This window comes from Oncorhynchus kisutch, linkage group LG6 (assembly GCF_002021735.2).
Source record: "Oncorhynchus kisutch isolate 150728-3 linkage group LG6, Okis_V2, whole genome shotgun sequence".
NCBI lineage: Eukaryota > Metazoa > Chordata > Actinopteri > Salmoniformes > Salmonidae > Oncorhynchus > Oncorhynchus kisutch.
In genome coordinates this window covers 18,348,522-18,409,469 of record NC_034179.2, presented here as the reverse complement: position 1 = coordinate 18,409,469, position 60,948 = coordinate 18,348,522, and the positions used below count along the sequence as shown (strand labels likewise).

Genomic DNA, 60,948 nt, shown 5'->3' with positions numbered 1-60,948 from the left:
TTATTTCTCATTTTGTCTCTCATAGTTGAAGTGTACCTATGATGAAAATTACAGGCCTCTCTCATCTTTTTAAGTGTGAGAACTTGCACAATTGGTGGCTGACTAAATACTTTTTTGCCCCACTGTATAGCTGTGTTGTAGGTGGAAGTCTGGCAGTGTACAGTTCCAATCGCTCCAGTGAGTCTCTTCTCTCAGCAGGCCTCTGTCTCCCACCAGCTGATCTGCCATAATGGGTTTACTGCAGTAACAGAGTTTAACCCTGAGTTAAGCACTTTTAGAGGTCAGACAGAGGAACAGAGATCCAATTCCACCAATGGAACTACCAGTAGAATTGGCACAGATGTCTCTAATCTAACCTTTATTCATCCAGGTTAGTCTCAATTAGTTAAAATACAAATCGCAGTTGAGGGCTCCAGACTAGAATGGGAGTAGCCTCAGTGCCAAAACGTCTGTCTGTCTTAAAAGGGTAGATTCTGTCCATCTGTATGTCCGTCCCTCTGTCTGTCTCTAGGAGGGTAATTGGGCTACTTGGAGCAGCTTAGTGGCGTGGAGATAATCAGCTAATCGCTGCCTGCTATATTTACACTGAGAGGGTCAGGGGACCACAGAAACAGAGGGCATATAGGACATTTTTTTGCATGTCGGAAAGACCAGGTGGCAGATCTGCTCTAGATGTTCTGCTTCTATGCTTTGGACATTGCGTGACTGAGAGGGCAAGGGCCAGTGGGTTTGTGTGTGTAGGTGTGAGAGGGTCTGTGACCACTAACATGGTCAGAGAGGAAACTGAATCTGGTCGGTGTATTTTTAGCAGTGTTCTGTGTGCTGACCACTAGTCTTCTGTCTAATGCCAAGTAGGAGACATTATAAATTTGAGAGATGAGGGTTGTAGATTTGTGCCATGGTAATACGTGGGGTTTGGTATAATGCACAAACAACCAGAATATAGCTTTTTGTAGTTTACTGAAAGTTTCCGTACATACATCTTCATCTGTCCTATAGTAGAATCTAGACTACCCACTGAAATAAAAGCAAAAATAAATCCCATTCAATAATATCACAACTGCCATTGAGCTCTATTAAAATGTTCATTTTCCTTTGGACAATTCACATAATGGTCAAGCTATGTAATACTACACCAGTATAATAGTATGGTGCTGTCTGTAAATGAATTTTTCCATAACCTTTACGGTCCTTGGTCCCTCATCATCAGCAGCAGGGGTCACCACACTGACCTCGCTGCTCCAACTCCTATGGGCCCTTCACTTCGGTGCTTTTCCATTGAGACTTACTCCCACACTAGTGGCTCGCCAGCGTTTTATGTTAATGTAAGCTGTAGTGTTGTTTTTTCATCAGGAGGGACACCAAAGACTTGTGATGCACAGAACCTCCGCAACGACCTCAGCATCACTCAAGACTGTTGCTTTGTGAGAAGGTGCTAAAAGTTAACAGTTATAGACATTATTATAAATGCCACTTGAAAAGTACCCAGGCCCTTGCGTTGTCTCCAAATTAGAGCAGGTCCCCCAGAGCCAAAGGCCCAGTGAGACACGGGTGCTCGCCCCCGTAGATGGAAACATAAAAGTCTGAGCCTTTTGGGTAAAAGACTGGGGTAAACGATCAATGGAAATGTTCCAATGGAGGTGTAGACTAGAGGACCATGGGAAAATGAGTCCACATTCACTTCAAAGACAAATACAACACTAGTTTCTACTACACGTGAGGGTATCGATCTGAACAAAGCAGTGCACAGAATCACTAATCTGCGCAGAACATAATTACAAACTATTTGACTTCAAATTGAAGAATCCCAAATAAGATATATTTGACTAAAACAATAATTTCAAACCTTGCTTAGATTTGTATACGAACACGTCTCTATATTATGCGTGGGAATAGGGAACACATCTCAAATTAAAATCACTTGGAGCTGATCTCCTGGTGTAATTTATGCCCAACAATAAAAAATGTAAATAAACCATTTATTTTTATAATTTTATGCTCAGAAAACCTTGGGGGCCAAATAAGGCAACCTGGCCTGTGGGTCACCGGTTGAGGAACCCCGGCAGAGATAGACCCATTGGGCAGCACACAATTGAACCAGCATAGTCCGGGTTATGGTTTGGCTGGGGTAGGCCGTCAGTGTAAATAAGAATTTGTTAACTGCCTTGCCTAGTTAAAGGTTAAATTAAAAACAATTGAAGACCCAGAGACCTTTGGATAAGGAGCTCCATTTCTCTTGTAAAGTATCGTCCTCTAGTGGTGAAAAAGTGTTACTGACATATACTGGTCTCTTCAGTACCTTGCACGCATCTCATTGGCAGTCAACCAATTCATCACATCATTGATCCTAACCCTTCAGTGTTTACAGATACCTGTGGACTGGATGGGAAACTGCCTCCTGCCTCTAGGTGGTTACTGGCTAACTTTCATTTACATATATTACTAAAATAATCAAATGTTCTGGTCCAATGCCATTATTATTCCCCAATGGCAGCTGTTCTTCTCCTAGTACTGGTCAGGTGGAATGACTAAACACATTTGTAAATGACTAAACTTCTGCAATTTAATCATCTGATTCACAAATCACTTTGTATGACAAATATGTGTACAAGATTAGTGAATTTGTGCAGTGCCTTTCTAGGGCTGAACACTTCAATACCCAGAAAACGTTTTGCCATCCCCCCAGTCACAGAGGAAGAATGATAAGCAGTTTCCATGGGAACAAGATGTGATAGTCCAATTCCCTTCTTGGAAAAGGCAAGTGGGCAAAGGTGTAAAGAGGGGTACTTTCCTGTCACATGGTCAGACCTTTACAGGAAGTGTCATATATCTGCTTTACAAAACATTTCATGATAATTTCTCAATTAAGGTTCACACACATTTTTTTCTTCTCCTTTTTATAACATCTGGAACATCATATTGGTGACAAACTGAAGTTTTATGGTGAACTTAAAAGCTAGTTCCACAGAGCAAAGTGCAACTTAAGCAAAACAATAAAAAGAAATATAAAATAAACATTTTGTCACACACCTCCTGAACCTGGATGCTTTAAATGTTTATCATTTAGTTGCTTTTGGGGTAGTTTTTTTATGTTACATATTTTAGTGAGGGGAAGGAGTGAGAGGAAAAGGGTTAGCAAACAGACCACAAGTTGAGCATTTAGCAAATAGCTTTCAAAACAGTCGACAATCTTTATACAGGTCTGCTCCAGCAATCAATACACTTCTGTGAACAAATCATGAGCAGAACAACATTTTATCCACATATTTGTTTCCTCTCCCTGTTACAGGTTGCTCTCTCTGGCCCAAATCCGTCACTTTTATAATTTAATTTAAGAAATCAGTAGAAAGTTAGTAACAGCCACAAGCTAACACCCAGAGGTGACCGACGAGCCTGATTCACGACAAAGTCCTGTTGCCAGGGCAAAGTGGAGCCGAGATATACCACCCCAGGAGGAGGAGGGGGGCTAGAAGGATGTGTACGTGTGTGAGGGCCATTTTCAGGAGATGGGGTAAGAACAAAGGGGGTATAGGTGGTCTTGGAAGGGGGGAGAGAGAGGAGTTGAGAGAGGGTCCCGGGGGGATGGAAGAAAGGTTAGAGGGAGTCACACGTTTGCGTTCTCAGTCCATAGGTCGTTTTTCTCCATGTTTCTTTGTAAACTCTTCTGCGTTCTTAAAGAATTTTTTACGGTCCTTAGAGTATTCCTCTGCTAGGTCTGCCCTGAGAGGATGCTCTGGCTGGGGGTCGTTGACCAGCGCGATCAGGGACTGGATCACTGCAAAGAGACAAGCAGGACAAAAGAGACCGTAAGAATGGTGTAAAAATGGATGACGACATATGAAACAAGTCAGAAAGACACATTGAAATCCATAACCAGGCAGAGGATACAGGATGGACAACTCTCCAGCCAAATAGATATGAGCCTCTGAGGGAGAGGAGACTAGAGGGTTAGGGTTCAGACAGCATTTCAATGACAAATTATGAAAAATTGCAAATAATAACCACAGAAGAAAACCAGTGTCCATTGCCTGTCTCACTCTCAGTGTGTGTGTGTGTGTGTGCTTCTTTCCACCGTACCTTGGTCAGTTTTAGTGGCTGGTTTCCAATTCTCTGCGCTGATCACAGGCAGACACACCTGTCCCTTCTCGTCGATGTTGGGGTGGTAGATCTTCGTCTTGAACGTGATCTTGGGGGGCTTGAAGGGGTACTCCGCAGGGAAGATTATCTCGATCCTGAACGCACCTTTATCGTATGGAGGGTTGTCCTTTTAGAGGGGAGAAAGAGAGAGAATGATGTTTGGTTAAAAGGTGAACTGAGTCCTGCTGAACATGTCACAGCAACAAATACATTTTAATATCGCTGTGAGTGCCTTGGTCCTCCTTGTTATTCTGTCTGGAGAAAGTAGTACGTAGTGTCGCTAGGCTACTTACTGGAACAATGAGGCCTTGCCAAGTCAAAATATTTGTTTCATCCACTTGAATGTTACGGAAATTTTTCATTCCAGACTTGCGGATTTCATCAAGTTCCTGAAAAAGAGAGAGAAAACATCATGAACAAGTTCTCCTGTACTGCTAATTAAGGACAGTTAATCACAAACCATAAACATCACCACTACGGGAAGCAGAAAGGTGTATATCAAACTAGAGATAAAGGACTGATAAAACATGTCTGTTGGCTGAGTCTTAGTAACCATTAAACAAGCTGTGTCCGATAGGCCAAAACAGCCCAATGACTGAATCACACAGGTAAACACAGACCGAATGACTACAACGAGTACTAGGGATGAGCCTATATCTGACACCTTAACTGTCTCTCTCTCTCATCCTGGTAGCCAAGCAGCCACATCCCTTCCCTCAGACACCCACCCAGGAAGTGTTCCGGTGCATTCTCACACTCTGATCTCACTACAGAACACTGCTCTCTGCCAAACCAGAGGAATGACTCATAAATCCCAGGGCTGGTAATCTTTCACTACAGATCATAAGATTGGGGGTAGTGCTACAGTGTGTTATTGTGACAAGGACATTACAGTTAACACACCCATAACAATAAAACATGGGCACACAGCTTCCTGGTTTAATTTCTCTCCATATAAATCTGAGCTTGAATGTAGACTTACTCTATGTCCTACGGTTGTTTTGAGAAAATACATGGTTTACAAGTCTATGTAAAAACGTTCTAAGAAATAACCACTGGTGGCACAAATAAACAAAAAGCTCAAGTTAGGTTAATCGATTAAGTTAGTTAACACCCAGTGTTGAGAACAGGAGGATTGTTTACACACAGTGTTGGTCATCTAATGTGACTGTTGGCTATAAAGCTAGCTGGCTAGTTTATTGAGGTCGAATGAATGAAATTCAACTAGCTTAGCTAACGTACTTGGCAGAGAATACATTTCTACAATTTCGCTTTCGATTCACTCGATGACTATTCAAAACAATTAAAAACTAAGAAACCAAATCTGAGGAAATGCATGTAATTGGCTAGCTGGTTAGCTTCCTCGGTTACACATTGAAAAAATAAGCGGAATTAACCTGAGTTGCTAACTAGCTGGTATTCTCATAGAACCACACTGTTAGCTAACTGGGTAACTGCTGTGCATTGCACAATTAACTCCCTTGCTAAGGTTCGCAAGTTAGCCAGCTAGTAACGTTAGCTAGCTAGCCAAGTTTTTCTGAGACAATGTTCAATCATGTTGAACCTGCGTCACGCAATGTATGACACAATAATGAATTCAATCTAAATACATTTGATGACACATTGGTACTTAATTTATATTAACAATACACGGATCTTGCATATTAATATACCGGTGCTAACATCAAAACATCACCAAAAAACTGCTAGCTGGTTAGCTTAGCATGCTAACGTCTAGCTAGCTTCATTTTCCGCTTACTGAGATTCATGAGGTTTCTAACAGTGTGGGGCTAAATTAAACCAATTTAACGACACTTTTAATTTCATCGGAGATTTAGCAATCTGAATGTTTTATTCTCTTTAATCTAATATTTGAAAATCCTAATTTGATTGATCAGGAAATGTACCTTGTGCAGCCTCCTGCTCGCCGCCATCGTGGAATTACTGTCTGTACCCAGAATACACAGCGATATCCAAATAGTCCACTCACTCTCACCTCTGTCCACTGTGTGTACTGTGTACGCACTGTAATTTGAGTGTACTTTCATTTGAGTTATTATCTTGAAGTTATTTTGTCAAATGAGAGCATTTGTCAATGTATTTAGCCTAGTTTGGGAGAAGCCTACACATTATGGGCCACTATTTGTCACCTGATTTAAATAGTGAAAGTGTAATCACATCTGAGCTGAGGCAATCACATCTGAAAACATACTTATAGCAGGTTGCTGTTGAAATAATAAGATCATGCAGTGGTGTAAACCGTGCCCCCTCCCCCCGTTGGTCGGTTGAGCTAACATATGCTAATGTGATTAGCATGAGGTTGTAGGTAAGAGAACATTTCCCTGGACATAGACATATCTGACATGGGCAGAAAGCTTAAATTCTTGTTCATCTAACTGCACTGCCCAATTTACAGTAACTATTACAATGAAATAATACCACGCTATTGTTTGAGGATAGTGCACAATTATGAAAACGTATTAATAAACCAATTAGGCACATTTGGGCAGTCTTGATACAACGTTTTGAAGAAATATGCAATGGTTCATTGTATCATTCTAAAACTTTGCACATACACTGCTGCCATCTATTGGCCAACATCTAAATTGCACCTGGCTGGAATAATACATTATGCCCTTTCTCTGGTACAAAAATAATAACGCATGTTTTTAAAATTGTATTATCTTTTACCAGATCTAATGTGTTATATTCTCCTAAATTAATTTCACATTTACACAAACTTCAAAGTGTTTCCTTTCAAATGGCATCAAGAATATGCATATCCTTGATTCAGGTCCTGAGCTACATGTAGTTAGATTAGTTAGATTTGGACGTCATTTTAGGCAAAAATTGAAAAAAGGGTGAGATCCTTAAGAGGTGTTAACTAAAAAATACTTTAAAGTTCTACTTAAGTCGTTTTTGGGATATATCTGTACTTTACTCTTTACATTTTTTGACAACTTTAACTTTTACTCCCCTACATTCCTAATGAAAATAATGTTGTTTTTACTCCATAAATTTTCCCTGACACTCAAAATTAGGCCTACTCAGGCCTACTCATACATTTTGAAGGCTTAGCAGGACAGGAAAATGGTCCAATTCACACACTTATCAAGAGAACTTCTCTGGTCATCCCTACTGCTTCTGATCTGGTGGACTCACTAAACACAAATGCTTCATTGGTACATTATGTCTGATTGTCGGAGTGTGCCCCTGACTATCCATAAATAAATAAAAATAAGAAAATCAGGCCTTCTGGCTTGCTTAATATAAGGAATGTGAAATGATTTATGCTTCTACTTGTGATAAGGGAGTATATTTTAGCAATTACATTTAATTTTACTTGAGTCATTTTCTATTAAGGTATCTTTACCTTTACTCAAGTATGACAATTGGGTACTTTGTCCAGTACTGAGAACATAGTACAAAATATTTAACAATGGTTTGTATAGTGCCATGCCCCCTTGTGAGCCTAATCTGAATGGCTCATTTTCCAAATCAATAAAGCATTCTGAAGCGTAGAAGAATGCCAGTGTGCTGGAGTTTATTTTTCCCAAAAGGTTTTATACACCAGGAACAATATAAGGTGTGCAATCAAACCTCCCTTTGTCGTCAGAACGTGTAAACCAACTACATCACATACGAACAACAACTTACATACCCACATAAACAATGCAGGTCATGGCAGAGGAGATGTAGTCCTTGTTTATGTGGGTCTGTAACTTGTTGTTCGTATGTGATGTAGTTGGTCTGTAAGTTGTTGTTCATAGGTGTACGTTTTGTATTTGGTGTGAAAATAAATAGATCCCTCACTGAATCAAACTTTTGCCTTAAAATCTATGGAATAGCCTACTACCATGTTGGAACATATGCTATACTGTAGGTACCATACTTCAGTGGTGGGAAAAGTACTCAATTGTCAGAAAATGACCAAAATGTATGGGAGTAGGAAGTACATATTTTCTTTAGGAATGTAGTGGAGTAAAAGTAAAAGTTGTCAATTAAGTCATTTACACAAATGCCATACTTCCAAAAACTTGCATGGACGATACCAGAGAGAAAGAGGTGAAGCGAGAGGCCCAACTCCGACAAAAATCGACCTCCTCCAGAAGGTGGCGTTGTTTGGTTTCCTTCGCTCACAATGATAGTGTCGAATTTTATCAACAAAAAATAGAATGGCTTATTTGCTACGTGAGGATTATTTAATCGAATAGAAGTTTTGTAATGTTTAGGTTGTTATGAGTGATATAAGTAGGACACGTAACATCCCGGACACTTTTTGAAAACACTTTATATCGGAGTTGTCTGGAGATGGCTATGCAAATTAATGACATGAGGCTAGTAGCATAGCATCTCTCTACATTTAATACAGGCGGTTGACATCAACAACCCTCATTGAATATGAACTTTATTACAATAATTAAATGTATCCACCAATCCAAAGAGATGTATTTGCGGGCACTTGTCAACCGCCATGCAGCTTTGTGGACATGACTCCTGTTGTTAGGGCGGAGAGACAAGTATCTTGTCAGTATATACAGTGCCTTGCGAAAGTATTCGGCCCCCTTGAACTTTGCGACCTTTTGCCACATTTCAGGCTTCAAACATAAAGATATAAAATGTTATTTTTTTGTGAAGAATCAACAACAAGTGGGACACAATCATGAAGTGGAACGACAAATCAAAAACTGAAAAATTGGGCGTGCAAAATTATTCAGCCCCCTTAAGTTAATACTTTGTAGCGCTACCTTTTGCTGCGATTACAGCTGCAAGTCGCTTGGGGTATGTCTCTATCAGTTTTGCACATCGAGAGACCGAATTTTTTTCCCATTCCTCGTTGCAAAACAGCTCGAGCTCAGTGAGGTTGGATGGAGAGCATTTGTGAACAGCAGTTTTCAGTTCTTTCCACAGATTCTCGATTAGATTCAGGTCTGGACTTTGACTTGGCCATTCTAACACCTGGATATGTTTATTTTTGAACCATTCCATTGTAGATTTTGCTTTATGTTTTGGATCATTGTCTTGTTGGAAGACAAATCTCCGTCCCAGTCTCAGGTCTTTTGCAGACTCCATCAGGTTTTCTTCCAGAATGGTCCTGTATTTGGCTCCATCCATCTTCCCATCAATTTTAACCATCTTCCCTGTCCCTGCTGAAGAAAAGCAGGCCCAAACCATGATGCTGCCACCACCATGTTTGACAGTGGGGATGGTGTGTTCAGGGTGATGAGCTGTGTTGCTTTTACGCCAAACATAACGTTTTGCATTGTTGCCAAAAAGTTCAATTTTGGTTTAATCTGACCAGAGCACCTTCTTCCACATGTTTGGTGTGTCTCCCAGGTGGCTTGTGGCAAACTTTAAACTACACTTTTTATGGATATCTTTAAGAAATGGCTTTCTTCTTGCCACTCTTCCATAAAGGCCAGATTTGTGCAATATACGACTGATTGTTGTCCTATGGACAGAGTCTCCCACCTCAGCTGTAGATCTCTGCAGTTCATCCAGAGTGATCATGGGCCTCTTGCATCTCTGATCAGTCTTCTCCTTGTATGAGCTGAAAGTTTAGAGGGACGGCCAGGTCTTGGTAGATTTACAGTGGTCTGATACTCCTTCCATTTCAATATTATCGCTTGCACAGTGCTCCTTGGTATGTTTAAAGCTTGGGAAATCTTTTTGTATCCAAATCCAGCTTTAAACTTCTTCACAACAGTATCTCGGACCTGCCTGGTGTGTTCCTTGTTCTTCATGATGCTCTCTGCGCTTTTAACGGACCTCTGAGACTATCACAGTGCAGGTGCATTTATACGGAGACTTGATTACACACAGGTGGAATGTATTTATCATCATTAGTCATTTAGGTCAACATTGGATCATTCAGAGATCCTCACTGAACTTCTGGAGAGAGTTTGCTGCACTGAAAGTAAAGGGGCTGAATAATTTTGCACGCCCAATTTTTCAGTTTTTGATTTGTTAAAAAGTTTGAAATATCCAATAAATGTCGTTCCACTTCATGATTGTGTCCCACTTGTTGTTGATTCTTCACAAAAAAATAGTTAAAGTGGCTAGTGATACATGTATTACATAAAGATGCAGTAGATGATATAGAGTACAGTATATACATATACATATGAGATGAATAATATAGGGTATGTAAACATTATATTAGGTAGCATTGTTTAAAGTGGCTAGTGATATATCATTTCCCATCAATTCCCATTATTAAAGTGGATGGAGTTGAGTCAGTGTAGGGGGCATACTGGTAAACATATAATCCCTTGCAGAGAAAAACACACACACACACACACACACACACACGATAAATTAAAGATTAATTGGCACCATCTCCTCTCCTCCTCTTTTCACCTCGTCTTCTTGTGACCCACTGTTCATAGGGATAGCTGGAGAGCAGTGGCGGCTGCTGAGGGGAGGATGGTGCATAATGATGGCTGGAATGGAGTAAATGTAATTTTTATTTAACTAGGCAAGCCAGTTAAGAACAAATTCTTATTTACAATGACGGCCTACCCCAGCCAAACCCTAACCCAGACGACGCTGGGCCAATTGTGTGCCGCCCTATGGGACTCCCAATCACGGCCGGTTGTGATACAGCTTGGAATCAAACCAGGGTCTGTAGTAACACCTCTGGCTCTGAGATGCAGTGCCTGAGACCGCTGCACCGCTAAGGGAAATTATGTTTGATACCATTCCATTTACTCCATTCCAGCCAATATTTTGAGCCATCCTCCCACCTCCACTGCAGAGGAGAGAGGCATCCAGGTCTTACAGATCAGAACATGAGAGAGAGGATACAAGCAGAGGAAGCTACTGTACTTGAAATTCACTATTGAGATGCACCCCTAGTCAAGCTCAATCTATGTTCAATCTATTTGTCTTACTGCTCCTTGTCACATGTTTACACATTGACAGTTTAACTTAAACACAGAATGTATTTATTATTTAATTACCAATGGTTTTTCAAACAACAACTTTCCCATGGTTTATTAACCTTGTCAAATGGGTGTATTTCTTGGGTTTCTTTTAATCATTTATTTTTGAGAGATTCATTTTTGATAGAGGTGTACTAACTATTTCTGTCAGTTATTTTTATCTCACACTATAAGATGTAATACACATTATTGGCATACAATCAATGAGACAAGGGTGAAAGAATGCTGTGCCTTCATGTCAGCAAGGTGTAAGACTTGAAATAATTGACTCCTTTTTTGACAGAGACATGTAACCTATAATCAGCCTGCACCACACCCTCGTATCACTTCTAGTGAGTTTTTCACATCAAGTCTGTTTCAAGCACCTGGCTCAAGGATATTTGAGTTTGTAGAATGCCATGGGACAGGGGCCCATACATACCCTGTGTCGGAGGCGTTTGTAGAATGCCATGGGACAGGGGCCCATACATACCCTGTGTCGGAGGCGTTTGTAATCTTTGTGGATTCTGGTCAATTGATCCGGTTTGTATCCTGGTTGTTCAGGGCACTTCTGCTCATCGGCGGATGGTCTGGCATTTCTGAGGCAGAGGCAAGCCTTTTTCTCCTCTCCCCCTTTCAGTTGGCTTTTATTTAAATTTGGGCCAGGGGGTAGGCTTCCCAGGGAAATAGCCTGCAGTGGCAAGATGGCGAACAGAGGGTTGTGAGGTGGGATGGTAAATGAAAAACGCGTTCATCGATGAATTAAGGTAAATCTATGTAATATTTCTCAGATCCTCGTATGTTTTGCGATGTAACTTGGTGTGTGTGTAGTCATGTTCAAGATTTTGCACTACGTTGTTTGAAGAAACACCAGAAACAACAAACATTTGGCTCGTATGCCCAGAGAGGTCTCCCCGTGTGTAGCCAGCTTGGCAACCACCTCTTTACCTGCGTTCCTTTTAACCCGTGCATTGCGGGCTTCGGTTTGTTTTTCACAGCTTTGGAATAAGATAAATAACTTTAAACAAACAAAACATTTACTTAAATATAATGTATGCAAGGCTGGCGCATCAATATAGGCTAATTGAATAAAAGGCATTGGTGGACCCCTTTACCCACCCCCTCTGCTAGGGTTGCCACTAGTTACCACAGCCACAAAGTCAAAATGGCTATATCGTGGGGATGTGCATTTTTCCCTTTCAAGAAGATCCGATACATATGTAGATACATGGGCTCTGATACGATACCGAAGCGATACGTTTTAGTTTGAAACGATTCGGTTTGATTAGAAAACGAATCGATGCGATACAATTCATGCACAAAATTCAAATCTGCTGTTGATGCAGCTCATGAGCTGGGCCTCTGATCTGGAACTGTCTGAGCTGACTTCAGTTTGTGTGTGTGTGTAAATGGTGTATGTCTATATTGTATACTATGTAGGCACCTGATCTGAGCCATAAAGGACACTAGGCATCTACGACCCCACTGTTAGGTTAGGGGGGGCAATTTAGTTCGTATTTTGTCCCCCCCCCCCCCCCCCACTTTGTCTCTGAAATCACCATCACCCACTAATTAACTTGTTGTTTTTGCAGATTAAGGGGTTGAGCTAGTAATATATCTATATTTATCATTTACAAATGAGCTATGACATATATACAGCACAACTTTGGATTTCACCCCCATTTCAAAATCTTTTATTTTTTTTAGCTTTTGGAAGGTTTTTTGGAGTGAGCTATTTGTTTTCTCCTCCAGTTTTGGCCATGCAGTGCGCCTCGAAAAAGTGATTCCTCATTATGAAATTATACATTTTACCCAGTATATATATATTTTTTTTACCATATACACTACCAAAACTATTGCTGACGTTGAACTTGAACATCAAAATACTCTACCAAAACTATCGCCGACGTTGAACTTGAACATCAAAATCAAATCTATTGTAAGCCCCGTTCAGCAGGTATAGGCAGATGAGTTGTCCCCAGTACTTTTATTCCAGTAAAACACCATTTTCAACAGCGCGAAGATAACAATAACCTAGCACATTACATGGGTTGCCACTCAACTAATACAGCTTAATATCGCGCAAGCTATTTTAGCATTTGAATGCTGAAGGTGCTGCACAGATGTGTAAGATCAGGAACAGGCCAACTACTTCACATTGGTCAGTGCGCGAAGCTGGGCTACTGATGTTCCCTAGAGTTGTTCGTCATGCAGAAAGACTTGTAGATCAATGATTGTTAACATAGTTCCATACTTAATTCGACACTGAAGGAGAGGACGCATCAGTTGTCAGAAAATACGAGGTATTCTCGGAAGGTAGAAAGTAATATGAGCAACAACAAAAAATTATGAATCGCTGATTCATTCACAGTCTGAATGGATTTTCTGACCGATGCATGCTACATTTGGGTCCGCAGACCGATGCAGTGCTATCTAAAGCGTTCCCGGAAGTCTCGCGATGTTCGGCCTTTGGGTTTAGAAACTCTGAGGTGTTATGTATTTTGTTGTAGACGGGTATCGCCCATTTGTTTTCGTTTTTTTTTCTCTCTCGAGATTGTATTCTCTCAACTGTGTATCAACAGCTATGTTTCCGTTAAAGGTACTACGTCAAAGAAACGAACGTGTGTGGGCGTGGTGTAGTGTTTGGCTGGAGCAAGGAATCCGGTAGCCAGTATGGGCCCCCAAATATTTTTTGTGTGAAAAAATTATGGAAAACTATTACTGCCATTTATTTATTTGTTATGGACATTTTCTGAAATTACAAATCAAGAATATTACACAATAGTCCTTTAACTTGTCCAGCGTTTTTTTTTTAATCAACATTTACAAAGTTCACATAGAAATAGATGTGACATTTGTCTGCTACGGTGCATTTCCATTGAACTTAATTGTCGATTAAAAACAGCAGGGTGTAATGACTTCACACCTTAAAATAAATAAATCATAATTGTGGTTGATGTGTTTCCATTACCCATTTAGGCAAGTTGCGCAATGCTCATTCATAAATTGGTGGTAACCAGTTTGCCCTCCAACCTATCTGTTTCATGTCTCAGGTAGCATGCGAAAGCCAGCATGGATAGAATGCAATAATTGACTCATATTTTCCATATTCCAATAGTGTTCATGTACCAACATATCACCATGGTCTGTGCCATGGTGAAACTTGCTCTCCTATAGATCTGAAATAATTATATGGCGAAACCTGCATCCAACCGAACAGAAAAGTAAGGAGAAGCAATTCAGGTATTCTTGAAAGTCAGGACAATCGTTGTCCTGCAAAGAAGCATACTTTTTTTTAAAGTTCGAAAAAATAGATTTTGCCAGCAATTAGAATTAAATGTGGAATGGACCTTTTATAGTTAGGCCTAGGTGATTCACATGCCCCTCGTACCTTCAAAATCATTCAACAATCATAACTTATTTGAAAAACAGTTTCCATCATCATTTGTCTCAAAGCAAGTTAGACAAGAAAAATCCACTCGTCAAACGGATAAAAAATATTGTCTATATGATGTTTCCATTACACATGTCTCAATTTAGTTTTTTTGAAACATTGCTTTTGTTGATTAAACTTGGGTCCATGGAAACCTGCATAGTGTAAGCAGTAGCAATAAGTTGATGTTATGGAATTATAGCTATTATGTTATTATTTGTATTTTTTTACAATATTGGATACTTCCTGCTGTTAAATTTCATTTAATGATTTATACCCATTTGATTCTTAAAGAATATACCTTATTAGCATCAATGATGGCTTACATCAGCTAGTACTATCTTACCGTATCATAACCCAGAATAGGCCTAATGTTATATTACTCCAATGTTGGTTTTGTTGCCATTTCTGTCTTGTAAACAAACAATGTAGCTCAGGGATTCCTGAAAGTTGGGACAATCCTTGTCCAGCAGGGAAATTCAATTTTTATAGTTGAAAAGGTGAATTTTGTTAAATTATTTGATCTTAAATGTAATTTAGGGGAATTTTATTACGGAAAACATTTGTTTTTAGTCATTTCCATGTCGGCTCTCTGCCAGGAAATGCCCCTGTCCTGAAAAAAGGATCACAATTTCAAACGCCACAAAAGTGTTTAAAATTCTAATAACTGGCATAAATGAATATTAACTGAAAGTATCACATGTACTGTAGTTACTTGTAATAGCCATCTCTGACTTTAAGCAATATTTCTCTCAAATGTGATTTCAAAAAAATGTCTGGAGTTTGGTCAACTCCGTCAGATTAGTCTAAAATCATAAATGAATTATTATTTAGCAGGGTCAGCTATACCATGAGAACCCCTTACTTATCTCCTGATTAACTGTAGTGCAACAAGACCACTTATGGTCTGACAAGTTCTCAACTGTTGATAGATTGGAACAAACAATGTTGAAATCCCCATGGTCACAACCATAACATGTCAACTCCATCTCCCTTATATAATATTAAGCTAGAATATTAATGTTGGTTCAAATGTTTATTTTAGTTAGTCAAAGCAACTGAGGAAAAACTAAATTGCTACTTTGTATACCATTTGAATAAAAAAGAAAAATGAATCATTTTATCAACTCCCTAAAACAAACTCTGTCAGAGTTCTGAAACATCTGATAGAATGATTATAATTTGTTGAGGATTGTCAAATTAATAATTTTCCATATTTTACAAATGTTTGTATATAACTTATATTTTTAAAGACAAGAATATGTCTGTTTTGAGTTTCTGTTGTCAACTCCGTCAGTGGTTGGTCAATTGGTTGCTAACCCCCTTGACATTGATTTTCTTTTTTTTATATTCTGAAAAAATGTTTGTCCTGCAACATATGCTTAAACTATTGCAGTACTTGCTTTATTAGACATAAGAGATAATTCTTGCTTCATAAATCTTGTTTTATGTTCTGTATCTAGAAAATCCAACCAAAATGCTAACAAAATTAGCCCTGGAGCATTATACTGTGGTATAAAAAATCAATACCACAGCTAACTGTGGTATAAAAAAAACTAAGACGTTTGGAGATTTGTACTGCATATTTTAATGTTAGAATGAATTCTGAATGCACTCCATGTGATGTACGAGTTAGTGCAATAGGGGGTCAGTACAGATAGTCCGGATAGGTATTTGGTTAACTATTTAGCAGTCGTATGACTTGGGGGTAGAAGCTGTTCAGGGTCCTGTTGGTTCCAGACTTGGTTCATCGGTACCGCTTGCGTGTGGTAGTAGAGAGAGCAGTCTATGACTTGGGTGGCTGGAGGTAGAGAATTTTTAGGGCTTTCCTCTGACACAGCCTGGTATAGAGGTGATGTACTGGGCCCTCTGTAGTAGAGGTCGACCGATCATGATTTTTCAACGCCGATACCGATTATTGGAGGACCATAAAAGCTGATACCGATTAATCGGCCAATTTTTAAAAAAAAGTTATTTTTGTTTATTTATTTGTAATAATGACAATTACAACAATACTGAATGAACACTTATTTTAACTTAATATAATACATCAATAAAATCAATTTAGTCTCAAGTAAATAATGAAACATGTTCAATTTGGTTTAAATAATGCAAAAACAAAGTGTTGGAGAAGAAAGTAAAAGTGCAATATGTTCCATGTAAAATATGTGCCATGTAAGAAAGCTAACATTTCAGTTCCTTGCTCAGAACATGAGAACATATGAAAGCTGGTGGTTCCTTTTTAACATGAGTCTTCAATATTCCCAGGTATGAAGTTTTAGGCTGTAGTTATTATAGGAATTATAGGACTATTTCCCTCTACCATTTGTACACTGCTCAAAAAAAGGGAACACTAAAATAACACATCCTAGATCTGAATGAATGAATGAATGAATTAAATACTTTTTTCTTTACATAGTTGAATGTGTTGACAACAAAATCACACAAAAATTATCAATGAAAATCAAATTTATCAACCCATGGAGGTCTGGATTTGGAGTAACACTCAAAATTAAAGTGGAAAACCACACTACAGGCTGATCCAACTTTGATGTAATGTCCTTAAAACAAGTCAAAATGAGGCTGAGTAGTGTGTGCGGCCTCCACGTGCCTGTATGACCTCCCTACAACGACTGGGCATGCTCCTGATGAGGTGGCGGATGGTCTCCTGAGAGATCTCCTCCCAGACCTGGACTAAAGCATCTGCTAACTCCTGGACAGTCTGTGGTGCAACGTGGCGTTGGTGGATGGAGCGAGACATGATGTTCCAGATGTGCTCAATTGGATTCAGGTCTGGGGAACGGGCGGGTCAGTCCATAGCATCAATGCCTTCCTCTTGCAGGAACTGCTGACACACTCCAGCCACATGAGGTCTAGCATTGTCTTGCATTAGGAGGAACCCAGGGCCAACCGCACCAGCATATGGTCTCACAAGGGGTCTGAGGATCTCATCCCGGTACCTAATGGCAGTCAGGCTACCTCTGGCGAGCACATGGAGGGCTGTGCGGCCCCCCAAAGAAATGCCACCCCACACCATGACTGACCCACCGCCAAACCGGTCATGCTGGAGGATGTTGCAGGCAGCAGAACATTCTCCACGGCGTGTCCAGACTGTCACGTCTGTCACATGTGCTCAGTGCGAACCTGCTTTCATCTGTGAAGAGCACCGGGCGCCCGTGGCGAATTTGCCAATCTTGGGGTTCTCTGGCAAATGCCAAACGTCCTGCACGGTGTTGGGCTGTAAGCACAACCCCCACCTGTGGACGTCGGGCCCTCATACCACCCTCATGGAGTCTGTTTCTGACCGTCTGAGCAGACACTTGCACATTTGTGGCCTGCTGGAGGTCATTTTGCAGTGCTCCTCCTGCTCCTCCTTGCACAAAGGCGGAGGTAGCGGTCCTGCTGCTGGGTTGTTGCCCTCCTACGGCCTCCTCCACGTCTCCTGATATACTGGCCTGTCTCTTGGTAGCGCCTCCATGCTCTGGACACTACACTGACAGACAGCAAACCTTCTTGCCACAGCTCGCATTGATGTCCCATCCTGTATGAGCTGCACTACCTGAGCCACTTGTGTGGGTTGTAGACTCTGTCTCATGCTACCACTAGAGTGAAAGCACCGTCAGCATTCAAAAGTGACCAAAACATCAGCCAGGAAGCATAGGAACTGAGAAGTGGTCTGTAGTCACCACCTGCAGAACCACTCCTTTATTGGGGGGTGTCTTGCTAATTGCCTATAATTTCCACCTGTTGTCTATTCCATTTGCAAACAGCATGTGAAATGTATTGTCAATCAGTGTTGCTTCCTAAGTGGACAGTTTGATTTCACAGAAGTGTGATTGACTTGGAGTTACCTTGTGTTGTTTAAGTGTTCCCTTTATTTTTTTGAGCAGTGTATTTCATTAACCTTTGACTATTGGGTGTCCTTATAGGCACTTTAGTATTGCCAGTGTAACAGTATAGCTTCCGTCCCTCTCCTCGCTCCTCCCTGGGCTCGAACCAGCAACACAACGACAATTAGCGCACGCTAACTAGCTAGCCATTTCACTTCGGTTACACCAGCCTCATCTTGGGAGTTGATAGGCTTGAAGTCATAAACAGTGCAATGCTTGACGCACAACGAAGAGCTGCTGGCAAAACACACGAAAGTGCTGTTTGAATGAATGTTTACACGCCTGCTTCTGCCTACCATCGCTCAGTCAGATACTTGTATGCTCAGTCAGATTATATGCAACGCAAGACATGCTAGATAATATCTAGTAATATCATCAACCATGTGTAGTTAACTAGTGATTATGATTGATTGATTGTTTCTTATAAGTTAAGTTTAATGCTAGCTAGCAACTTACCTTGGCTTACTGCATTCGCATAACAGGCAGCCTCATTGTGGAGTGCAACGAGAAAGAGGCAGGTCGTTATTGCATTGGAATAGTTAAGGTTGCAAGATTAGATTCCCCCGAGCTGACAATGTGAAAATCTGTCGTTCTGCCCCTGAACAAGGCAGTTAAACCACTGTTCCTAGGCAGTTATTGAAAATAAGAATGTGTTCTTAACTGACTTTCCTAGTTAAAAAGATTAAATAAAGGTGTAAAAAAAAAAAAAAAGATTTCCGATTGTTATGAAAACTTGAAATCGGCCCTAATTAATCGTTCATTCCGATTAATCGGTCGACCTCTACCTCTGTAGTACCTTGCGGTCAGATGCCAAGCAGTGATGCAGAAAGTCAAAATGCTCTCAATGGTGCAGCTTTAGAACATTTTTAGGATCTGAGGGCCCATGACAAATCTTTTCAGGCTCCTGAGGGGGAAGAGGCTGGGTGTTTGTAGACCATGTTCATTCCTTTGGGATGTGGACTAGAGGTCGACCGATTCATCGGAATGGCTGATTTAATTAGGGCCTATTTCAAGTTTTCATAACAATCGGAAATTGGTATTTTTGGATGGTTTTTGAATTATTATTATTATTATTATTATCATTTTTTTACACCTTTATTTAACTTGCCTTGTTCAGGGGCAGAATGACAGATTTTTACCTTGTCAGCTCGGGGATTCAATCTTGCAACCTTACAGTTAACTAGTCCAACGCTCTAACCACCTGCCTCTCATTGCACTCCACGAGGAGCCCGCCTGTTACGTGAATGCAGTAAGAAGCCAAGGTAAGTTGCTAGCTAGAATTAAACTTATCTTTATAAAAAGCAATCAATCACTCATAATCACTAGTAATGATGGTTGATGATATTACTAGTTTATCTAGCGTGTCCTGCGTTGCATATAATCAATCAGGTGCGCATTCAAGAAAAGGACTGTCACTGCTCCAACATGTACCTAACCATAAACATCAATGCCTTTCTTAAAATCAATACACAAGTATATGTTTTTAAACAGCATTGGGGTGGCAGGGTAGCCTAGTGGTTAGAGCGTTGGACTAGTAACCGAAAGGTTGCAAGTTCAAACCCCTGAGCTGACAAGGTTCAAATCTGTCGTTCTGCCCCTGAACAGGCAGTTAACCCACTGTTCCTAGGCCGTCATTGAAAATAAGTATTTGTTCTTAACTGACTTTCCTAGTTAAATAAAGTTTAAATAAATAAATAAAAAACCTGCGTTAATATAATATTGCCTGCTAACATGAATTTCTTTTAACTAGGTAAATTGTATCACTTCTCTTGCAACAGAGGGTATATGCAGCAGTTTGGGCCACCTGGCTCGTTACGAACTAATTTGCCAGAATTTTACGTAATTATGACATAATATTGAGGGTTGTACAATGTAACAGCAATATTTGGACTTAGACTTATGGATGCCACCCGTTAGATAAAATACGGAACGGTTCCGTATTTCACTGAAATAATAAATGTTTTGTTTTCGAAATGATAGTTTCCGGATTCAACCATATTAATGACCTCATATTTCTGTGTGTTATTATGTTATAATTAAGTCTATGATTTGATATTTGATAGAGCAGTCTGACTGAGCGATGGTAGGCAGCAGCAGGCTCGTTCATTCAAGCAGCACTTTACTGCTTTTTGCCAGCAGCTCTTCTAGCATTGACCTGTTTATGACTGCAGGCTTATCAACTCCCGAGATTAGGCTGGTGTAACCGATGTGAAATGGTTAGCGGGGTGCGCGCTAATAGCATTTCAAACGTCACTCGCTCTGAGAGTAGTTGTTCCCCTTGCTCTGCAAGTGCCGCGGCTTTTGTGGAGCGATGGGTAACGATGCTTCGAGGGTGGCTGTTGTCGATGTATCCTGGTTTGAGCCCAGGTAGGGGCGAGGAGAGGGACGGAAGCTATACTGTTACACTGGCAATACTATAGTGCCTATAAGAACATCCAATAGTAAAAGGTTTATGAAATAGCCCTATAAATAATATATTAACTACAACCTAAAACCTCTTACCTTGGAATATTGAAGTCTCATGTTAAAAGGAACCACCAGCTTTCATATGTTCTGAGCAAGGAACTTAAACGTTAGCTTTTTTTACATGGCACATATTGCACTTTTACTTTCTTCTCCAACACTTTGTTTTTGCATTATTTAAACCAAATTATTTATTTGAGGCTAAATTGATTTTTATTGATGTATTATATTAAGTTAAAATAAGTGTTCATTCAGTATTGTTGTAATTGTCATTATTACAAATACATTTTAACAATCGGTCGATTTAATCGTTATCGGCTTTTTTTGGTCCTCCAATAATCGGTATCGGCGTTAGGAAAATCATATATAGGTCGACCTCTAATGTGGACACAGCGGAACTTGAAGTTCTAGACCCGCTCCACTACAGCCTCGTCGGTGTGGATGGGGTCGTGTTTGGCCCTCCATTCCTTTAGTCCACGATCAGCTCCTCTCTCTTACTGATATTGAGGGAAAGGTTGTTGTCCTGGCACCACACTGCCAGGTCGCTTGACCTCATCCCTGTGGGGGATGTTTTGTTGTCTGTACTCTCACCACCTGAGGGTGGTCCGTCAGGAAGTCCAGGATCCAGTTGCAGTTCTCACATAGGTGTTCTTGTAATCCAGGGATAAGAGGTAGAAATGCTTGAGTGATTAATGTTAGTGCAGGGTGAGTTACACATAGTGGACTCAGTGCTAACAGTATAACTCTGGTTCATAGGCATATGATTACAGCATACAATAACTGTAAGATCAGCAGAGGCATTCAGTGCAGTAAGAGGGACATATATTATGTACATTACATTGTGTCTTCCAACGCCCCTGGGATAATGTACATTTGCTGAAGCATTATGACAACTCAGCAACACAATGGTAGGGATTTAATGAGCTGGGCTTGGGTCATTGATAAGTCATTGTCTCAACGCAGCCTTATAATGCTGTGAAAGGAAAAAGTTAACGTCGATACACTGAAGCAAAACGGAGAAGTGAAAAGCTGCGTAATGGAGAGTTGAAAATAAAGAGAAGGGAGGTACAGGAAAGTTTTGGTGAAGTGGTAGAGGATGATAGCAATGCTTATGTTATGTGTGATGATTGTGAAGCGCTATACAAATTCGACAGTAACAAGAAGGGGACTTCAAATAGGCTTATAGCACGTCAAGGGAACTGTAGCCTACTGTTCAGAGGGGTTAAATGGAAACTGAAATCTGGACACTGACTATAATCTTTCAGTCTTAATATTAACGCCTGCAGAATTAAGCATTTCTTGCAGTAGAATGATACACCAAATGTACATTTTGACTCGGGAACAGGAGTGGAGAAATATGATTTTTCTCTTTCAGCATCTTGAGAGAATGCGACTGCATTTTTAAAAATGTATTTATTGTATTTTGTCCCTGATTCCTAAACGTCTTTTCTCAGCGAAAGAAGCCGAGGTTTCAGAACTTTACCTATGTCAACTAGATTGATGCATTCATTCTATCATTTATGACATTATTCTGGTTCGCAAGGTCTTCCAGGGCAGGGATTCCCAAACCCGGTCCTGGGGCCCCCCTGGGTGCATGTTTTGTTTTTCTCCCTAGCACTACACAGCTAATTCAACTAGGCAAAGCTTGATGAGTTGGTTATTTGAATCAGTTGTGTAGTCCTAGGGCAAAAAGCAAAACGTTCGCTCAGTGGGGGCCCCAGGACCGGGTTTGGGAAACCCTATTCTAGGGCAGCATGTAATGACGGAAGAGAAGCTGCATGTATCTAATTACAGACAAGCCTACTGATAGCCTACCGAAATTCTTAGCAGTAACGTATCTGTCAAACCTGACAAAACAATCGGTCCTCCATCTCTGACTGTAGCCTACAGCATCATTTCTATATTTGCAGGTTAGGGTCAGGTGCGGGCCTCACATTTTCACTTGATCACTTAGTCGGGCGGTTGAGGATGGGTTTTAGCAATTGCGGGTGGGTGCGGGTGAACAAACAGCTGACCCGTGGCCCACTACTACCTATATTGCCTTCAACCCCTGTAGGCCCTTGCATTAATCCAGCCCTGGCTAGTTAGGAGTAAACGTGACACCAGGTGTGCGTAATGAGACAAGCTGAATAATGAGACGAGACAGTCTGGGGTTGGTGGTCAGACCTCCAGTCTGGGGTTGGTGGTCAGACCTCCAGTCTGGGGTTGGTGGTCAGACCTCCAGTCTGGGGTTGGTGGTCAGACCTCCAGTCTGGGGTTGGTGGTCAGACCTCCAGTCTGGGGTTGGTGGTCAGACCTCCAGTCTGGGGTTGGTGGTCAGACCTCCAGTCTGGGGTTGGTGGTCAGACCTCCAGTCTGGGGTTGGTGGTCAGACCTCCAGTCTGGGGTTGGTGGTCAGACCTCCAGTCTGGGGTTGGCGGTCAGACCTCCAGTCCGGGGTTGGCGGTCAGACCTCCAGTCCGGGGTTGGCGGTCAGACCTCCTGAGCTGGTGAACGGAATGAGCAGCAGTACTGTGGGAATCCGTGACAGAAATTTGTTTTTTGTGCGTATGGAACATAGGACCAACACTTTACATGTTGCATTTTATATTTCTGTTCAATATAGTTTCCTTCATAGTGTACCCCTCTCATTGGCTCCACTCCAGGTTACCTCTCCTCCTATTGGCACTCTGGCAGGAAGATTATTGGTAACTAACCTACTCTTAGCTTCTCCATAAGTACGGTTTCCAGCAGTTACATTCACCCACTGTTGGCTCCATGTGAACTACAATTCCGAAGCTGTGTTTTAACATTTAGAAACGTCAATCATTGCTTTCAAAATGATTTTCCAAACATATGCTGGTATGCTCCTTATCTTTCAAATTAGCAAGAAAGAATGTACTTACTGTAGCAGTTTTGCACACATCTACAAGCTGTATGTGCCTCCAGCTTCCGAACTACACTTCCTTCCCAGTTACGCTTATACACAGCACTGGTGTTTGGAGCACGCTAGATAGGAAGCCACCTATGCTAATTAACTATGTCTTCCGTCTGTCTTCTGAAAACAAGCGATGTAACGTGGAGATATGGCCGTGTGTGACCCCTAACGCTAAAGAAGGTGTAGTAATTTAACCTTTTAAAAATATATCTATATTGTTATCAAAGATGCGTTCCTTATGTTTCCAGAAACGTACAGCAAGCGATGTGTGTTTGTTTAGATTAGCGTTGGGGCTCTTAACAAAACTCCCCCGATCAGAAGATGCTATTGCCAATAGGCGCTAAAACAGTTTGCATCTATGAATGGGGTAGCCTACTCCATACTGGCAGCCTGTCTCATTTCAGGTATCTGGGATTAATGCAATCCAACCCCCCTCCCTTCTCACTGAAAGGAAGGAAGGAACGGAACATGACATTAACATGAACCACGGCGAACCGGTACACCAGTTTCTGGTTAGAATAAACTCTGTCAACATTAACACAGAGGACGTTTGACGATCAGAGGCTTATTTTGAAAAATGTCAAGAATGTCTTGCTCACAATGCCTTGCTCACTTCTTCAAATATCTCTACCTCTCTAAAGTCTTGTGCGTGTATGTGGACAGTTCCAGCCCAGCACTTAAACTTTGACCCTGCTGCTATCTTGGACCGGGTCTCTCTGCAAAATAGATTTTTATCTCAATGAGACTAACCGGGGTAAATAAAGGTTAGGTTAAATCGATTGGGTGGGTACTGATTAGGATTAGACCCCTGTTAGCTGTCCAGGACCAGGCTGGATGACCTCCGGCCTAAACATACCTCCAGTAGAGGGATTCAATACGAAGCAAGGACAAAAAAAGACCATGATTTTGGGTATTTTCACAAGAAGAGTCCTTTTGTAGGAAGGATTGTTAACATACAGTATATTTTACATTTGTTTTTAAAAGCATAATTGACAAATACTCAAAGTTGGCATATTTATGACATTTTGGCCTTAGCAAGATAGTGAACCGAGGGTTGTGAGGTGAGAGAGGATAGTAAATAAACAGTGTTCATCAATTAATTAAGGTAAATATGTCATTTTCTCAGATCGTCACGTTTTTTGATTTAAGTTGTCATGTGTGGTTGTGTTCAAGAGGTTGCACTATGTTGCACTATGTTTTTTGAAGAAATACCAGAAACGCCTAACAAATGGCTTGTATGCCCAGAGGGCTTAGCCAAATTCCAGAACTAGTATTACCAGCTTGGCAACCACCTCTATACTTGCACTAATTCTAGCCTGTGGATTGCTGGCTTCGGTTTGTTTTTCACAGCTTTGGAATAAGATGAATAACTTTCAACAAACTAAGAATATTAACTGAGATCTGGATGTATGCAGTGGTGCAAAAAGTACCTAATTGTCATACTTGAGTAAAAGTAAATGCTATACATCAAATTCCTTATATTAAGCAATTCAGACAGTATGATTACATTTTTTTAGACAGACATTGGACACTCCAAGAACTTCCAAACTCAGTATTTGTGTTTAGTGAGTCCGCCAGATCAATGGGAGTAGGGATGACAAAGCGTTATATTGATAGGTGAGTGAATTGGACCATAATTTTGTCCTGCCTGAGCATTTAAAATGTAACGAGTACTATTTGGTGTCAGGGAAAATGTAAGGGAGTAAAAAGTATATCTTTTCTTTAGGAATATAGTGGAGTAAAAGTACAAGTAAAAAACATAAATAGTAATGTACAGAAACCCCCAAAAACGACTTAAGTAGTACTTTACAGTATTTTTACTTAAGTACTTTATAACACTGGATGTATGTACATGTACCAGCACCCCCCTGTATATATTGTTATTTTTTACAGCTGGTCTTTAATTACTTGTTACTTTATTTCTTATCCATATTTTTTTTTTAAACTGAACTGTTGGTTAGTGGCTCATAAGTAAGCATTTCACTGTAAGGTCTACACCTGTTGTATCCGGCGCACGTGACTAATCAAATTTGATTTGATGTAGGGCTGGCCCTCCAAATACACCTCCGCTGTTTTCAATCAGGATCTCAGCGATCACTGTCTCATTGCCTGTATCCACGGTCAAACGACCACCCCTCCTCTCTGTGAAACGCTCCCTAAAACACTTCTGCGAGCAGGCCTTTCTAATCGATCTGGCCCGGGTATCCTGGAAGGATCTTGATTTCATCCCATCAGTCGAGGATGCCTGGTCATTCTTTAAAAGTAATTTCCTCACCATCTTAGATAAGCATGCCCCGTTCAAAAAATGCTGAATCTAATTGTTGATCCCTGTTTTAGATCATGGTGGAGCAACACTGGTTTGGAATGCTTGTAGGATGATGGTCACAGCATTGAATTTAAATGTTTCTCCAGTATGTGAGAAACGTTGGGCTTTTGCAACATAGCAACCAGTAGCATTGATTTAACTTTTTGCTGTGTAGGTTTGACCAAAATCTAGCAGAATTTCTACAAAATAGTGTGTATATATATATATATATATATATATATATATATATATCTCTGAAATAAAAAATTATTGTTCTGGAATTTGTAGATTTGGTTATTTATTTATTTTCTGACCGCTGCCACTATCTCTTAGATTGTTTTCTGCTGTTAAATTTCTATGAATGATTTCTACCCATTGGTTCCTGAAGAATATATAACAAAGCTTCACGATTGTTTACATCCGCTAGTACAACTTTCTTACCCTATCATGGCCCAGAATAGGCCTGAGGTTATTTTACTCAAATTTGTATGTTTTATTGCCATTTCAGTTTTACACAAACAATGTGTAGCAATATGTTTAAAAACCTTGGCGTCAAATCAATGTTATTATGTACAGCCAGTCTCTGCTTTTTTAGCTTGGTCTATAAGTTTTAGTGGTTACATTTCCTTAGCCACATCCCTCAGCTTTATACCAGGTGATAAGACTACTGTTTGGCTGAAACACAAACTCGGGATTGTGGCTGTAAAAACTTACTGGCCTTTTTTGGTTGAACTGGATGAATACAAACTTGGACGGAACAAAGTTGCCATAATATGAAGCAAATGGACTTTAAAAATGTCTTCCATCAGAAGGTAGTAAGAGCCAGACAACTACACTCCTCTTGGCATGCATCTAACAAACTCCTTCTGTTAGGAGGTAACATGTGACATGGGCTATCCTTGGGGTGCCCTTTTCCAGAACACCGGGAGTAACCTGGCTCAACAATGGGGATGTTATTTTTCATGTCCCGCTCCACGTTCAGCCCACCTGGTGAGTGGAAAGGATGTTTATTTTATTCCTAGAAAACAGTTAATTTAAGTTAATGAGCATTAAGGAGTGTCAATTGGACTGGCTCAGATTATCAGTATTCCCTAGGTCTTACTAGAGGGCCAAACTGCGTCCTGTAGTGGACCTAATGCCTAAAGCCCAGCTAGATTACCAGATCATGTGATTTACTGGCAGTGATCTCTGCCAGGAAGACCAGATGAAACACTGGACAGCCAAATGGAACACGGGCTAACAGAACATAGGATATTACAGAGAACAGGTTAGAACCCACAGGCTAGGACTGAACGCTAGAACAGTTACAGAACACTGGGTAGAACAGAACAGACAAGAACAGTTACAGAACACTGGGTAGAACAGAACAGACAAGAACAGGAACAGAACAGTTACAGAACACTGGGTAGAACGGAACAGTTACAGAACACTGGGTAGAACAGAACAGACTAGAACAGTTACAGAACACTGGGTAGAACAGAACAGTTACAGAACACTGGGTAGAACGGAACAGTTACAGAACACTGGGTAGAACAGAACAGTTACAGAACACTGGGTAGAACAGAACAGTTACAGAACACTGGGTAGAACGGAACAGTTACAGAACACTGGGTAGAACGGAACAGTTACAGAACACTGGGTAGAACGGAACAGTTACAGAACACTGGGTAGAACGGAACAGTTACAGAACACTGGGTAGAACGGAACAGTTACAGAACACTGGGTAGAACGGAACAGTTACAGAACACTGGGTAGAACGGAACAGTTACAGAACACTGGGTAGAACGGAACAGTTACAGAACACTGGGTAGAACGGAACAGTTACAGAACACTGGGTAGAACGGAACAGTTACAGAACACTGGGTAGAACGGAACAGTTACAGAACACTGGGTAGAACGGAACAGTTACAGAACACTGGGTAGAACGGAACAGTTACAGAACACTGGGTAGAACGGAACAGTTACAGAACACTGGGTAGAACGGAACAGTTACAGAACACTGGGTAGAACGGAACAGTTACAGAACACTGGGTAGAACGGAACAGTTACAGAACACTGGGTAGAACGGAACAGTTACAGAACACTGGGTAGAACGGAACAGTTACAGAACACTGGGTAGAACGGAACAGTTACAGAACACTGGGTAGAACGGAACAGTTACAGAACACTGGGTAGAACGGAACAGTTACAGAACACTGGGTAGAACGGAACAGTTACAGAACACTGGGTAGAACGGAACAGTTACAGAACACTGGGTAGAACGGAACAGTTACAGAACACTGGGTAGAACGGAACAGTTACAGAACACTGGGTAGAACGGAACAGTTACAGAACACTGGGTAGAACAGAACAGTTACAGAACACTGGGTAGAACGGAACAGTTACAGAACACTGGGTAGAACAGAACAGTTACAGAACACTGGGTAGAACAGAACAGTTACAGAACACTGGGTAGAACGGAACAGACTAGAACAGTTACAGAACACTGGGTAGAACAGAACAGACTAGAACAGTTACAGAACACTGGGTAGAACAGAACAGACTAGAACAGTTACAGAACACTGGGTAGAACAGAACAGACTAGAACAGTTACAGAACACTGGGTAGAACAGAACAGTTACAGAACACTGGGTAGAACGGAACAGTTACAGAACACTGGGTAGAACGGAACAGTTACAGAACACTGGGTAGAACGGAACAGTTACAGAACACTGGGTAGAACGGAACAGTTACAGAACACTGGGTAGAACGGAACAGTTACAGAACACTGGGTAGAACGGAACAGTTACAGAACACTGGGTAGAACGGAACAGTTACAGAACACTGGGTAGAACGGAACAGTTACAGAACACTGGGTAGAACGGAACAGTTACAGAACACTGGGTAGAACGGAACAGTTACAGAACACTGGGTAGAACAGAACAGTTACAGAACACTGGGTAGAACAGAACAGTTACAGAACACTGGGTAGAACGGAACAGACTAGAACAGTTACAGAACACTGGGTAGAACAGAACAGACTAGAACAGTTACAGAACACTGGGTAGAACAGAACAGACTAGAACAGTTACAGAACACTGGGTAGAACAGAACAGTTACAGAACACTGGGTAGAACGGAACAGTTACAGAACACTGGGTAGAACGGAACAGTTACAGAACACTGGGTAGAACGGAACAGTTACAGAACACTGGGTAGAACAGAACAGTTACAGAACACTGGGTAGAACAGAACAGTTACAGAACACTGGGTAGAACGGAACAGACTAGAACAGTTACAGAACACTGGGTAGAACAGAACAGACTAGAACAGTTACAGAACACTGGGTAGAACAGAACAGACTAGAACAGTTACAGAACACTGGGTAGAACAGAACAGTTACAGAACACTGGGTAGAACGGAACAGACTAGAACAGTTACAGAACACTGGGTAGAACAGAACAGACTAGAACAGTTACAGAACACTGGGTAGAACAGAACAGTTACAGAACACTGGGTAGAACGGAACAGACTAGAACAGTTACAGAACACTGGGTAGAACGGAACAGACTAGAACAGTTACAGAACACTGGGTAGAACGGAACAGACTAGAACAGTTACAGAACACTGGGTAGAACAGAACAGACTAGAACAGTTACAGAACACTGGGTAGAACAGAACAGTTACAGAACACTGGGTAGAACAGAACAGACTAGAACAGTTACAGAACACTGGGTAGAACAGAACAGTTACAGAACACTGGGTAGAACAGAACAGACTAGAACAGTTACAGAACACTGGGTAGAACAGAACAGACTAGAACAGTTACAGAACACTGGGTAGAACAGAACAGTTACAGAACACTGGGTAGAACGGAACAGACTAGAACAGTTACAGAACACTGGGTAGAACAGAACCGTTACAGAACACTGGGTAGAACAGAACAGTTACAGAACACTGGGTAGAACAGAACAGACTAGAACAGTTACAGAACACTGGATAGAACAGAACACTGGGTAGAACAGAACAGACTAGAACAGTTACAGAACACAGGCTAGAACAGACTAGAACAGTTTTAGAACACAAGATGGAACAGTACAGGCAACCTATATTGAAATTATTTATAAACAGGAGTGTTTATCAGATTCTAGCAAGGTTAACTCATTGATCCTGTAGGCCAGACATCCTCTCCAGACCAGACCACCTGGTTATATGGCCTGCTCTCTGTTCTCTCTTCCCTCCAGATGCCTTGGTTACGGCCTGTTCTGTCCAGCCTGCCTTCCTGGTTATGGTTTGATTATAAACTGTAAGTCTATGGTTCTCTCATCTTAAGCGATGAGGTGATTTTTGAGCAGGCAGGGTAGTAGGGGGACAGAACGGGGCTGTAGGCTCATAAATGGACCCTCAGCATCTTATCACCCTCAGTGTGTTGTGCAGTCGTTAGATGGATTACCCAAACAACTTTTGTTTCAGTGTGTATTTTTGGGGGAGGGAGCGTGTGTTTTGTGATACTGTATTGATGGCAAGACTGATGAGATGCGTTGTTATCAGTAGTACTATTTCAAATTTTGTACCATCCTGTTTTTAAATTACCCAAGGGTCCCGTGCAGCTCAGTTGGTAGAGCATGGTACTTGCAACGACAAGGTTTGTGGATTGCCTGCTAAATGACTCAAATGTAAATGCTACTCGTACAGATGTAGGGCAGCAGATTGGAGGAGGGAGATATGGAAGATTAGAACTAGAGAGTAGTTCGGTTTTAAGTTTTGCTGAAGCTCAGTACTGTAAATAGAACTATTGTTAATTGCTCCAATCAAGTTGTTTACATAAAAATCTTTATCTAAAGCAGGTGTTTGAATACCAATACCTGGCATATGATAATGGTTGTAGGCTTATGTTAACAGTAAGCCTAGTTACCAACACTGATTATACACTGAGTGTACAAAACATCGTCACCTGCTCTTTCCATGACAGACTGATAATAACACAGGAAATAAAAATGGTCTATATACATTGTGTGCAAAAGGCATGAGGAGGTAGGCGAATAATTACAATTTTGCAGATCAAATCAAATCAAAATCAAATCAAATCGTATTTGTCACATACACATGGTTAGCAGATGTTAATGCGAATGTAGCGAAATGCTTGTGCTTCTAGTTCCGACAATGCAGTAATAACCAACAAGTAATCTAACTAACAATTCCAAAACTACTGTCTTATACACACAAGTGTAGGGGGATAAAGAATATGTACATAAAGATATATGAATGAGTGATGGTACAGAGCGGCATAGGCAAGATACAGTAGATGGTATCGAGTACAGTATATACATATGAGATGAGTATGTAAACAAAGTGGCATAGTTAGTGGCTAGTGATACATGTATTACATAAAGATGCAGTAGATGATATAGAGTACAATATATACATATGAGATGAATAATGTAGGGTATGTAAACATTATATTAGGCAGCATTGTTTAAAGTGGCTAGTGATATAACTCGCATTAACATCTGCTAACCATGTGTATGTGACAAATAAAATTTGATTTGATCATTTCCCATCAATTCCCATTATTAAAGTGGCTAGAGTTGAGTCAGTGTGTTGGCAGCAGCCAACAGTAGCCAACAGCCAACCAGGCTGTTTAACAGTCTGATGGCCTTGAGATAGAAGCTGTTTTTCAGTCTCTCGGTCCCAGCTTTGATGCACCTGTACTGACCTCGCCTTCTGGATGATAGCGGGGTGAACAGGCAGTGGCTCGGGTGGTTGTTGTCCTTGATGATCTTTATGGCCTTCCTGTAACATCGGGTGGTGTAGGTGTCCTGGAGGGCAGGTAGTTTGCCCCCGGTGATGCGTTGTGCAGACCTCACTACCCTCTGGAGAGCCTTACGGTTGTGGGCGGAGCAGTTGCCGTACCAGGCGGTGATACAGCCTGCCAGGATGCTCTCGATTGTGCATCTGTAGAAGTTTGTGAGTGCTTTTGGTGACAAGCCGAATTTCTTCAGCCTCCTGAGGTTGAAGAGGCGCTGCTGCGCCTTCTTCACGATGCTGTCCGTGTGGGTGGACCAATTCAGTTTGTCTGTGATGTGTATGCCGAGGAACTTAAAACTTGCTACCCTCTCCACTACTGTTCCATCGATGTGGATAGGGGGGTGTTCCCTCTGCTGTTTCCTGAAGTCCACAATCATCTCCTAAATGATCAGATTGTCATGTGCAGGAAGATATACTGGTGTGCAAAAGAGCAGAAAAGTAAATATATAAAAACAGTATGGGGATGAGGTAGGTAAATTGGGTGGGCTATATACCGATGGACTATGTACAGCTGCAGCGATCGGTTAGCTGCTCAGATAGCAGATGTTTAAAGTTGGTGAGGGAGATAAAAGTCTCCAATTTCAGTGATTTTTGCAATTCATTCCAGTCACAAGCAGCAGAGAACTGGAAGGAAAGGCAGACAAATGAGGTGTTGGCTTTAGGGATGATCAGTAAGATACACCTGCTGGAGTGCGTGCTACGGGTGGGTGTTGCCATCGTGACCAGTGAACTGAGATAAGACGGAGCTTTACCTAGCATGGACTTGTAGATGACCTGGAGCCAGTGGGTCTGGCGATGAATATGTAGCGAGGGCCAGCCGACTAGAGCATACAGGTCGCAGTGGTGGGTGGTATGAGGTGCTTTAGTAAAAAAACGGATGGCACTGTGATAAACTGCATCCAGTTTGCTGAGTAGAGTATTGGAAGCTATTTTGTAGATGACATCGTCGAGGATCGGTAGGATAGTCAGTTTTACTAGGGTAAGTTTGGCGGCGTGAGTGAAGGAGGCTTTGTTGCGGAATAGAAAGCCGACTCTAGATTTGATTTTAGATTGGAGATGTTTGATATGAGTCTGGAAGGAGTGTTTACAGTCTAGCCAGACACCTAGGTACATATAGATGTCCACATATTCTAGGTCGGAACCATCCAGAGTGGTGATGCTAGTCGGGCGTGCGGTTGCAGGCAGCGAACGGTTGAAAAGCATGCATTTGGTTTTACGAGCGTTTAAAAGCAGTTGGAGGCCACGGAAGGAGTGTTGTATGGCATTGAAGCTCGTTTGGAGGTTAGATAGCACAGTGTCCAAGGAAGGGCCAGAAGTATACAGAATGGTGTCGTCTGCGTAGAGCTGGATCAGGGAATCGCCCGCAGCAAGAGCAACATCATTGATATATACAGAGAAAAGTGTCGGCCCGAGAATTGAACCCTGTGGCACCACCATAGAGACTGCCAGAGGACCGGACAACATGCCCTCCGATTTGACACACTGAACTCTGTCTGCAAAGTAGTTGGTGAACCAGACAAGGCAGTCATTAGAAAAACCGAGGCTACTGAGTCTGCCGATAAGAATATGGTGATTGACAGAGTTGAAAGCCTTGGCCAGGTCGATGAAGACGGCTGCACAGTACTGTCTTTTATGTGTGTCATTCAAAGGGTGAATGGGCATGACAAAATATTTTAGTGCCTTTGAACTGGGTATGGTAGTAGGTGCCAGGCGCACCGGTTTGTGCCAAGGACTGCAACGCTGCTGGGGTTTTCACGCTCAACAGAATCCTGTGTCTATCAAGAACGGTCCACCGCCCAAAGGACATCCAGCCAACTTGAGAAGCATTGGAGTCAACATGGGCCAGCTTTTCAAACACCTTCTAGAGTCCATGCCCCGACGAATTGAGCATTTCTGATGGCAAAAGGGGGCGGTGAGGTCCTACACTTTTTTTTTTTTGTACACTCAGTCTCGATCGCCAATCTGTGAGTATTTGTGTTCTGCTTTTAAGAAGACCGCTTTAAGAAGACCCTGTTTTCCCCTGATACCGCACCAGTGTAGGGCAGCCTATGATTTTCTGCTGGGATCTGTATTCTGGCGATGTTACTGACTGGCTAAACTAATTGTTTAACCCGGTAAATGAAGTCTGATAGGCTGCGTTGGGGCAGTAGGTAGCCTAGTGGTTAGAGCATTGGACTAGTAACCGAAAGGTTGCAAGATTGAATCTCCGAGCTGACAAGGTAAATATCTGTCATTCTGCCCCTGAACAAGGCAGTTAACCCACTGTTCCTAGGCCGTCATTGAAAATAAGAATTTGTAGCCCAATTATGATGTTTTTTCCTCTAATGGGTCTTTTGACCAATCACATTAGATCTTTTTCAGAGCTGATCTGATTGGTCAAAATAAAAAATATATATCAGAATTGGGCTGCCTGTGTGAACGCAGCGTAACTTGTTTCTTTTTCGAAAGCAGTTAACAATTTTCCATTATCAAAGCCCACCTGAATTCTCACTTCACATTCTGTCAGGGTGGGTGTATATAGATATGAGCGTTAGCGATGCAGTCCTTTACCCATTTAATGAGTTCCATTTATGGCTGATCAGGAGCACATAGTCTCTACTGGGTTAGCTGACAGTACTGTAGAGCTGGGTTACAGTGTTTGTGTGCTGTGATAATGAATAGAACCATTTCATGGTTACTTTCTCTGGTTCCTCAGAATCTATTGCTACCAGAGAAGCTACAATGGGCTAAGAATAAATGGTAGAGCAGCAAAAAAAACAATTGAGGTTATTTTTACCAGGTTTTTGATATTTGTTGGTATTCGTTAGTGGGTTGGTGGTTAGTTTATCGCGTTGGTTATCTTTCTTCCTCCTGCCTGTATGTTGTTGAGGCCCATCTTTGAGGAAAACAGTGTGATGGTTTCAGGGTGAGCAGAGAGGTGTAATGTATTGGCCATACTTGGGCAACTTTTTACATTTACTTCTTTAGGCATCCTGGGCATTGCAAGAATTTCAGGAGCACGTTTGGACCTGCAGGAGTTTAAATTAGTCTCAGAACATTAGTGGTGGGATTTCTTTGAGTTCTCAGAACTGAACTCTCCCTCTCTCCCCAGGTGTGTAAACCATAGTGTGTGTGATGGAACAGCAGAATCATTCAAAGCAGCTGCTACTGCAGCTGAACCAGCAGCGAGCCAAAGGATACCTGTGTGATGTCATCATCGTGGTGGAGAACGCGCTGTTCCGCGCCCACAAGAACGTCCTGGCGGCTAGCAGCGTCTACTTCAAGTCGCTGGTCCCTCACGACAACCTCATCAACCTGGACACAGAGATGGTCAGCCCCTCAATTTTCAGACAGGTGGGTCACTTAACGGGCAGTGTCTCACTGACCACAGTCACATATACAGACATATTTGTATGGGACTCTGTCATTCATGTAATTTAGTAGCCACGGACAGTACACATTAATCAACGTTTTAGTTTCCACATCAATGCTGTGAAGCCTAGCAGTTTTATCTGCATTCTGATATCAACTTGCTGTGAAACAAATTGCTCATTGGGACAATATAAAGATTACTCTCTACCCCCCTTTCCTCTAGGTGTTGGACTTCATCTATACAGGTTGTCTGTCCAGTTCTGACTCCGTCAGTGACCACAGTATCTCGTCTCTCCTGATCGCCGCCTCCTACCTCCAGCTGACTGAACTGGCTGCTCTCTGTCGCAGGAAGCTCAAACACAACGGTCAGACCCCCTCCAGCTCCAACAAGATGACCCCCTCCTCTTCCACCTCCCCAACCCCAAATGGACACACCCCTGGCCCACTCTGCCTCTCCTCCACCCCCCTCCACAACCACCAGCACCATAACAACCACTCAGGGTCCAAGAAGGGGAGCCAGAGGAACCAGAGACCGAGCCAGGAGGGAAGGCTGAGAGAGGATCTGTCCGAGAAGGTGTTTATTTCAGGCTCGCGCTGTGCCTCCCTCAGCCCCTCTGGAGAAGGTAGGAGTAATGGGCTGGGACTGGACCTGTCCAAAAGGAGTCCGTCAGAGAGCACTGCCACAGAGGAGGTGTCCCCCAGCAGTCTGCTCCAGAGCTCTTCCCCCCACTCCTCCTCTCTCTCACCCACTCCCACTCCTCCCACAACGTCTAGTGCTAAGCCAGAGCCTCCAAAGACCTCCACAGATCTCCAGCCCAGAGCCCCTCGCAAGAGGCCCCGAGGTGAGAAAGTGACCCCAGAGCTGGAGGATGGAGAGGTGGATGGAGAGGAGAATGGTCGAGATCAGAGTGAGGGGAGCGGGCACAGTGGAAGAGGAGGAGGAGGAGGAAGAAAAGGGAGGAGAAATGGAAACACCAACTACATCTACCGTCAGCCCCAGCCAGGGTTTGAGCCAGGTGTGGGGGACAACCTGTACGTCTGCATCCCCTGTGGGAAAGGCTTCCCCAGCTCAGAACAGCTCAATGCCCATGTCGACACACACACCCACGACCAACTCTACCTGAAAGACGAGGAGGAGGAAGAGGAAGAGGAATGTGGTGGATACTTGAAGGACAAAGATCCGGACACATGCCCAGATGACTCTGCATCAAAGGGGATGAAGCCTGACCCTGAAGAACCTGGGCATCTCTGCACAGTCTGCAGTAAGAGCTGCAAGGACGCGACATCACTACGGCAACACGAGAAGAGCCATTGGCTGAACAGGCCATTCCCCTGTAACATCTGTGGCAAGCTGTTCACTCAGCGAGGCACCATGACGCGCCACATGAGGAGTCACCTGGGCCTCAAGCCCTTCGCCTGCGAGGAGTGTGGCATGCGCTTCACACGCCAGTACCGCCTCGCCGAGCACATGCGGGTCCATTCGGGGGAGAAGCCGTACGAGTGCCAGCTGTGTGGCGGAAAGTTCACCCAGCAACGCAACCTCCTTAGTCATATGAGGATGCACACCTCGCCCTCATAGAGGACACTTCACCATGGTTACTGCAGCTGAACCACAGCTACCTGGGTTCTATTAGGCTGTCTACCTCATCTTCAGATAACTATCTGGACCCTCTGTTACCCATAGTACCTCCTCACCCTTGTAAACACACCTGGCTTCTACCTCATTTTCAGCTAACCATCTGGAGCCTCGGTTACCCATAGTACCTCCTCACCCTTGTAAACACACCTGGCTTCTACCTCATTTTCAGCTAACCATCTGGAGCCTCGGTTACCCATAGTACCTCCTCACCCTTGTAAACACACACGGGTTCTACCTCAACTTCAGAAACACCTTGAAATGAATTACCTCACCTTTATAACCACTCACCCCGAGTAACTTTACCAATATTGTCAACCTCTTAACAACTATCACTTATACGCTCACCCTCGTAACAACTATCACCCATACCCTCAACTAGGGATTCATATTTTCACAAAAACCTACCAAGTTTTAATACGGGGAATAATTTATATTTATCCCAAGAGTCCCGGGAAATACCGCAAAAAAATTTGATGTGCCCATTCTCAGGCCTTTAAAACCAAGATATGTCACAATGCCTGGGTTCTCCCAAAATAAGATTGTCACTGTGCCACAATGCCGGCTTGGCTGCGCCACTGTAAAGGTTTCACAGCAAGTGAAACTGATATTTAGTAATGATAGAGTAACTTTGATCACCAATGACATTGTTGTGAATTGCGAAACAGGCCATTCATGAATTCCAAGCATTATCATGTTACTCAATTAATTTAGCCAAGGACTACTGCTGAAATATGCTATCTTGAGACAGAGCATGGTCAGGACCCACAGAGCGCACCCAGAGTAGGCTATAGTGTTGTCGAATCATACAAACTTTGTAACGGCAGTCAAACAAAAGTCAAATGACTAAAGTTGCTACGCTTGTTAACCTCCATCGAATGACAAAATATCTCCTATTTGGCAAAATGGAGTTGATGATTATACAGATAGCAGATCAGCTCATGAATAACTAGTAGTTGAAGAGGGGAAATTGTTTAAAGATCAATGTATCTTAACGGGGACCATACTCTCTACTCTCGTACTGTTTGTTCATCTCACATTCTGTACCGATCCTCTCATATGGTCAGAAATACGAAATAGCGCAGAGAAGCGGGGGAAATGTTCCAGGTATTTTGACATGCATTGTTTTATTTTTGATTTATTTAACCTTTATTTAATTAGGCAAGTCAGTTAAGAACAAATTCTTATTTACAATGACAGCCTACCCCGGCCAGACCCTGACCCGGAAGACGGTGGGCCAATTGTGCGCCGCCCTATGGAACTCCCAATCACGGCCGGCTGTGATACAGCCTGGAATCGAACAAGGGTAGTGACGACTCTAGCACTGAGATGCAGTACCTTAGACCGCTGCGCCACTCGGGAGCATAAGCAGACATGCATTGATAGTGCAACCTATGGATTACAGAATGAAGATAGGAATTTTATTTCGAGACAAGAGTCAAGATTTGTGGTTTCAGTGGGATTATTGGGACTATAGGAAAATAGCCTAGGCTCTATATAAGGCTACTACCTGAGTCAATAGATAATACACTTGAATTTGGCTACATTATTCCATTCTAAATGTTTCTGATCAGTGATAAACGAATAAATTAACTACCACTTCTACTTGTCCAGCCAAGATAAATTAACCAAATATATAGACAGAGATTCAGTGAAACAAAATCACATTGATTGATTGAAACAGGCTTTTTGTTGCGAGTACGACAGGCTACTATGCGAGTGAAGAGCAAGCAGACTTGTATAACATGCTAGCAACATTTTCTGATCAGCTAATATATGAGCAAACTAGAGTAAAGATGAGCATTAGCACTCACCTCAACTTGACTAACACTTCCCCAGCCTACCAAATATCCAAACGGAGATTCAGTGAAAACAAAAACCGGACATTGATTGATTTATCTAGAGGAGTCCCCCACACTTGTCTCGAAGCAGTGCGATGGTGCTGTCTCAATTAAAACTGCTGAAATGATCATCTAGGTGACCACACGACTATTGCTTTAATTTAGTATAACGGTTGGATATAACTTTGGTAGTTTCAGTGTAACCAAGAATTTGATACCTGCAATAATTTTGCTTTCGCCTACTTTATTCTAATATTTTCATCATTCAGTTGATCATAACTCAGGTGTTATCCTCTCTCTTTGCTTTTCCTCGGCCCAATGCCTGTTTCCTCGTCTCACTCCGGTGCTTCTCACCTCCACCACGTTATTCTCAACACCAGTTTAAATCAATATAGCCTACTGTTATCTAGAAATCTGGCATTTTTTTATTCTGTGATGTCGGACCAGGCCTGGGATCAGGCTTCAGCTCACTGGCTTGGGTCGGCCCGGGATCGAATTGTCATTTCTGATGCGAACTCTAAACTGCATTCGGGTCTTGTGTGCAATCCGGCATTTGCTTTGCATTTATGACGACTTTGTGTAAAGAAAATATGCTAGGTTAAAGGCTTCCATGTGACAACTTGTTTGGATAATGTACCATTTTATTTTTTGCCAATCTGCTGCTGTAGATGTTGGACATTTGGTGAAATTGCATTACTGCGACTTTGGGGTAAATTTGGTAATTTCCCGGGTCTTGTCACAAATGTTTTTCGGGAAATGTGACAAGTGGTCCAGGGACAGTCCCAGGATCCCGGTTACCAGTGTTAATCCGTACCCTCAACCTCTTAACAACTATCACCCATACCCTCATCCGCTTAATAACTATCACCCTCATCATGGCAACCATGATTCCGTACCTCTATTTGAGAACTGTTCCTCATCTTACTAATACCAACCATTACTTCACTCTTAGAACCCATCATAAATCCACATTCAGCCAGCCAGCCAGCTGTTCTGGCTATCTCAGGGTCAACACACCACACCTCTCCATCTGACATAAAACCAAAGACGCCTTCCTCCCCATCCCAGGTGGCTCATATGTTTTGATGATAGCTTTTAGCATCCAACCAAACTAGCCCTCCCAGGGTGTCAGTCCGTGCTGTCGTTCCTCCAGGCTGTTGTAGCTGTCTCTCGCTGGCCAATGGGGGACCTCATTGGCTCTCCTGCCTCATTATCAGACACATACTGAACCCCAGGCAAAGTTGGCTAGCAGTCACTAATATTATGTTCTCCAGCTAGATAGGACAGGTGAGTCAGCCTAGCCAGTAGGCATATAATAACTTATCACCTTTACATACACTGCCTGTTGGAAACGCGGCATTATTAGAAAATGGGGTGTTCTAACAGCAATGTGAGCTTTATTTGTAGTTCATAGGTCAGACTTTGTAGTTTAACTTGGGTGTAAAATGTTTTGGAACTTAGTTATGCGTTTGTGAATGTTTAGACTGGGTATTTCTACTTTAAGGGGGTTGGGTCAGGTAGGGGTGTTTCTTTTTAATTTGAGGCATCATATTCTGTTGGTACCGTTGTTTTGTCTGCATTTTTAAAAGGCTGGTCTACTGCTACTAGCCCTGTCACACTGCTACCTCTTCACTCTTCAGATGAACCATTTAATAATACTCTCCCAGTATCCCTGTATTAAGTTTGCTTTTGGTTTTCAACAAGTTCCTCTCGTCTGTTAATGCTGTGAGGAGGGGAGAGTATTGCTACCTGGATAAGTGTGTTACTGGTACTAGTGTAGGAGATTGTAAGGTGAAATCCAAAGAGAAAATGATTGCAAACTAACAACAACTAACGTTTTTCAATGTCAGTGTAGTTTTAACAATGCTATTATGTCCACTCCTAGTTCCACACAAACAGCCTTGTGGTAGAAATGACTCATGTTGATTGGACCAACCTCACCTCATTGCCTTACTTTGTCTTCACTATGTCCTCAGGAGGACTACATACGTGTCATTTCTGAACATCTAAGAATGTGTTGTAATTGCTTGGTTTTAGACTAGTAAGTACATAGTTTTAAAATTCTCTTTCCTACATGTTTATCACTTAAGTGTTGAAAAAAAGTCATTTTTACTTCAGAAAAGTGTACATAACTCAGGAACATTGATGTCAGGGTCTGGCGTCCATAAAGTACATATCCACACTTATGAGTTCCGTTAAACTGCAAACCTCTGCTTGTTTTGGTTCAGGCATTTAGAATGTCGACAGAGGAAATGAAAGAGCGAAAAGGATAAACATGTTTCAGCTGTGAGGGGATGGTTCCTCACATTTTAACTGAAGAACCCTCTGCTGTGTTGTCAAACTGTCTGTACTGTCAGAAAGCAAAAACACTAGTTTCCTAAGCAAGAGATTTTTTTAAAGGAGGTGGGTGGTGATTATCTTTCAAATAACTTCTGGATAAAAGGTAGAGGTGTTTAAAATATATTATAAAATATTAGTTCTTGAATGTTATCAGCATGCATTGTATAAAAGATACAAGCTTGTTCCAAATCAACAGACTATTTTCTAAACCAAAGCACATACTGAAAGACTGACGGCTTGTGTGGCGTAAAGTGTGAGTGTGTGGGAGCGTGATCTCATTGTTTACATAAACCGAACAGTCAGACCTCAGGCAAGGAATCGTTTTTTCACGTCTAGAAACAAAGAAAAGAACAGCATTATGTTTATTTGCATGTATTGTTGAGCCTGTAAACTTAAGTATCCGCATGTTATGAAAATATGATGAAGCCATTTTTGATATCTTGTTTGTTGTTGATTGTTTGTTGTGACCAACCAAATGTTTTACGAAGGGGTAGAAACAACATGTGAAAAGGGAGTAGGCTGTAATATCAAGTTATTTAGTCTACAACTCATTATCTTTAAGAATAGGAAATATTACCTCTGAGTATACCAGTCAGGGATTTGGTCACAAACCCTTTATCCAGTTACATTATTCTATTTATCTCTTACTGTCTCTCTCTTATTAAGTAAGTTGTTGCAGTCACTTACAGACAGTGTAGTCTATTGATGAATGTATTTATTAGTTGGATCCTGTTTTAAACCGCTTTATGATATCTCAGTGGATGATAGTCAGGGGCTTTATTACTTTGTTACTGCTAATACAGTTTAGAGAGAAAATATGTTAAAGGGTTAGTTAACCCCAAATAGCTTGACAACCACTCTGTGTGAGAACGTCAAACTATGATTTATTGGGTGAAAGGACCCTTTAAACATGATATGGCTATAAATAAGATCAAGCTCCCAGCCCAAGACACTGGAGACAGTGGGAATGTACTGCTCCTGTGGTATAGGTGTTTTGTACCACTTTTACCTCATCCAAAGCATGTAGAACACAAAGATGAAACGTTTTTTTATTGTGCTACATTGTTTCTTGTTTTTCTGAGAATGTAATCTGTGTTGTTGTTGTCATCTGTTCTATAGGTGGTCTTATCCATTGGTATGGGACCACTGACTCCTGGTACAGATACAATATGTATTGTATTCTACAGAAAGCATTGGTTTTGTCAAAGCAACTTCTGTTAAAGGCTGGTATTGTTACTATTACAGACACGCTTCTTGTTTAATCTCTATCTGAAAACCAAAGGTGTCTATGGCAGCATAAATATGTACATAGTCACACGTGCCACTACTAATCCAAACCAAGCCACTTATGAACTAAACCAAAGGCAGTCTAAGGCAGCAGGTCTATTCATATAATTCCTAAGACTTCTGGGCATGAAACCATGTCAAAGCTGGCTTTATGTATTCATTTACTCTGTCTTTGTACAACAAGTTTCTCTGTTCTACTAAATATTTGTTCAATTATATATATTTTTCTCCGTCTTCAACATGCTTTACTGAGAGACTCCAAAGTTCAATTCCTCAGAGCTTGTGTTCAGGAGTTTCTTGATCCGTGTGGTTCTCGCTGCACCACCACGTGATTCAACACAATGTCATGATTCAGAGTCCACTGGTTAACCTGCAGTCTCTTAATGTACAGATATGAGTGTCATCTTTATAAAGATCTTTTCATTAAACTTGATTGGAAAGAACTAAATGTTTTTATTTTGTGGTGTGTGTGTGTGTGTCGGGGGGATTTGTCACTGGTGGTTATTGATGGGGTGCTGGAGAGGGCAGAAAGGGGGAGGGGAAGGGTCCAGACTAGGGGGGCCCTGTTCCAGTTGGGCATGGTTGAAGGGTGGGTTGGGGTTGGGGGAGGGGGCATGGGGCAATGTCTACCATCTGTCTATTGTGCCCAAGTCAAATAGGCTTTCCTTCAGCAGACTGATCTCTCCCCAGCCAGCCAGCCAGCCCTCTTAGGTCCATTATCACCAGGATGGGGTGAATGCTACCCGCGATATAATCAACCTAGCCCGCCTCTCATCTTCTTTGTGATTAGAGTTGGAGAATTGGTCTGAAAGTAGTAGTGCACTTCAATGTTTCATTAGATGTTTTCAGTGGAGAGAATGGCTGTCGTTTTGGTCATAGCCTGCCTGTTTGTCTTGGTGTAAACCCTGTGCACCCCACTTAGCTACTCCCCCAACACACACCCTTGCCCCTGTGTCATGTAAGCTAGTTTTACACTGTAAACAATATAAATGTAAACAAACACTGTACAGCCTCAAAACATGGTTAATACTATAATTGTGACAAATGTGATACCACTTTTGTCAAATTGATGTCAAAAGTTGAATTGTTTTACATAACCCTTTACCTAATTCTCCTAACCTGCTGTGTAAGTTCTTAACCTGCTGCGAAATGTTTTGCCAAAAGCTGTATCCCTTCTAAACAACTTTGCCCCTGGGGGAGCAGAGTGGTTGATAATGTGAGGCCCATTTTAAGCCCCTCCCCTCCTGGTGTCACATGCCAGTTGACCCTTGAATGGGTCAAGGTTCAACACAATAGGTTGCATTTTGTTTCTAACCCCTCCCTCCCTACGTCCTCCTTTCATAGCTGTCGTGACCAAATATGGCAGCAAGCAGGGATACGTAATTAGATGCATTTCAATCTGAGGGTCGGCGTGAAGGGATTTACATTTTGGTGGGACAGGCTGCTGGTTGGAGGGGGGTTTGTGGTGCTGAATCCAGAAAAGAGCAGTTCAAGCTTGAATCCTTAATTGAAACATAACAAAGTGGCCACCTTGCCTCTGTTTTGGTAAAGAGCTGAGGGATGTGCCTGGAGAAATGTAACCACTCTCAAATATATAGACAGAGTTATGGATGCAAGGACTGACCATCCATGATATCACAATTATAGTATTAACCATGTTTTGAGGCTGTACAGTGTTTGTTTACATTTATATTGTTTACAGTGTAAAACTAGCTTATATTCTGGGTTCTGATGGGGTACAACAGTTGAACTAAGCTCAAGGCATTTCTAACTTATATTCTTCAAGAATCTATGGGTATATAATTAATTTATAAGTCCAAAAATGTATGCAATAAAGGATTCTAGTTTTAATGGCCTGCGCGAACTTGCCTTTGTTTTGGTCATCAAGAGCCCTGTTGGTTGAACTGTTGAGCTTGTTCCTCAGCTACTTGGAGATTAGGGTTTAAGGAGGTTATGTAGAAGTAACAACCTCTCACTCTAGTCGTAGTGGGCAGAAAGATGTGTGTGTACGGTTGGGGGGGGGGGGGGGTCTCTGACTTCACAGCTGCCCTGAGGACTGAAAGGGCCTCTGCCCCCACACACACAGCCCCCCCCCCCCACCTCAGTACCCAAGCCCACCACTGAAGGACAAAGAGGGTTGGTCGGGCATCTGGGGTTAGGGTGGGTGGAGGTCCTCAGTGGGCAACAAAAGGATGAAGGGAGAAACAGAAGGATGGAGAGAGCGGCGGACAAGAACTCATAACATCTGCTGCTTTCTTTATGTTCTAATGGTTTGTGGATAGTGTGTAGACAGTCATGCCCATTGTCAACTAGATGAGGTTGTTTGATTGCCTATGCACTCGACAAGGATCACATCCAATCTCGAAAACCCACAACTCTGAATGAACAAAAAACTGTTCTTAAAGGCCCAGTGCAGTCAAAAACGTGTGTGTGTATATATATATATATATATATATATATATATATATACTGAACAAAAATATAGACACAACATGTAAAGTGTTGGTCCCATGTTTCATGGGCTGAAATAAAATATCCCCAACATTTTTCATACGCAATAAAAGCTTACTTCTCTCAAATGTTGTACAAACTTGTTTACATCCCCGTTAGTGAGCATTTCTCCTTTGCCAAGATACTCCATCCACCTGACAGGTGTGACATATCAAGAAGCTCATTAAACAGCATGGTCATTACACAGGTGCACCTTGTGCTGGTGACAAAAGTCCACTCTAAAATGTGTAGTTTTGTCACACAACACAATGCCGCAGATGTCTCAAGTTTTGAGGGAGTATGCAATTGGCTTGTGATTGCCGCAATGTCCACCAGTGCTGTTGCCAAAGAATTGAATGAGAATTTGTCTACGATAAGCCGCATCCAATGTCATTGTAGAGAATTTTGCAGTACATTTAACCGGTCTCACAACCGCAGACCATGTGCAACCAAGCCAGCCCAGGACCTCCACATCTGACTTCTTCAGTTGCGGGATCATCTGAGACAAAGCCACACGGACAGCTGATGAAACGGTTTGCACAACTGAAGAATTTCTGCACAATTTGTCAGAAACTGTCTCAGGGAAGTTCTTCTGCATGCTTGTCACCCTCACTAGGGTCTGGTGATTAGGGCCTAATTTATTTATTTGAATTGACTGTAATTCAGTAAAATCTTTGAAATTGTTGCATGTTGTGTTTATATTTTGTTCAGTGTATATTTCCACTAATGAGAATGGAATAATACTGTGAAATTGTGAAAATTATGATAATGCTGAAATTTCAGCCAGCTTTGAAAACACTCACAGTAAGGTACTTAATTGTTACCTAGAAATGATTTGATTTTGAGATTTTTTTTAAATGGCTGCAATGGACCTTTAAAGTGAGCTGACTGACAGAGCCAGGTCAAACATTTATTTTAAATAACTGGTACACACACTTCCCCAGAGTGTTCCTCCTACTCTATATAATATATGTTTAAAGATGTGTTGTTTATTTGATGTATTGCTAAATTAAAAATGTTCAATATAATAAGTAATAAACTTGAGTTCTTACAGATTTTTTTTTGTGGTGAAGACTGACTTCAAAGAGACCACATTCAAGTCCTCCATCCCCCACTTAGTCTGAATGGAGACATTGGATCAGCATTCTTGTCGCATCTCCTGTTAGTATATTTTATGTAGGGAAGCTAATGATCCATCATGTATGACATTCCTGGGAGTGGGTAAACTTGTATTTTTTATTAGCATAGCATTTTTGTATGTTTTCTATAGTTGTGCTTGAAAATGTATCAATTTACCAATTCGGCCACTTGGAGGCCACTTGGGTACATTTGGGAAAGTCGTGAAAGACACCTGGGTGACTTCATACTAAATGTCATGTAGGTTGCTCATTCTTGAAGTTATCAGTCTGACACTTTGCACATACACTGTTGCCCTCTTGTGGACAACATCTAAATGACCTCCAGCTTCCTAGCTGAATGTGTGGCATTTCTATTTCATGTCAAAGATAATGCAACAAAAATAGAAAACATAATTTTTATTTGTATTATCTTTTACCAGATCTATTGTGTTATGTTCTCCTACATTCATTTCACATTTCCACAAACTTCAAATTGTTTCCTTTCAAATTGTTGCAACCCCTATTACTAGCCTGTTCAACCTCTCTTTCGTATAGTCTGAGATTCCCAAAGATTGGAAAGCTGTCGCGGTCATCCCTCTCTTCAAAGAGGGTGACACTCTAGACACAAACTGCTACAGACCTATATCTATCCTACCCTGTCTTTTTAAGGTCTTCGAAAGCCAGGTTAACAAACAGATTACCGACCATTTCCTATGTCCTAAACGACATCATAACCGCCATCGATAAGAGACATTACTGTGCAGCCATATTCATCAACCTGGCCAAGGCTTTAGACTCTGTCAATCACATCATTCTTATTGGCAGACTCGACAGCCTTGGTTTCTCAAATGATTGCTTCGCCTGGTTTACCAACTACTTCGCAGACAGAGTTCAGTGTGTCAAATCGGAGGGCCTGTTGTCCGGACCTCTGGTAGTCTATGGGGGTGCCACAGGGTTCAATTCTCAGGCCGACTCTCTTCTCTGTATACAACAATGATGTTGCTCTTGCTGCTGGTGATTCTCTGATCCACCTCTACGCAGACGACACCATTCTGTATACTTCTGGCCCCTCTTCGGACACTGTGTTCACTAACCTCCAGACGAGCTTCAATGCCATACAACACTCCTTCCGTGGCCTCCAACTGCTCTTAAACGCAAGTAAAACTAAATGCATGCTATTCAATCGATCACTGCCTGCACCCGCTTGCCCGTCCAGCATCACTACTCTGGACGGCTCTGACTTAGGATTCGTGGATGACTACAAATACCTGGGTGTCTGGTTAGACTGTAAACTCTCCTTCCAGACTAACATTAAGCATCTACAATCAAAAAATACATCTAGAATCGGCTTCCTATATCGCAACAAAGCATCCTTCACTCATGCTGCCAAACATACCCTTGTAAAACTGACCATCCTACCGATCCTTGACTTCGGTGATGTCATCTATAAAATAGCCTCCAACACTCTCCTCAACAAACTGGATGCAGTCTATCACAGTGCCATCCATTTTGTCACCAAAGCCCCATCCACTACCCACCATTGCGACCTGTACGCTCTTGTTGGTTGGCCCTCGCTTCATACTCGTCGCCAAACCCACTGGCTACAGGTTATCTACAAGTCTCTGCTAGGTCCATGCCTTATCTCAGCTCACTGGTCACCATTGCAGCACCCACTCTTAGCGCGCTCTCCAGCAGGTATATCTCACTGGTCAACCCCAAAGCCAATTCCTCCTTTGGTCGTCTTTCCTTCCTGCTGCCAATGACTGGAACGAACTGCAAAAATCTATGAAGCTGGAGACTCATATCTCCCTCACTAGCTTTAAGCACCAGCTGTCAGAGCAGCTCACAGATCACTGTACCTTGTACATAGCCTATCTGTAAACAGCCCATCTATCTACCTACCTCATCCCCATACTGTATTTATTTATTGATTTAGCTTGCTCCTTTGCAACCCAGTATCTCTACTTGCACATTCATCTTCTGCACATCTACCATTCCAGTGTTTAATTGCTATATTGTAATTACTTCACCACCATGGCCTATTTATTGCCTTAACTTACCTCATTTGCACTCTTTTGTTCTACTGTATTATTGACTGTATGTTTTGTTTATTCCATGTGTAACTCTGTGTTGTTGTATGTGTCGAATTGCTATGCTTTATCTTGGCCAGGTCGCAGTTGCAAATGAGAACTTGTTCTCAACTGGCCTACCTAGTTAAATAGAGCTACAGATTTGAGCTACAGATTTGGGTATTTTAGGCAGAAATGAAAAAGAAGGGCCTGATCCCTGAGGTTTAATGCATACTTTTAAATTATATTATGTGAGATAAAAATGTAATATGAAAAAATATGATACTTTTTTCTTAATTTATCATTTTTTGCAATGTTACTGTCCCCAATACTACAAAAAAATACTTAAATACATGACATGTTGTCCTTGAAAAATGTAATTGAAATACTGTAGAATTACATTCATTCCTGTGGAGGACGCAAGCTTCTTCAGGGGAGTATCCGGTGTCCTCAAAGCCTCTCATAGAGCTTGCCAGTTGTAGTCCTAAAAACGGAAATTAGTTAGCTCTGGTTCGTTCAGCCGTTGCTATAGGGAAACTGAATGGGGAAAGAATAGGGTTTTGGGATAAACGCCAAAAATAGGAGATCTTAAATGTTTTGTTCAATTAGATAATATCAGTCAGCTAATATGACCTTTATGAATTAGGAAGCCTGTATGTGCTTTATGTATGTAGCCTGTATGTATGTTAGCTGCTGAAGATTATCTCATAGAACCAAACCTATAAAATATCCTTATTTTCGGCTTTAATCTAATAAACCTTTATTATCTACAGCCTCTTTATTACTTGATATCCCGACCACTGGTCACATTTTCAATGCTTGTCCTGTACAATCAGCAATGGCGCTGGTCCAATGAATGTGTTTATTTTCGAAAGCTCCCCCTGGAATAATGGTCAAAGAAAATACAGGTTAACAGTGCATGTCTACGTAACACAATGGGGGTGATGAGACAACAGGGCCCAACTCATTTTCAATGGAGGTAAGCGAAGTGTGGAGGTTCATGTAATGCTAAACAATCTGATGATCTAATACACTATTTCAAATGTAACAATCTGTTAGTTGGTGACCAACCTTTGTTGTGTTTTTGCTGGTGACCAGCCTTCGCTGTGTTTTGGACACTGGTGAGCAGCATTAGATAGCGTTAGTGATGCGCAGGTTGACTCATATATCCATACATGTATTAACATATCTTATTGCTACTTCGAGGTGCTTCTACGCTTTAGAGAGATATTGTAGCGTGCCCAAATGCATGCCAATTGCCAAAAGCTTTTGGAACTTGGGCAGAAAAACGTAGACCCACTGAGGAAAAAAGGACAATGAGTTTAATTCAATAAGGGGGGAATTCCGACCCGAGTTAAGTGCCTAAATGGAACGTAATTACCCTTTTATGCACTTTTGTCTCTACTCATATTTGACCTTGAATCTAAGCATGAGCATAGCATGCTATTCAAATGCTGGCCTTATAACCTTGCAGGGATGAAATCTGGAGACCCAAGCTATAGGCTTGCACATAAAAGTGAATTACTCAGGCTTTAGGAAAGGCAACCAACTACAGAGATTGATGGGGAGGGGAGCAGGAGAGGAGGGGAACCCACGTACCCCAGTTCAATAAACCAGGCTTCAGTCACCCACTTGGCTTCAGTCATCTCCGAGATTGAACGGGTGACAGATCCAGCTATGACCTCCTACTTGTCAGACCTCTCACACTGGGCAGAAAGGGGTTCTGGAATGGACTGCTGGCGCAGCTTTCCCACATATGGCGCTGGATCAAGGTTGACCTGTTAAAGAGGAGATCCAGGAGCCTGTCTACATAGCCTGTAATGTTTTTGAAAAAGGACATGTTTGTTAAATGGATAATGAATTGAATTTCCTTTGATTTACTGTTATGATGCTATCAAATTGTTTATGTAGGGATCTACTCATTCTACAATGTGTTTTCAGGTATTTTTTATGTACTCCATTTGAAATATACACTATTTGGTTGTGTACTTTTTGGTGAAACTTTGAAATGTTTGTATTTGGAATGTGTGTGCCTGAAAAGCTTAATTGATTTCACAGCATATCCCCCCCCCCCCCCCCCCCCCCCCCTTCTTTGCCTTGCGGAAAGCTGATTTTGTATCATCACAGCACGCTGGTTGCCTGGGAAGCTGTGCAGACAGAGTAGCTGTCTGTCATTACAGCTTGATGAAAGTATAAAGACAAAAGGAGATGGAATGTGAAATGATAACAATCAATTGAAATGTGCATGAAATAATTTTCGGTGCACCCTGTCCACCTGAAATGAAAAGCAGCCACTGCTGTCTGATGTCTTCATTCTTCAGAAAATTTGGGTCAACCTACTATTAACTGCATCCAAAGAGCATCCAATTTCATGAAAACATGATTTTCACTGTTCGGGATCTTTAATAGATTTTAATTTCCTTAAAACTGGTTAAACAGATGTCATCTGGAGATTTTGCAAGGAAAATCTTTCCCGTTTTTTTGTTGCTAGGCTTATTGCATTTTCTACACGGTCCCTAAACGGCTGCTGCGCGAGAGAAGCAGAGATGAAAGAAGAACGAGAAAACAAACTTTACCGATGTCAACTAGGTTGAAGCATTCATTCTATCGATATTTGACATTATTCTGGTGAGCAGGGGTTTATTTAGTCTTCTATGGCAACAAATCATGACAGAAGCGAAGCTGTGTATCTATAGACACATTGACTAACAAATAGCCTCCCAAAATGTCGGAAATTAAACAGAAACATAGACCTATCTAAAAGTCCTGTCAAAAAAAATCTTTCTCTGATTTGCATTTTGTGTATGTGGGGGGTTATTGTCGGGTGCGGGCCTCAGATTTTCACTTTATCACATATAGTCGGGCGCAAATTATCTTTATATAGCCTATATAAATAATTACAATAATAAAAACAATACAAAACACATAACATAAAACCCAGACAACATACAAAACTATATACAGGTGTCATCAGATCCGGAGGATCTGCAGAGGTCCTTCAAAGCTCTTCTGAACAGCACGGTCTTGAGCTGTGGTTTAACGAGAACATAGACTGCAGCCATAATAGTGTCTGGAAGTGCGTTCCATAGCCGCGGAGCCGCGCAACTGAAAGCCCTGTCACCCATAGTTTTTAGTCCGCTGCTGGGCTGCCGAAGGGAGACGGACCTGGAGGAGCAAAGGGTGCGTGTGGGGCAGGAGTGAACCAGTAGGCCAATATTGCCCAGAATGCTCCGATTCAAACTCGTAACCAGTAGGCCAATATTGCCCAGAATGCTCCGATTCAAACTCGGATTCACCTGCTCGACAAGCATTAGAATGTTAAAATATTTATTTGATCAGCAAATTAGTAATTCCTACTATGCCATACCGTTTCTGTCCCCAGGAAATATTACATCTTACTTAGTGTAAAATGTGGATTCTAAAATTATTTAAATATAAGGGCAGGTGTCATTTACTTTAAAAACACAAAAATGTGTCTCTAGAAAGGTAATTTTATGTATTTTGAAAACTGAATGTAGGCGTTTTTGCCATGTTCCCGGGTGTTATAGAGAGCAATAGGAATGTGTCTTTTTGTAGGCACTAACTCTTATAGTTTGTTGAAAAAATGGGAAAATACATGGAGTTTTGTAGGGCTTTTGGATAAACGCTTTAAATAAGGCCTGTGGTAAACCCAAGCATATGAGGTTTTATAGGCTTACGTTTTGTTCTATGAGATAATCTTGATCAGCTAATGTCACTGCTGAATTTTGAAGCATTTATGTAATCAAAGACACATAAAGGCTTCATAATTCATATCAACTGGGGGTGGGCAGGTAGCCTAGTGGCTAAGCGCCTCGGGCCAGCAACCGTAAGGTCGCTTGTTCAAATTGCCAGCAAGGTGGGAAATTATTGGTTATACAGTTGATCAAGGTAATTAACCCCCAACAACTGCTCCCTGGGTGCTGATGACATGGACCTTGATGAACTCAGCACCTCTCTAATTCAGAGGGGTTGGATTAAATGCACAAGATGCATTCAGTTGTGCAACTGACTAGGTATTCCCTTTCCCTAAAGGCTTTATAATTAATAAAGGTCATGTTAACTGACTGACATTATCTCATAGAACAAAGCATATAAAATCTCTTAAACCTGTGTTAACCTCAGACCTATACCCTATGTTTATCCCATAAGAATGGCTGAACGAACCAGGGGATAACTCATTTCCGGGTTTTAGGACTACAAGCTGGCGAGCTCTATTCATCAACTTTTACAAGAAGTAACCAAAAAAGTCTTAAACAAATATAAATATATTTTATATTTGAGACTCTTCAAAGTAGCTACCCTTTGCCTTGATGACAGCTTTACACACTCTTGGCATTCTCTCATCCAGCTTCACCTGGAATGCTTTTCCAACAGTCTTGAAGGAGTTCCCACATATGCTGAGCACTTGTTGGCTGCTTTGCCTTCACACTGCGGTCCAGCTCATCCCAAACCATCTCAATTTGGTTGAGGTCAGGTGATGGTGTAGGCCAGGTAATCTGATGCAGGAGTCCTGCACTCTCATTCTTGGTCAAATAGCACTTACACAGCCTGGAGGTGTGTTGGGTCATTGTCCCGTTGAAAAACAAATGATAGTCCCACTAAGTGGCAGGTAGCCTAGTGGTTAGAGCATTGGACTAGTAACCGAAAGGTTGCAAGATTAATTCCCAGAGCTGAAAAGGTTGAAAAAAATCTGTTGTTCTGCCCCTGAACAAGGCAGTTAACCCACTGTTCCTAGGCCGTCATTGAAAATAAGAATTTGTTCTTAACTGACTTGCCAACTTAAATAAAGGTAAAATAAAAACATTTTAAAAAGTGCAAACCAGATGGGATGATGTATTGCTGCAGAATGCTGTGGTAGCCATACTGGTTAAGTGTGCCTTGAATTCTAAATAAATCACAGACAGTGTCATCAGCAAAGCACGCCCACACCATCACACCTCCTCCTCCATGCTTCACGGTGGGAACCACACATGCAGAGCTCATCCATTCACCTACTCTGTCTCACAAAGACATGGCTGTTGGAACCAAAAATCTCAAATTTGGACTCATCAGACCAAAGGACATATTTCCACTGGTCTAATGTCCATTGCTTGTGTTTCTTGGCCCAAGCAAGTCTCTTCTTATTGGTGTCCTTTAGTAGTGGTTTCTTTGCAGCAATTTGATCATGAAGGCCTGATTCACACAGTTGATGTTGAGATGTGTCTGTTACTTGAACTCTGTGAAGGATTTTTTGGGCTGCAATTTCTGAGGCTGGTAACTCTAATGAACTTATCCTCTGCAGCAGAAGTAAATCTGGGTCTTCCTTTCCTGTGGCGGTCCTCATGAGAGCCAGTTTCATCATAGCGCTTGATGGTTTTTGCGACTGCACTTTCAAAGGATACTAGGATACTAGGAATGACCCAAATATGAAGTTTCATTGAGCAACTATCTTCATTTACTCCCATTACGGCTGGTATTAGCTTCCAAAAAAGGTCTAAATCAAAATTTACAAGCAACCGCACTGGTCAGAAGTCTACAACAGCTCAATACATTGGAGGTGCCGCACATAATGGGTTGAGAGAGTTTGTTGATGCTGAGAATGAAATGTATATGTTTTTCAATAACATTTTTAGAATGTTCTTTGAACGTTTACTCATGTTTTCTTGTGTTTTTTTTATGGAAATCTTGTGAGAACATGACTTTAAATAGAACCATGAGGAAACCTGTAGGAAACGTTATGCTGAAGTACTGAAATTCCCACAGAAGATCATTGTTTCTTAATATTCTTGGAACAATGAGAACTTTACTTTAAATCGAACCACGAGGAAACCTGCAGAAAACATTATGCTGAAGTACTGAAATTCCCACCTAAGAAACATATGGTTTTCAGAATGTTATGTGCTAGCTGGGTATCAAGCACCATTCCCAGAACATTGTGCGAATGTTGTATGCAAAATAACCATAGGACAACCATGCTCTCACACCAGCTGTAAAAAACATGTTTCTCAGAATGTAATGTGCTAGCTATGTTGGGTGTGGTGAGTGAAAGTTGCTGAAATTTCTGTAGTTTTTGGTCCAGTAAATGGATCATGGCTAGAAGAAATCCAGCTTTTATCAAATGAAGGTCTGAAGTAGATTTTTTTGCATTTTAATTGACCCTAATCCTTCCTAATCTTAAAATAATTATGATAACCTGCTGTGTAAGTTCTCCTAACCTGCTATGAATAGTCAAATCTGAGGTTAATTTGACAAAAGCTGGATCCCTTCTAGCCATTACCCAGTAGATGGGAGATGAGGATGTAGGAGGATCTTATCTGGTATTTGAATCCAAACAATTAGCTTGTTGATTGGAAAGTTGTCAAATATGTTAACACATTTTAGACTGAACTAAAATATAAGTGCAACCTGCAACAGTTTCAAAGATTTTCTGAGTTACAGTTCATATAAGGAAATCAACCAAATTAATTTGGCCCTAATCTATGAATTTCACATGACTGGGAATACAGATATGAATCTGTTGGTGACAGATACACTACATGACACAATCCTTGAGGGGCAATTTATACCACAGCGGGGGCAAAGTTGTCGAGCTAAGGAGAGGGTGACAGAGTCCAGGGTTGGAGCCTCCCAGTTGGCTCATTGATCCCCGAGGAGGCTTGTGACTTGGAATACTTGGTGTTGCCATGCCAAGCAGTCTGCTGCCATTTTTATCTATCCAGACAAAGGTGTTTTGAGTGTACAGTGCATTCGGAAGTATTCAGATCCCTTCACTTTTTCCACGTTTTGTTATGTTACAGCCTTATTCTAAAATGGATTCATTTAATTTTTCCCTCATCAATCTACACACAATACCCCATAACGACAAAGAAAAAAACAGGTTTTTAATAATGTTTGCACATTTATTAGAAATAAAATACAGAAATACCTTATTTACATAAGTATTCAGACAGTTTGCTTTGAGACTTGAAATTGAGCTCAGGTGCATACTGTTTCCATTGATCATCCTTGAGATGTTTCTACAACTTGGAGTCCACCTGTTGTAAATTCAATTGATTGGACATGATTTGGAAAGGCACAAACCTGTCTATAAAAGGTCCCACAGTTGACAGTGCATGTCAGAGCAAAAACCAAGCCATGAGGTTGAAGGAATTGTCCGTAGAGCTTTGAGACAGGATCGTGTAAAGGCACAGATCTAGGAAAGGGTACCAAAAAATGTCGGCAGCATTGAAGGCTCCCAAGAACACAGTGGCCGCCCTCATTCTTAAATGGAAAAAGTTATGCCAAGACTATGCCTAGAGCTGGCCGCCCGGCCAAACTGAGCAATCGGGGGAGAATGGTGGTCACATTGACAGACCTCCAGTTCCTCTGTGGAGATGGTTGTCCTTCTGGAAGTTTTTCCCATCTCTGCAACACTCCACCAATCAGGCCTTTATGGTAGAGTGACCAGATGGAAGCCAATCCTCAATAAAAAGGCACATGACAGCCCACTTGGAGTTTGCCAAAAGGCACCTAAAGACTCTCAGACCATGAGAAACAAGATTTTCTGGTCTCATGAAACCAAGATTGAACTCTTTGGCCTGAATGGATTCCTAACGTGCTGTACCTTAAAAATTAAGTAGGGCAGTGGATCAGAAAACCAGTCAGTATCTGGTGTAACCACCATTTGCCTCATGCAGCACAACACATCTCATTTGCAGAGTTGATCAGGCTGTTGATTATGGCCCATGGAATGTTGTCCCACTCTTCAATGGCTGGGCGAAGTTGCTGGATATTGGCAGGATCTGGAACACTCGTCGTACACGTCGATCCACAGCATCCCAAACATGTTCAATGGGTGATATGTCTGGTGACTATGCAGGCCATGGGAGAACTGGGACATTTTCAGCTTCCAGGAATTGTGTACAGATCCTTGAGACATGGGTCCGTGCATTATCATGCTGAAACATGAATGGCGGCGGATGAATGGCACGACAATGGACCTCAAGATCATGTGACTATCTCTGTGCATTCATATTGCCATCGATAATATGCTATTCTTTTCGGCTTATGGTAGAGAAACAAACATAAAATTCTCTGGCAACAGCTCTGGTGGACAGTCCTGCAGTCAGCATGCCAATTGCACACTCCCTCAAGACTTGAGACATCTGTGGCATTGTGTTGTGTGAGAACTTCACATTTTAGAGTTGACTTTTGTTTAATGTTAATTTCTCTACCATAAGTCACCTCACGTCGTTTTAGAGTATTTGGCAGTATGTCCAACCGACCTCACAACCGAAGACCACGTAACCATGCCAGCCCAGGATCTCCACATCTGGCTCCACCTGCGGGATAGTCTGACGGGGGAGGGTGGGTGTGCTGAGGAGTATTTTTGTCTTTAACAAAGCCCTTGTGGGAAAAACTCATTCTGATTGGCTGGTCCTGGCTTCCAAGTGGGTGGGCCTATGCCCTCCCAGGCCCACCCTTGGCTGCACCCCTGCCCAGTCATGTTAAATCCATAGATAAGGGCCTAAGGAATTTAATTCAAATGACTGAATTCCTTATATGAACTGTAACTCAGTAACACCGTTGAAATTGTTGCATTTCTATTTTGGTTCAGTATAGATAAAATGACACACCTGAACTGGGGTTTACGTTTCAGTACTTTATCACAATACAACAGTCCAATAAAAATACTAATAATGGAACAGCTCTTTATCATCCCATTGGTCTGAAATGCATGTCCTGTTAGCCATTACAACCTACAGTACATAGCAGGGCTCTCTACGCTGATCTTTTTTACAATGAGCATGTGTGCACCTAAGTTGAAAAATGTAAGCACACAAAAATTAATACGCACAATGAAAAATATTTGAAGTATTAAAGCTAGAATCCTTTAAATTTTTCTAGGTGCACTGGTACACCTACATTTAACCTCCAGGTCACACAGCAGAACATTAGGCGCATATGTGAGTAAAATGGTTACACTGTAGAGCCCTGAAATACAGTACACTGTAATATACTTCACATGTAAATTTTTACTCATTTAGCAGACACTCTTAACCCTAATTGCTCCTGTAAGTCACTATGAATAAGTGTCTTGCTCAAGGGCACATTGGTAGATACCTCACCTAGTCAGCTGGGGGCATTCAAACCAGCGACCTTTCGGTTCCTCGCCACTAGCTGACCTACCGCCCACGTTATATATTACAAACATACTCTGTAATACATACATGGATGTTTAAGATGAAATAGCCTAAGTAAAATAATAACATATCCATTCAGATCAAAAATAATACATACCATCTAATCTAAAATGATAGATGTAAGATGAATTATCTTTACAGACTACCAAGTAAAATATCTTCATAAACAGAAGGGTTTCTGAAGAGATTATGACAGCAATCTCATATGTTGACACACATTAAGAAGGTAACTTCTAGCATAACATCAGAGGAGTATAGTTGTCATGTAATACCACCCTTCTGTTTGTGCCAAGGTTTAGAGAAATGGCTTTTTGGGTCTTCATTGTCATTGTAAAATCACCACCACCATTGTAATACTAAACACAAATCCTGGAGATTCAACTACAGGATTGAAGGTGAATAAAATCTTTCTTTGTGCAGAAAGAGGAATGTCTCCAAACAGAATCTCACACACACACCTGTTTAAGAATGCTACTAAATCCATGTAACTACTAGAAGGTCTGGTCATGAGACATGCAGAGTTAGTGGGTTATTAGGTAAACAACACTGGTTTATTCTGTACTGGACCCACCAACCTTGGGGCGGATACACACACAGTATGTGACTGACTCAAGACAGATATAGTCACTAGCTCCACCATTAGAAATGTCCCCAGAAAAAAGATCTACTCATGGCTTTTGACTACAGGACGGGGACACTCACTATGTGATTGCATCAAGACATTGATACGTGATATATGGATTATGATCGTGGGATTTGCTGATTGTATTAGAGTTCAGTTACAGGTTGTGTGATTGGTTGTTTGGTTGATTGGTTAGTGTGATTTCTCTAGTCTAGCATAACAGCTCTTGATCAGGGTCCAATCAGGTGGGTGAAATACAGCGATCTATAAAGTGCATAAGTTGCTGGACGCTAGCTGGCTAGCAAGCCAAGGATAATTACTTAGTATATAGGACAACCTCTGACCTTACATAGAGTCTAAAGAAGAGGTTACTGCCTATATAAGGAATAAGAACTCATATCAGACAGGTATGTGATAATACTGCAGCAGGTCTTCAGTATGGGATCTGGTTCTGGTAATACTGAAGCATATCATAGGTCTTGCTCCTGCGGAAAGACAGAAAACAGACAGTCAGCATGTGTATATAGACAGTTAGCATTATGGATATTTCCTGTGGCCGAGTTGGGGCCATAGGGGTCAGGAAAGGTACGAGAGACTGGAATGGGAGCAGGGACATTGAGTGAGGAAAGGAGCTGAAATGGTACAGGGCCATTGAGTGAGGAAAGGAGCTGGAATGGTACAGGGCCATTGAGTGAGGAAAGGAGCTGGAATGGTACAGGGCCATTGAGTGAGGAAAGGAGCTGGAATGGTACAGGGCCATTGAGTGAGGAAAGGAGCTGGAATGGTACAGGGCCATTGAGTGAGGAAAGGAGCTGGAATGGTACAGGGCCATTGAGTGAGGAAAGGAGCTGGAATGGTACAGGGCCATTGAGTGAGGAAAGGAGCTGGAATGGTACAGGGCCATTGAGTGAGGAAAGGAGCTGGAATGTTACAGGGCCATTGAGTGAGGAAAGGAACTGGAATGGTACAGGGCCATTGGTGTTACCTGCTGCTGAGGAAGCAGCTCTGGATGACCTTGATGATGAAAGCAGCCGCCTCCTTCTCACTCATACTGGGGTTGAACCGCTGCCTGTGAACACAGACATGGTCAGACATGGTCACGAGACTTGGCACAACCTAATTTATGCTCCCACGTGGTTTATTGATGTACTGACTTGAGCAGTTTGATGGTCTGTCCTCTGAAGCACGGTAGTCCAGTGTCCAGCATCAGAGTGACTAGAGACACCACTGCATCCATGTAGGGCCTGAGAGAGGTGTAACAAAAATAGAATTAACCCATAGAAAGACCGTTTAGATGCAAATAAGATTAAGACCCCACCCACACACACTCTTACCTGACGGCCAGGTACCCCCTGACACACAGCTCCATGAACCATTTGAAGGGAGTGGCTTCCATCTTGCCTCCCATGATCATCACCATCTCATCGGTCAGCTTGATGTCCGGCTCCCAGCCCAGGTTACCACCAGGAGAACTCTCAAACATGAAGCCAAAGTCTGAAAGAAGATGCTGTTTTAGACAACGATTATAAATTCAAATCATATATTTATTGTCACAAAGAGATGAAAGATATCCACATTGCTGTATTAAATGAATGATTGATTGTGTGGATGATGTTTTGGATGAAGTTCAGGATGATTGTGTTTCCATGTGGATGATGTTTTGGATGAGGTTAAGGATGGTCGTGTTCCTATGTGGATGATCGCGTTCCTATGTGGATGATGTTTTGGATGAGGTTAAGGATGGTCGTGTTCCTATGTGGATGATGTTTTGGATGAGGTTAAGGATGGTTGATTGTGTATCAATGTGGATGATTTTTTACCTATGTGGATAAGGTGTCCCTTGCTGTCCAGCATGATGTTCCCGTTGTGTCTATCTTTGATTTGTAGCAGGAAGAGCAGCAGGCTGTAAGCAGCCATACTACGGATGAAGTTGTACCTCGCCTGGAGAGGAGGGGAATGAGAGAGGGAGAGATTAGGAAGTACCTTGTATAAACCATGTTGGTGAAGTCAAATAGTTGACGTATGTTTATTAAGGCAACAGATCCATTGTAATGACGTACTGTATGTACTCAAGAGTATTTCTCTTTTTTTAATAATCCTTCATTTCTGATTAATTAAGAATAATGGCACAGACGAGGATCAGGTCAGGGGTCAGAGTTTAGGGGTCGTAGGACAGCACAGTCATCTCACCTTCTGGAAGGCCAGAGTGGACTCATCTCCATACTGGTTTCTGAAGTAGTCATACATCCCAAAGTCTGTCTGTCTGCCCAGTTGGTCACGGGATTTACAGTCTGGGATACACTCAATCACACCACACTGGACACAGAGACAGGAAAACCATTACTGTGATGCTACACTGCACAGAACAAGACAAAGATTAAGGTTAATAAAGATTAGGGTGCAGGGGTTAGGGTATAGGAGGTAGGGTGTAGGGCAGAGGACAGAAACAGGCTGCCCGTGGGCCAAAACCGTCCCACTAGTAATTATGCCCCCCCCCCCAAAAAAAGTGGGGATTTTAGTTTTTGCTCAAGAAAGACTAAAATCACCAGGAATTAAGCTAAAAATGAGTTGAATTTAGAAAATCTGTCCAATTATTCCTACAAATACAAAAAAAGACATGTGATCGTGTCTCAATGTAATCAAGGTATGAAATTATTGTATTTGGAAGTACAAATATATTTTTGGGCATAGTTGGTCACCATTCACTCCCAACAAAAATGTGCCTGCGACTGAATCTATCGGCATAGCCCTGGTGTAGGGGAGAAGTGTACATACCCCAGGGGCAGTAGCCACAACTCTGTAGGGAAACACAAACAGGTCCAGACCCACAAGTTGGAAGATGTTCTTAAACAGACCAATGATCTGGAGAGCCAGCATATCCTGGGCAGGGAGGGACAGAGAGGAAAAGAACATTCAAAAATATGCTGATTGAAAAATAAATAGTTTATAAGCGCTGAGTATGTAAAATATGCTTGTGGTGTGTGTATGCGCATGTGCTGGTCTATCTATCCTACCTGTCTGCAGTCGTCTCCCACTTTAAAGATGGCGGCCTGCCAGACGATCCTGCGAGCTACATCTTCACCCGACTCCACGTCCTGGGAGTCAGTCTGACAACGCAGACCCTCTTTCTCCAGCTCACTGACCCCACAACGCTTCAC

General features: G+C 41.8%; 3 protein-coding genes across 5 annotated transcripts in view; 1 reads left to right on the top strand and 2 right to left on the bottom strand.

Annotated features, from left to right (window-relative positions):
* Positions 1-2,218: 2,218 nt before the first annotated feature.
* On the bottom strand, positions 2,219-11,991 carry LOC109882563 (ubiquitin-conjugating enzyme E2 L3-like). Of its 2 annotated transcripts, none has more exons than XM_031826337.1 (4): positions 11,554-11,991; positions 4,431-4,526; positions 4,078-4,264; positions 2,219-3,775 (listed from the first exon to the last, which is right to left on the bottom strand). In XM_031826337.1, exons 2-4 carry the CDS (start codon positions 4,497-4,499, stop codon positions 3,621-3,623), a joined length of 411 nt encoding a protein of 136 aa, XP_031682197.1. In that variant the 5' UTR covers positions 4,500-4,526; positions 11,554-11,991; the 3' UTR covers positions 2,219-3,620. The 2 variants fall into 2 exon arrangements, with proteins under 2 accessions (XP_031682197.1, XP_020330251.1); XM_020474662.2 differs by lacking the exon at positions 11,554-11,991 and adding an exon at positions 6,045-6,169.
* On the top strand, positions 11,708-38,050 carry LOC109882561 (hypermethylated in cancer 2 protein-like). Its single transcript, XM_020474659.2, has 3 exons — positions 11,708-11,827; positions 34,946-35,187; positions 35,429-38,050. Exons 2-3 carry the CDS (start codon positions 34,969-34,971, stop codon positions 36,782-36,784), a joined length of 1,575 nt encoding a protein of 524 aa, XP_020330248.1. The 5' UTR covers positions 11,708-11,827; positions 34,946-34,968; the 3' UTR covers positions 36,785-38,050.
* An 18,562-nt stretch (positions 38,051-56,612) lies between these two features.
* Positions 56,613-60,948, bottom strand: part of LOC109882556 (phosphatidylinositol 4-kinase alpha) — a 28,658-nt gene continuing 24,322 nt past the window's right edge. For both annotated transcript variants that reach the window (XM_031826335.1, XM_031826336.1), the window contains exons 44-51: positions 60,805-60,948; positions 60,566-60,670; positions 59,981-60,106; positions 59,611-59,731; positions 59,125-59,284; positions 58,945-59,034; positions 58,776-58,859; positions 56,613-58,275 (exon numbers count right to left, since the gene is read on the bottom strand). The exon at positions 60,805-60,948 is cut by the window's right edge and continues 34 nt beyond it. In XM_031826335.1, the coding sequence (XP_031682195.1) occupies positions 58,224-58,275; positions 58,776-58,859; positions 58,945-59,034; positions 59,125-59,284; positions 59,611-59,731; positions 59,981-60,106; positions 60,566-60,670; positions 60,805-60,948 (882 nt within the window). In that variant the 3' untranslated portion in view covers positions 56,613-58,223. The remainder of the gene's footprint in view (positions 58,276-58,775; positions 58,860-58,944; positions 59,035-59,124; positions 59,285-59,610; positions 59,732-59,980; positions 60,107-60,565; positions 60,671-60,804) is intronic.

Excerpts from the sequence above, each read along its gene's own strand:
- LOC109882563 (XM_020474662.2), bottom strand. The coding sequence starts at position 6,071 with ATGGCGGCGAGCAGGAGGCTGCACAAG. Across the intron at positions 4,527-6,044 it reads CGAGCAGGAGGCTGCACAAG|GAACTTGATGAAATCCGCAA; the intron begins GTACATTTCCTG and ends TCTCTTTTTCAG. Across the intron at positions 3,776-4,077 it reads AGCCACTAAAACTGACCAAG|TGATCCAGTCCCTGATCGCG; the intron begins GTACGGTGGAAA and ends GTCTCTTTGCAG.
- LOC109882561 (XM_020474659.2), top strand. The coding sequence starts at position 34,969 with ATGGAACAGCAGAATCATTCAAAGCAGCTGCTACTGCAGCTGAACCAG. Across the intron at positions 35,188-35,428 it reads GCCCCTCAATTTTCAGACAG|GTGTTGGACTTCATCTATAC; the intron begins GTGGGTCACTTA and ends CCTTTCCTCTAG.